The sequence below is a fragment of the Poecilia formosa genome, unplaced genomic scaffold, assembly GCF_000485575.1.
Source record: "Poecilia formosa unplaced genomic scaffold, Poecilia_formosa-5.1.2 Scaffold7, whole genome shotgun sequence".
Classification (NCBI taxonomy): Eukaryota; Metazoa; Chordata; class Actinopteri; order Cyprinodontiformes; family Poeciliidae; genus Poecilia; species Poecilia formosa.
In genome coordinates, this window is record NW_006799946.1 from 2,053,850 (window position 1) to 2,109,100 (window position 55,251).

Below are 55,251 nucleotides of genomic sequence, written 5' to 3' on the forward strand. Positions count from 1 at the left end.
AGCGCGCCTCACGCTCATTCACCTCTCGCAAATAACGGGGTAAATGTAGCGATTTTTACACTTCACGTGTCGTGAAGGGGGGGTGAGCGTCGCTCCTTCACCCTGACGTTACTTCCCGGGGGTGGGGGGATTTATATTTTCGCATCCACCTGAATAATGTGTAGTTGCGCCACTGCTGATGGTATTAGTGTTTTTTTTTTCTTTAATTAAAATTGCAATGTGAAATTTTTACCAACTGTCAGGACTTCGGGTTGGTTTTGTTTTAATTTGAATCCAGTTATGTAGATTTGCTCTTAAACCTCATTTGGGTCATTTTACCTTGGAAATCTTTTATATTACCCAAACAACAAAAATATAAGGTTCAACATTAAAATGCTAAGAAACAAACTAAAATACAATATGTCCTATTTGAATTATGATCTGAACGCTGTTTTACATAGTTTATTGGGAATTTCAGTTATAAATGTTTTAAACAAAAATATTTTGAAAGAGAAAAAGTGGTGGATATGGAGGCAAATATGCATATTTACATTGTACTGGCATATGGAAAAGTAAAGAAGGCGCATCTAAAGTGTCCTTGACAGCATGATTCTGGAAAGTCATGAGGGAAGGAGTTTTTATAAGAAAGCTGCAATATTGCAAAATAAACTGTAATGTAAAACCACGGCTGACACACTCACAAGTTGGGTTGTACCATACCATCAACACCTGTTGTTGAACAATACAAGACCTTTGTAGTAAATGCAGGCTTTTACCTTGGTGTGTTTATTTCAGTTAAAAATTCAAACTCATGCCTCCAATATGCTCCCATAAAGCAACATATTTCAAGGGTTTATTTCTGTTGATGCAAATGTTTATAGCTTTGTCAGGCTGACAGTCACTGACTTCCTCCACATGGAGGGTAAGACATTTTATTGCTTGGTTTTAGCTTGCCACAGTGCTGTGTCTTAACATGTTTATGGGAAATGTAATAATATGGGGAGTTATAAAAACATACTTTCCTGGTACGCTGTAATGTGTGGGTGAGCTTAGGTTTGTTTCATTAGCATCCACCAAACCAAAATTGTAAACAATGACTAGATGAGAGAGATCTGCAATGCTAAGCATACTTTAGATCAGAGTTTCTCAACCCTGGTCCTCCGCGCCCCACTGCTCTGCATGTTTTAGATGTGCCTCTCTTCCAGAACAGCTGATTCAAATGATTGCATGACCATCAAATACTGCAGAAGCCTGTTAATCACCCAGAGATACAATTCAGGTGTGTGGCAGAAGGGAAATACCTAAAACATGCAGGACAGGGGGGGCGCTGAGGACCAGGGTTGTGAAACACTGCTTTAGATGGTTTTTGGCGGGGAGTCTGTAGCAGGCTTTGTTATGACTTGGACAAATATGATAGGCTGATTCCGTAGTTCACTTCAGATGGTCTTTTTTGTGCTCAACTTCAGGTGAAAAAAGTTGGAGAAGCTCTGTGACATATTTACAATGGCAGGCTAAAAAAAAAAAAAACACAGACAAAAAGAAACAGCTGTACCTACATAGCGACTCAAAAGCCCATCACCTTCAGCATGACTTGTTGGAAGTCAATACAAACTGACTCCGATGCAGTCAGTTTTTATGGTCACAGGCTCCGCAAGACAACACAGCCTCCCTTCCCTCCCCCCCAAAAAGGCAACAACAAAAAATAAACAATTATACAAGTAGTTATGCACAATAAAAACAATATTTATAACACTTAAAAAATAAAGACAAACCTGTGACAAAAAAAACAAAACACAAAAAAAAAAAAAAAAACCCCAAATAAAAACGCAAGAATGCCGCAACAACGGAACGTTAAACCCGAAAAAACCTCCGTTGAAAAACCGAAACCGGGAAAATGTTTGACACTGAAAATTACAAGCTAGGATAGATATGACAACTGAGACAGGAACACCGTGTGTGCACCCACTACGAACCACGTCACTTTGGTGAGTAAGTAACAAAGAGTAAGTTATGTACGCGTGTGCGTGCGTGTGCTTGCATGTCGGCACGGCCTTTACTGAGGGACTACGTCCCAGCTCATGGCTGCTCCCCTGTCACAAAGTTATTTTGTGAATGCCTGAAAGAGTTGCCAATGCACTCCAGGATTAATTTTGACAGGCCAGACACTCCTGAGATGGTTAATCACTGTGATTGAGAAGGCACCATTACTTTTAGCCACGGCGGCATCAGGTTGGTATGATTCTGATTTTTTATTTTTAACTTAAAAATGGAAGGAAATAAATGCAATCTGTAATGAAAAATTGAAAGCTGTTTTCTTAATTCATCTTTTAAAATATTCAACACATTTGAAACAAATGCTATGACAAAAAGAATAAACTGACAAAAAACTGTCAAGGAGATAAATACTTCTTTTACAGGACTGTGAACGATTTAAAGGCAAACTGAAACAGCAAAAAATAAACTTTAATATCTGCCTTTTTCCTACTTTAAGTAAAAAAAAAAGAAAAGAAAAAAAGAGCAAACAATTTCATAATATCCAACTTTATAGTGAGTAGAATATTACATTTAGCATTATTAGCAAAATATATTGTCTGAGTTTCTAATAATCAAATGCTATTGTCCAAAAATCCCTCCAAAACATCAATTACTCTCAACTCTTTGACATCTGAGAAACATTGTCATCATTGTTTCTCAGATGTTTGGCTGTCTGGTCCTGCTGATGTCATATGCAGCCTCTGACAAGACCCATGGTGAGTTGAGTGATGCAGAAGAAACCAAGGTCAGGAAGAAGAAGCAAGAATCAACGGCACTAAGCTTCCTCCCACTGCGATATCTGGGCCTGACAGACTGCCAAGTCAGAGGGAGGTAACCCTCCCTTCATCTCATTTAGGAAGACATTACACCAAGCCATGTTGAGAGAGCACCTGGTGAGCCAACCTTCCTGTGACACTCTTTCTCAGCAGCAGCATTGAACAATACTACCTTTCAGTTGAGAACATTTATTCAGAGCAGGGGCGGGGGGGAAAGATATACTAAAGAATTTATGACCAGAATCAACAAGAGATAATAAAGATGTACTTTTTTTTAGATTATAAAATGAGAAAAGTATCTAAGTCACGTGTGAGAAATGCCTTTATAAGGTTCTGTCTCCATCTGTCAGGCTTTGTCCATAGCTCCTTATCTAGCCACTGAATTCCAAATGGAACTCAACAATATTGTGCAGAACTGCACAGGACAAACTGATGTCACACAATTTCTCAGGCATACACAACAGGATTCAAAAAGGTGCTCCAGGGCAGAGCCATCTTTCCATTGCTTTCCCAAAAGCAGTACTCCACAATTGTCCATGTCTGAATGTACTTTGCTAAATCTTTAATCATGACTTTAAAATTGAAGCCATGGTTGTTTGGACTTTAGGTGCGTAAATGTTACCTTGCAACCATTTTCCACACAAAAGTGTGAAAAGTCACACTTTTCACACTTTTGTTGGATAGGAAAACGGCATGTTTTTCTATCTATGTTGTGATGAATAGATAAGAGAGAGAGAAAAAAACACCCTTTCACAACAAATTAAAATGTTGGTACTTCCTTTTGATTTTGACGTTATGGCTAACTACAGCTGAAAGAAGTCTTTAACATCAGACAATTTTGAATAAATTTAATAAAGCCAAACTGTAATTGGACAAGTGACTCTAAGAAACTTAAATTGCAATGGACCTCATGGTTCATTCCTGACTGCTTCTGACTGTGACTGTATTTTATACATACCGTATAAGACCCACTTTGTGGGCTTTGAGGGGGGGGAGGGGGTGCAGAGGCCAGGGATCATATCTGACCCTGATGCAAAGAAACAAGCGAGGTGAGGTAGAGCGGTCGGTGTTATTAGATCGCTTCAGACGGGGTGTGACACACTCTAGTTGCTTAGTGAACACTGCAGAGGACAGAGAGGACTTAACAGGAAAAGAACCCTTGGTGCTTGATTGACAGGAAGGGGAGCTTGAACAAACAGACGGGGGAAAAACACGAAGGGTTTTAGAGCAACTGTTAGAGTTGGGGGGTCAAATGTGCTCAGCAGAATGTACGACAAGAAGAGAGGCCTTGTTAGAGACTTCATTGAGACAAATACAATCATCATCAAAATTCTGACCCTAATAATGTCTATAGTAGATCATGGACATACACATTCCTCACTCTAAGTTGTTGCTGTTGTCTACATTCTGATTCCTTATTTTGCAAATTTACACTAATTTTCCAAATGACTCAGATTTCTTTGTGGCCAATTTTCTTCTATCCTAATCACTCTTTGTGCAGCAGCAGTTGAAATTCTTCAGGTAGGAAGTCGCACACTACTTCTCCAAAGAATAATATCGTGAAAATGCCAGCGATGTAAGCACCAAGGGAATGGGGAATTAAAATTGCAACATAGGAAAGCAGGCAAATGAAAAGCATTAAATCTGACCTTATAAGTAGGGCTGTCAGGAAAAAAAAAAACATAGGCTTAAGAGAGATTCCAAATAGCTCTATGTATTTCATAATCAGTTGGAGGAAAGTGTAGCTTATCTACATCAGATCTCAGCTGGTGCATGCAGGTTTACTGCAACGTCAACTTGCGGTGCAACAGAGGAAACTATACAATGTGTGTGAAAAATGTTAATTCAGGCTAGTGCAAAATGAAGATGAGACATGTATATAAAAGTCATTGTACTTTTAAGATTAGATTGGCTGATTGCAAAAACAAACATTTTGTAGGCTTAACAAAATGTAGAGTGTGGAGACTTAAGAGAATGAAGTTGTGTGGATGCTAACTCAGTTGATGAGATGTCGGAAACTGGAAGGGAAAATAGTAACTTTTTCCTCCTGATCTATTTTCTGGTAACTTAGGAAGATTTACTTAAAATGCCAGTGTGTAACATTTATTAAAAAAATATGTTCTTTTGCAAAAAATGTTAAAACTATCCTCATGTATTGACAGCATAACTTGAGATATTTATGAAGATATATTCTTTCTTTGCTGAGAGCAATGGAAAAAGAATATCTTTGATTTTATTCAGTTTCTGTTAAGGGGCTGGTGTGATTGTCAGGGCAAATCTGTTTGACTCCTGAGGATTTGCTTTGGAACTTCCTTTGTTCTTTCATTCCTTGTGATTTTTGTCTAATAAAAGTATTGGATCTATGTATAAAGAAAAAATACCATGTTCTTTGTACAACATTAAACGGAGTACCAGCGCTTTTTCTTTTCTACTTGAAGCACTGGTTGTAACACACTTGCCACTGCTTTTCAATGAACTTATTCAACAATGTATGACTCCAAAAACCACATTTCACTGTATGTTACTATTGATTACAAACAATAGTAACATACTATTTATTACAAACAAATTGATTGCAAAAGCTAAACTCGGCTACCAAAACACTCAAATACTTAAATTATTTTGTAAACTGTTACTGTCTCCAAAGATTATCATCTGAAACTACTTCACTATGACCAACCAAACCCTATCAGAGTAAATAAATAAAAACATAAAATGTCCCATTCAAGAATATTTTAACAAAGAAGAAAATGTATTTATCATATGTTGTTTTACTCTTGGCTAGAAGTGCTCATTATTTTCAATGCAGAGGTCTGGTTTGTGCAATTTAGCTCAACTCTGTGTCACACACTCTTCCCTATATATATATAATTTTATTTATTTATTTTTTTCTCGCTCGAATTTGTTGGAATCAGTATATCTTATAGTGACTACCAGTGACACGTTTTAGCACCGAAAACCCTGTCTTGTCCTTGAACACTGGTTGTACCATAGGTCCAATCTAAACACTACATAGTTCCTGCCAGAAAGCCTTTTAGCCTATAAAATGCTTGAGCCCTTTTCCCCTCCTGTGCTTTCAGATCCCTCTTTCTTTGACATTGTTTCTCTTTAGTGCTCAACCTGCATGTGGGACGTTGCATATTAGCTGAATTAAGGTTACAATTTGAGTTAAAAATGTAGTCTTCTTTCCACAGGCAAATAAAGACATGACAGCTTGCTAATAATGCTGTGTAATGGACCTACACCATCTTCAGTCACAGTTTAAACTGACTGTCAGACACTTCAAGTTCTGTTTGTACTGTTATTGTGCTGGCGACGCCTTATGCCCTTTTCTCCCCTTTTATGGGATCAACTCACTGGACCGTGCGTCCACTCAAATTTCTGGACTTTGTATTTATAATTTTAAACTGTCATTAACAACATTTTTATAATTTATTTAGTCTGAGTAATATTGTTTCGTTTTGTTTTTAGCTATTTGGTGCAAATGATCTTTAACAAAGTTAAAACAAATATTTAGAAAGATGAATATTTTTTACTTATGGCCAGTGAGGGTTATAGCGAGATTTACTTTGAGAAGTAAGGTTTAGAGTTTTTTTTATTATTATTTTTTTTATTAATTATCCACTTGTAGCTATATAAATGTTATTTAGGTGCAGGTGGACTGTAAAGAAAAATCGAAAAATCTTTCAAAATGTAATATGCGTTAGTAAAGCAATTCAAAATATGAAACTCATTTGATATAGTAATGTACTTCAAACATTTTCTTATTTTTAAAGCAGTTAAAAAAATAAAAAAAAATCAGTGTCAGAAAATTAGAGAATGACATGAGACCAGTTTAAAAGAATAGTACAAAAATGTCAGCCGATTATAAATCCCATGGATTGTGAAGTACATGAACTCAACTGGTCAGGGCTCATTTTACATGAATTACTGCATTAATTCTGCATGGCATGGAAGTGATCAGCCTGGACTCTGCTGAGATTTGAAGGAAGCTCAGGTTGCTCTAATAGCGGCTCTCAGTTTATCTGTATTGTTTGGTCTTGTTTCTGTACTCCTTTTGACAATACTCCATAAATTCTAAGAGGCTCTGGTTAAACAAGTCCACTGGCTATTAAAGTACATAAAACTGTGATCATTAAAGCAGATACTGGTATTTTTAGCATTATAGGCCTGTGCCAAATACTGGTGGCACAGAAATCAACATTTTCAGAAAGCTCGTCATGGAAGTATGAAGTGCTCAAAAATGTTTTGATAGATTGCTGTTCTGTCTTTTGACTTGATAAGCACCAGAGGCCAACACTCGCTGCTCACATGGCTCTCCAAATCCTCACTGAGCGTGGAAACTTCACAGACCTCAAGCAACTTGGATTCGGTGCCACTGCCATTTCTTCAGATTCTGGAACCTTGATTTCCAACTTTCTTTCATCTGGAAAGAGGTATATGAAATGCTGAGCAGCAGTGCAAGTCTTTTCTTATTGCGAATAGAATGCCTCTGATGTCTAAATGGAATGCTGCTGATGCTTCGCACAAGGAATGTTAACAGTCCATGTCCTTAGATTCACAATTTTCTCAAGAGTGCAGATACCCCGATTACCCGTGCAGCTGTTTTTGACCAGGCATTTTCTTTCCACTAAGCTTTCCACCAGTTTGTTTTAAATTGGTGGAAACAACCATCTATTTTAGAAATGGTCTTTTGTGTCTGCCTGGTCTTGGAGGGTTTCAATTAGTATCTACTGGAAATGATAAATAAAATAAATCTATTTAATGAGAAACTATATGTTTCGTATTAAATAAGAAACATATAGTTTCTTATTTAATAAGAAACATTATTAAATAATGTTTAATAATTATTAAGCATTAATAATTATTAAACATTGGCCTAATGTAATTTTCTGTTTTTTAAGACAGAATTTTAGTTTTTCAGTAAACATCAGTCATACTCACCATTAAACTATTTTAAAATGAATTAGTTATACAATGACATTCCAATTGAGATGGATCAATGTGGGTATTTTATTTATGCAATCATGTTCAAATATAGGTGTATCGAAGATGATACTTTTTTTAAGCAGTGGTGAAGAACCTGCCTTCACGTTTAATGTTTCTTTTTTAGCCTTTAATTAAGTTAAGCAAATCTAGCTAGAGTTTCAAGATCTTCCTAATTTCAATTGACCCCAAGTTGTTGACTCTTGGAATACTTTACTATTTCATTAGGTATGTTTTTGAAAGCATTTTGTTGTTATTCCTAGTCCTATATATATATTTTTTTTTTTTGTTTTTTCTTCTGTTCCTTGTAAGTCACTGAATTATCACCTTAAGATAAGGGTGAAATGAAAAAACTGGAATGACAATGCAGTGCAAAAACAGAGGAAAAACAAAGATCTCCCAAATGCATAGAAAAGCAAATGGAATAAATGACAGGGTGTCTGAGAAGGGAAGAGATCAGTAAATCAATTGTTCAAACAAACAGTATGAGGGGAGTGCCATTCGCCTTGTCAGCGAAACAAGCCATCATGAAGTCATTTTGTATGTTACACCTCTATATCTTTCATCTCCTCCATAAATCAGACACAGGGTCACATTAAATTTGAGAGAGATGCACCTGACTCATAAAAGAAAACCTGTATCATAAGTCAATACACATTTGTTTAAGTCGGCGTGGAAGAGAAAAGAGCAAGCCGGTGGTGCAGTCAGTTTAAATTCACTGTCTCCATGTAATGATGAAGGATTTCAACACTAAAATAAAACACTGGCTCTTTATTCCTGCACAGACATGTGGATCAAGTATTTGTCAGACCTTGTTTTGTGTCTGCTTTAAATAAGGCTCATTTCCTGTTATTTACTCTTGTTGAACCAACTGCTGTGGTCCCCCATTTTCCAGTAGGGGAAATTATGCTGAGCCCAGTGTGAAAGCAATAAAGTAGCTATAAAGCAGTGACAAGCTCACAATGTGACATGAGACAGAGGAAAGGCAGGATACTGGAAGATGGTGATGGTGGAAAAAAAAAAAAAGATTTGGAAGCACTGTGGATAAAATTATAACAGCTTATGCCCTGAAGGGAAAACGGTGCACATGGCTATGAGAGGAAGTCTGTCTATGCATGGGAGAATGTTTAAACTCCAAAGCTCCCGGAGTGAAAGGGTGGAATTTATTTCCATGCATGCTTTCTTAATATCATTTTTAATATTGGTTTATTGTGGGCCTGTTTATTATTTGCATGCTTTTAGACTGATGATAAAATGCTCACTTAACATAACATGAGATTTTAAATAATGCTATTTATTCTGTATAGACTTCATAGTGTGCTTTTTTTTTGTTCTTTGAGTTTAGAATATTGTGAAAGAGTTTTTGTGGTTCATTTCAGAAGGTGAAACTCATTGTGTGGGTTCACTAGATATGGAGTGAAATATTTAAAGCATTTTCTTCCTAGAATTTTGATGACTATGGCTTACAGCAAACATCAAAGCCTCGTGGAATAAACTAGAACAACTTCATTTTCAATTTATGACAAGTAATGAAATCACAGTTGCATGTCCCTTTGCACACCAAAATAAAATAAACAATGTAAAATCAACAATTACAGTACTATATATACATGATAATATTGCACAAGTCGGAAAGTTCACAGTAGGAGGTAAAACTCTTCAGTTCTTAACAGCAACCAGCATGATTTACATGTCACAGCTGACAGCTCTGATGACCTATGGATACTATTTTAAAAACTGAATCAACTAGAAAAACAACCCTGCAAAGATGAGCCTTTAAATACTTGCTTAGTTTGAGTCAGTAGACTACACCATCAAGATGAAGCCTGCTGACCACCTGAGAGATGTCCAGATGACAGTCATCGACACCACAAGGGTGTAAGGCACAAACAGTCATTGCTAAATAAGCTGGTTGTTCAAAGTGGTGCATCCAAGCACATTCGTAAACAGTTGAGTAGAAGAAAAAGCGTGGTAGGAAAATGTGCTTCAGCAACAAGGATAACCACAGCTTTGAGAGGCTTGTCAATTTGGGAGAGCTTACAATTAGTGGGTTGAGTCTGGAGTCAGTGCAATAATAGTCACTGTGCATAGAGGAGTCTGACACATGCGCTACACATATTACCTGAGTTAAGAGCTTGTTGGTCAGTGATCCAAAGTCTTTGTTGCAGATGAAAGTAAGGTTTGCACTTCATTTAGAAATCAAGGTTCCACATTCTGGAGGAAGACACGACATTAAACCCATGTTGGTTGAAGTCCAGTGGGATGTTCCCGCATGCAGTGATGACTTGGGTTTTCTGAAATCCCCAGTCAATGCAGCAATCTACCAGGAATCTTTAGATGCAGTTCATGCTTCCTTCTGCTGATAAGCATTGTGGAGATGCTGACTTCATTTTCCCAGCAGGACTTACCATCTCCTCACAATCTCATAGGTACCAAAAACAGGTTCAGAGACTATGGTGTTACTGAGCTTGTTGGGGAACCTCACTGAGCTGAACCCTTTGACAACATATTGTTATTGTCAAGAGCAGATTGAGAATTAACAGATCCAACAATGTAGCTGACCTGAAGGCTGCTATCACAGCAAACTGGGCTTCTATTACACCTCATCAGTGGCACTGGCTGATCGCATCTATGCCACACTGGATGGAGGCATGGAGTCTTAACAGAATATTGAATGCATAGAAGTGAACATACTAGCCAAACTATTGAACCTGTTATGGCTGCAAAAGGTGGGTCTACAATGTATTAAAAGCTAATGATTATGGATAGGAACTCTTGACAATTTAAATGCACAAACCACTTGGGGCAAAAGAAACTTAACTTGTTGAACTAGACTGTAATCGGAAGAATTTCAAGACGTGTTAATGAATACATGCATATAGACACATATATCTAAAAGAACAATTGTTTATTTCCTACCAACTTTATATTTTTATATTCAGCTTGTCTGCATCGTGAGTGTCACAGTCTTTGTTTTCGTGACCTGGCCTACAAACCTCATTCTGAATCTGGTTCTAATTCTGAATGAGAGTAAAACAACAAACTCCAGACTGTGAACACATTTTTGGTGGGAAAAGTCTGACCAGATTCTTCTTACACCCAGAATTAACCATGAGCAAATGGAGAATTCTCATATGGAGAATGTTTGGATGTATAGCAAACCTTTCAAATATATATCGGGATTTCATATTTCAAGACCAATTTATTGATTTGGAGAAATGTGAATGGCACAAATGAAAACATTGTGGGGTTTAATTGATCTTCTCAAAACCTGTAACCTACTGCCTCTTGGTCCTGCATTTATTCCAGAATCATGTTTGATTAATGCAGTGAGAGCCTGGCATTAAAGAACATACATTGCGGTTTTTTATCATATTTAATGGCAACATGCCTTTTTCCACAGTTAACCCAACATTTCCAGTTGCTGCATTTTGCACAGAATTTAGTGTTGTGTGCCACATATTTAAATTTCAACATCAAATAGATATTCCTTAATTGTAGCACTGTTGCTTTGGAACAAGAAGGTTCTGGTTTAAATCCTGGCTTGGGGTCTTTCTACATCAAAATTGCATATTCTCTCTATGCATGTATGGATTTTCTCACAACCCAAAGACATGATTATTTGGCTTGTTAACTGCTCTAAATTACTTGTCTGAGTTTGTGTGCATCATTGTTTGCCCTGTGCATTCCTGTAATGGACTGATGAACAATCCAAGATGTACTCAGGCACTCACCCAGTGACCATTGGAGATAGGCATCAACCCTTCGTTGACACTGCAAGTAGAGTAGATTTGAACAATGGATGGTTGGATGTATCTTACTTTTTATAAAACTTCATAGAAATTGATCTGCCATGGCATTACGTCGTGTTGTCACTAAACTTTCTAACTCTTCAGAATCACTTTTTAACCTACTTTGATCAAAAAATTGAATTACCCCACTTGTTTCTTATCCTCCGCCATTCCTCCCGTTTTGCTTTCGACATGAAATGCAAGAACATCCAAGTGCCTGGATGCATTAATTGTGCTGATGCCGCTGCACCTGCAACCATACTTAACACATTTAGCTAATATAGCCCTTTCTCTTCTGTTCCGGCTCATTTAGGTCTTCTCCCTATCTCAGTCTCTATTTCTCACTCTCTTTCCTTCTCTTTCCCTATGGAGCAGAGGTCTAGTGAGAAACAGGGAAAAGGAGATTAGTGTGTGTTTGCTTCATTTCACTGCCTCCAAAGAATCACGGGCTAATCCCAGCTTCAGCTGCCTGGATGCTACTGATCTGTTTGCTCTGAAAGCCTTTGACAGTGGGCCGCAGTTGTGCCACAGAGATTCCTCAGAAACAGCCAAATAAGAGGCTTTGTCCTCACACATAGTGCTAATTTCCTCTCAATCCAGGTGTCCATGGCCTTTTATTGTTCTAAAGTTTGGAGAACTCGACTTTAAAGCAGTTAAACCCCTGGAGCAGAGCTTTGATGTGCACTCAGGAGCTGCACATGATGAGAACAGTATTTGTCTTTATCACTTACAACACTTGTGAGGGTCCAGGTTCCTCTTCATCTGAAAGTAAACCCTTTGAGAATCAACACATTCTCAAGAAAACTTACCAGTTGTGTGGATGAACTATATGTCTGTTCATCATCTTTCGTATGCAAACCTCTTCTATGTGAGCCGGTAGAGCAACAAACTCACTACCAACAGACACAGCTAGTAAATCTAATTCCATCCAATCAAGGTTTTTATGAAGCTCAGAGAGAAACTTTTTGTAGTACCATGATGCTAAAGATGTAAGATGCAGTTTTGTATTGAGGTGTGTTCAAATTCATAGCAGTCATTGATATTTCAGCAGTTTCATTAAAATTTGTTGGAAATAATCAAAAAGTGTTCTTAAAATATAAATCATCGCAGTGGAGCCAGAAGTAGTAGTAGTACCAGTTGTAGTAATAGCTATATTAGCAGTACTAATAGAAAAAAAGTAGTTGTTTTATCATTATACTCAGTGACATTTGTTCAAACACCTTTTTAACCAACTCAGCTTTACAGAAATAAAGTTAGCAGTGTGTCTCTTCATGAAATCAAAAGCAACCCTAGTTGATGTGATATAATGACTGATTCTGCTACTTTTATCTGACTTTTATGTAAGTTATTTACTTTGATAAATTATTTTCACAGGACTCCCATGCAAATTTATCCCATTCTAGCCTAAGTAATAATCTAGAACAAGTTTTGAAAAAAAATAAAATAAAATAAACAACGGCACAGCCAAAGTGTTAGAATTCAATAAAGTCTTGAAGAAGGTGGCTTGATCATTACTGCCAATGACCTTATTTTTTGTAGCCAGATATGCGGATTGTGTGGTCTTAACAAATCCTGCAAACTGAACTGTTGATGTTCTTTTGAAAGCTGTTTACATCTGCTTACATTCCCATATATCCTGGGTCTATCTTGTTTCTTTTTAAACTGGGGTTTAATTTACACATATGACATTCTGACCAGCCTTTTCCTTGCGCTTGCTTTGCCCCGTCTGTATTTCTTCATGTTTTAACCTCTGCTTAGAAGTTAACACAAACCAATTAGTTTTACAATTGTGAGGCAGATTTGAGCTATAATTATATACATTCAGCAAATATGACATTAAGTCTTTAAAAAGTGCTGTCTTTAAACTTGGATAATTACTTGTATATAGATATAAATTTTTCTTGTTTGTGCTCGATAGATGGATCTTAGTAATTTGGATGGTCAAAAAGTTGTTTGTTTATGTTGGTAATTCAAGTGAAACATGTATGTTATGTATTTTAGATGAAATCAGAAGTGATATATTTCAGATGTCTATTTCTGTTTGTGGCATATAGCTTTAAAAATGTTGAGTTCAGGATGAGAAAATTTCAAGAAAGGACTCAAATGTGTTCTATAGCTTGCTTTTTACTGTAGAAACACATTTGTTTCTTAGAGGAGAAATGTCTCCCAGTCACCAGGGTATGCACAAAAACACACTCACGTCCTTGCACTTTGCATTGCCTTGTTGCTGAAAATGTGTTATATAAATGCAGTGCAATTACCTTTACCTTTGTACTTCTCTGCAAACTGATGACTTTCTATTGACTTCCATTTATTTTAGTAATTGCATTTATGCCTAACCCAGACATTTTCCCAAACCAAAACTTAAAACTCAATTCATAGTCCTAATATCAATCTCTAACCCAAAAACGGCACCTCTTTTTACGGGGCCCAGGTTTGGGACCCATAAGGAGCCATCAGTCCTCTCAGTGTAGTTTCGTATTCTTTTTGGAAAAACAGTCTTGTATTTGATACACTATAAAATAAAAGGCTACACACCCACACAGGTGCATGCACACAAAAATATGTAGGGCAGCATTTTCTTCTCCAGCACACCAACCTGAGAGTTGAGCGGCGCCCCAAAGGCTGAGGAACAGCCCATAATTCACAGGCTGCTCTGTGACTGGACTGGAAGCTTGTTTAATAGCAGAGCTGTTGGCAATTTCCAAACGTTTATGTGCTTGTTGCAATTTTTAGTGGTTTGGGAGCCGGTAAAGTTGAAACCGCTTGGTTTATTTATTTTTTCCTTCTCTTTCTCTGACCAGAAACCTAACTTCTTACGACTGCTCATTTGATGATTAAAAAAAAGGGAACAAATACAAAACGCACTGATTTATCCTTTGTCTCAAATTTGTATCTGTTAAAGACCAGCAGTTGGCTGTAACTGAAAATCCTTATCCTTAATTATCACTAATAAATATCTTGCTCTGTGCCTATTAGTGTTGCAAACGGTAATCCTTAAACACTTGTCTACCCACCTGCTGTTTGTTCTGTAATCAGGCTCAGAGCACACAGCTCTTAGTCACATGCTGACAAATTAAATGTGTTCTCTTTGTGAGTTAGCTGTGGAACTTTATTCCGGCCTCCTCGTTGCCCGCATAACATGGCCATGTGTAAACCGTCTCTTTGCTTTGGTTTATTTCCCGTTTTCCTTTTGTTACTTTGAACTGTAGCTCAGCTCAAAATGGCACTTTTTCATTCACTCTCGATTACTACAGTCATATAGTTGTTCTTTAAATACTTTTGCGGCCTTTTAAAGGGTTTGAGAAACATTGATTTGACCTACATTGACATCTTCATGTAGATTTAACTTTTAATGTGTTCAACATCTTTGTATAATTTCATAGCTGTTATGCTTATTGGATGAAGAGAGGGTCTGACCATTATTGGTCAGAATACCTGTGTAAAAATGAATATGTTAAAATATAATAAATACATTAATGGCACATATGGTTTTTGGTGTCAAGTTCTGTAGGGAAACAGTCTACCAAATACTTCTTCTCCCACTGCATGGTGGATGGAATAGATTTTTAGACACTTTTTGTTTCCCATTGTAAAATATTAATTTGGCATACAACAACACAACAAAAGCTTCCCCTGTTTCATTCTTTAATCAAGTCTGTCATTCATTATAGACCAAGCATGGCCTCAGGACACTAATAATTGATGCAGGAATAACATTTGTCTTTGGAATATATCAGCAGTTTAAATTCAGTATAACCAAACCATTCCAACGTGTGTAAACATTAATTAGGATAGAATATCCAAAGCATGTTAATTGTAATAAATCGCTACTGAAACTGAAGTCTGAGATAAAGCAAAAGCCATAGTTCATTGAAATACTTTCCTGCATAAAATGTTAAGTTAGTCCACTATGTTTTGATGAGCACCACACAAAGTTGTATTCCGCACTAAATGTCATTATACCTGAACAGAGATCCTGAAATATAGTTGCCCTTAATACAGCTGGGACTCCCAACTAGTTTGTGTGTCACGCACTTAACACGCAAGGTCAAAGCTTTTGGAGACAATGAATGATTTCTGTATCAATTTGCGACTTTGCGAGCTGCATCATAAAATGGAAATTGTCTATTCGCAGTAAAGGATTTAATAAGCCCCGCACAAACTGCAGCAAGTAATTTAATTGTTGTTTCATTCAAATGAAGCACTTGCTGTCCTTTGGGTCTGGCTGATTATCAAAGGGTACGTTCGCTCTTTTAGCTGTGCGAGTCGGACTAATGGGCTTTCACTTCAGCAAGACATTATTTGTGCTTCGGTAATGTATCTTATATATCTCGCAGCAGCAAAACTAACTGCCTGTACCCGTGGTGTTCTGTCAATTAAAGTGGGGATAATTACTGAGAATTATTATTATTATTATTAAATACTAATTAATTTAATTAGATATTTTATAAAAATAACAAGATGACTTAAGTCAGTCAAGCATAAATGATGATAAAAATGATTCTGCTTCAGCAGTGTTTTAGCCCTATGACATTCTGTGATTCCCCCACCCCTCTCTCTCTCTCTCTCTCCCTCTCTCTCTCTCTCTCTCTCTGTCTCTGTCTCTCTCGCCCCCTGAGCCCCTTATTGCATCCTTCTCGCTGCAGCCCTCAGATCATGTCTAATTCCCCACCTGCTCTCCCTAGATTAACGTCTCCTTGTGTAATCCCATTAAGTGCCCTGTGTTTCTGCCTGGCACTCATTACTCCTCTACCACACCACCACACAAGAGCAGATTCTTAGGCTCAGACAGGGAGCTCTGCGTGAATGTTCTCAGTTACTTCCCCCCGTAATAAAATTAGCCTTTGAGGCTCTACAACTCCAATTGTCCTCTAATCTTCACCTTGATTCTGTATACAAACATGGAAACTTTTGAGACTGCTGTTTAGTTTTTGAAAATTACTCTTTTGTTTTTTTTAGAAAAACAAAATGAAAAAGAACTAACCACTTAATTGAAGTAATTTTGGCGAGCAATAAGACTTCATAATTTCATTGTTTGGGCAGTAATTGTGACAGTGTGGATTTGTCTTTTGTGCAACTTCTCTCTTTAAAATATAATCCATGTTTTTCTTCAGAGATTGGCCGTTGTCTGCACTCCGTCGTTCATCCTTTCTTGTTGAATCACTGGATAATCGATAAACCATGCTTTAGCCTAAAAATGAAGGAAAATTATATATGGCTAAACTTATTCTGTGGACGATGCTCAATCCTGTTCGAAGGAAGTTCAACATTTAAATAGTCTTTTCAAAAGAGAAGACCCTGATGGTATGCTACGTCTGCGACTTCATTAAATTCCCTTTTTTAGTAATACAATAAGCATTTATCCGCTTGTTTTGTCAAACCGTTTTTCTATTGGCTGACTGTCGGCTCTCATTATCATTCCCATTCCTCTGTCTGTCTGACTGGTGTGCTGTCCCCGCAGAATGAGAGAGAATTTACTGTGGACACACTGCTGCGAGTGAATTGGACATGTGGGAGTGCAATTGCGATACTATCACATCTCTCTGTTTGCATATTTTTCATATTGCTGCTTTTTCAGGGTCACGGTGGGATGTTCAACTTGCTCTGTATTATCTACACGTTATGTTTACACTTTGACACCATTAGCACACATTCTTCTTTGTTTGGTATTATTATTCTATATGTTCCCTTGGATAGTGTTGTTCTCTCTGATGTTGCTGTGGACAAATATAATCATAGACAAACGCTATTGTAGGGCAACTTATTTTTGTAGTTGACTCAACAAATCAGTCAGTATGTTTTTTCCGTTAGTCAGTTGGTCACATAATACCGTACTTTAATTAACTTTATAATAAGTTTACTGGTGATAGACATTTTGTTTGCAGAACAGTACAACAATGGCTGTTTAGCTGTACCTTCATAGGACTAAACTTTCAGGTCAAACATAGGAACTGAGAAAAAAAAATAAAAAATCAAAGCTACACAGTTTGATTCTATATTTTATAATCTGAGATTTTAAAATAAAACTAAAAAAAGACCATATGTACACCGAAGAAGCTGTTTACATATCTGCAAAATGTAATCTTTTTATCATACTCTATCTGTTCATGCCACCATGGTAACCCTCCTTTTGTTGTACCGCTTACTGTGCAATGTGTTAAAGTTATCTGAAAAAAGTATTTGTCTACCCTTGGCCATTAAGCTTTGTTGCACAAATGTTAGTGAAGCCTAAAGTAATAAACATCAGGAATACGTATTGCATGTTAAAACGTACTTCTGTATTTTTAGCAGTGACGCCCTACATCAGAGGCGTTTGTTCGTTAACTATCGCTTGTTTTTGTCTGAATTTTTTAAAACTACTTATCAAAAAAAATAAAGATTAGAAAAAGTTTCAAAATTTTAGTCATCACACATAAAAGTTGTTTCATCTTGTTATGATTCAGTCACAGAATTTTAAACACAGTGATGTAATCACAGGGTGAGGGTGTGAAACAGTGATTGTTACCAGGTTTTAAATAGATTTAATGTGGCAGAAATTTTATGTCATAATGTTTCCATGGTGACAAATTCATTAAATAAAGTTGCCAAAAAGTTCCAGACTGACTGGAGTTTTTTTTTTTTTTTTTTTTTTAGTTACTAGAAGCTTTTAAAGTATTGCTGCTTTTCCCTTCTTCCACCTGTTTGTGTTGATTGCTGGTAAGCTGATGGAAGAAGGTTGCTTCACTTTTCTTTTCCTTACATGACAAAGATGCAGCTTTGGGAATAAATGTGGTCCTGGAAAATCACGGAAAGTATTAGTGTGGAAACCAAAGCAGCACTATATATCACTATATATCAAACTGAAGTTGGCAACTATGAGCAACGTGTCTTATAAGCAGCTGGATGTTGGTTGACTACAGGCTGGCAATGTGAGTAGATGGAAAGTCTAAATAATCAGCTAATATTGACTTTTCATTCAAACATCTAAATGGTAAAATGACAAACTTTCTGTAGATGTTATGTGGCAACTCTATGGAGGTAAGTGCCACAAAGAAACAGCATTGTGTTTTTATGAACGTTTATGCATCAAAGTCAAAATTCTACACAATATATACATTTTTGGCATAATGAGAATATTTATTTTTCTGTCTCAAGTAAAAGTATTTAGTAATTAGCTATGACCTCAGGAGTGTCTTATTATTGGGCAGTGTGTGGTGTAAATGCACTGCTGCATATGGTTGTCCCCTATGCGGTTGTTGGGGTTCATTTCCTGACCTTTGGACCTTTGAAAANATCATTGTTTGCCCTGTGCATTCCTGTAATGGACTGATGAACAATCCAAGATGTACTCAGGCACTCACCCAGTGACCATTGGAGATAGGCATCAACCCTTCGTTGACACTGCAAGTAGAGTAGATTTGAACAATGGATGGTTGGATGTATCTTACTTTTTATAAAACTTCATAGAAATTGATCTGCCATGGCATTACGTCGTGTTGTCACTAAACTTTCTAACTCTTCAGAATCACTTTTTAACCTACTTTGATCAAAAAATTTGAATTACCCCACTTGTTTCTTATCCTCCGCCATTCCTCCCGTTTTGCTTTCGACATGAAATGCAAGAACATCCAAGTGCCTGGATGCATTAATTGTGCTGATGCCGCTGCACCTGCAACCATACTTAACACATTTAGCTAATATAGCCCTTTCTCTTCTGTTCCGGCTCATTTAGGTCTTCTCCCTATCTCAGTCTCTATTTCTCACTCTCTTTCCTTCTCTTTCCCTATGGAGCAGAGGTCTAGTGAGAAACAGGGAAAAGGAGATTAGTGTGTGTTTGCTTCATTTCACTGCCTCCAAAGAATCACGGGCTAATCCCAGCTTCAGCTGCCTGGATGCTACTGATCTGTTTGCTCTGAAAGCCTTTGACAGTGGGCCGCAGTTGTGCCACAGAGATTCCTCAGAAACAGCCAAATAAGAGGCTTTGTCCTCACACATAGTGCTAATTTCCTCTCAATCCAGGTGTCCATGGCCTTTTATTGTTCTAAAGTTTGGAGAACTCGACTTTAAAGCAGTTAAACCCCTGGAGCAGAGCTTTGATGTGCACTCAGGAGCTGCACATGATGAGAACAGTATTTGTCTTTATCACTTACAACACTTGTGAGGGTCCAGGTTCCTCTTCATCTGAAAGTAAACCCTTTGAGAATCAACACATTCTCAAGAAAACTTACCAGTTGTGTGGATGAACTATCTGTCTGTTCATCATCTTTCGTATGCAAACCTCTTCTATGTGAGCCGGTAGAGCAACAAACTCACTACCAACAGACACAGCTAGTAAATCTAACTCCATCCAATCAAGGTTTTTATGAAGCTCAGAGAGAAACTTTTTGTAGTACCATGATGCTAAAGATGTAAGATGCAGTTTTGTATTGAGGTGTGTTCAAATTCATAGCAGTCATTGATATTTCAGCAGTTTCATTAAAATTTGTTGGAAATAATCAAAAAGTGTTCTTAAAATATAAATCATCGCAGTGGAGCCAGAAGTAGTAGTAGTACCAGTTGTAGTAACAGCTATATTAGCAGTACTAATAGAAAAAAAGTAGTTGTTTTATCATTATACTCAGTGACATTTGTTCAAACACCTTTTAAACCAACTCAGCTTTACAGAAATAAAGTTAGCAGTGTGTCTCTTCATGAAATCAAAAGCAACCCTAGTTGATGTGATATAATGACTGATTCTGCTACTTTTATCTGACCTTTATGTAAGTTATTTACTTTGATAAATTATTTTCACAGGACTCCCATGCAAATTTATCCCATTCTAGCCTAAGTAATAATCTAGAACAAGTTTTGAAAAAAAATAAAATAAAATAAACAACGGCACAGCCAAAGTGTTAGAATTCAATAAAGTCTTGAAGCAGGTGGCTTGATTATTACGGCCAATGACCTTATTTTTTGTAGCCAGATATGCGGATTGTGTGGTCTTAACAAATCCTGCAAACTTGAACTGTTGATGTTCTTTTGAAAGCTGTTTACATCTGCTTACATTCCCATATATCCTGGGTCTATCTTGTTTCTTTTTAAACTGGGGTTTAATTTACACATATGACATTCTGACCAGCCTTTTCCTTGCGCTTGCTTTGCCCCGTCTGTATTTCTTCATGTTTTAACCTCTGCTTAGAAGTTAACACAAACCAATTAGTTTTACAATTGTGAGGCAGATTTGAGCTATAATTATATACATTCAGCAAATATGACATTAAGTCTTTAAAAAGTGCTGTCTTTAAACTTGGATAATTACTTGTATATAGATATAAATTTTTCTTGTTTGTGCTCGATAGATGGATCTTAGTAATTTGGATGGTCAAAAAGTTGTTTGTTTATGTTGGTAATTCAAGTGAAACATGTATGTTATGTATTTTAGATGAAATCAGAAGTGATATATTTCAGATGTCTATTTCTGTTTGTGGCATATAGCTTTAAAAATGTTGAGTTCAGGATGAGAAAATTTCAAGAAAGGACTCAAATGTGTTCTATAGCTTGCTTTTTACTGTAGAAACACATTTGTTTCTTAGAGGAGAAATGTCTCCCAGTCACCAGGGTATGCACAAAAACACACTCACGTCCTTGCACTTTGCATTGCCTTGTTGCTGAAAATGTGTTATATAAATGCAGTGCAATTACCTTTACCTTTGTACTTCTCTGCAAACTGATGACTTTCTATTGACTTCCATTTATTTTAGTAATTGCATTTATGCCTAACCCAGACATTTTCCCAAACCAAAACTTAAAACTCAATTCATAGTCCTAATATCAATCTCTAACCCAAAAACGGCACCTCTTTTTACGGGGCCCAGGTTTGGGACCCATAAGGAGCCATCAGTCCTCTCAGTGTAGTTTCGTATTCTTTTTGGAAAAACAGTCTTGTATTTGATACACTATAAAATAAAAGGCTACACACCCACACAGGTGCATGCACACAAAAATATGTAGGGCAGCATTTTCTTCTCCAGCACACCAACCTGAGAGTTGAGCGGCGCCCCAAAGGCTGAGGAACAGCCCATAATTCACAGGCTGCTCTGTGACTGGACTGGAAGCTTGTTTAATAGCAGAGCTGTTGGCAATTTCCAAACGTTTATGTGCTTGTTGCAATTTTTAGTGGTTTGGGAGCCGGTAAAGTTGAAACCGCTTGGTTTATTTATTTTTTCCTTCTCTTTCTCTGACCAGAAACCTAACTTCTTACGACTGCTCATTTGATGATTAAAAAAAAGGGAACAAATACAAAACGCACTGATTTATCCTTTGTCTCAAATTTGTATCTGTTAAAGACCAGCAGTTGGCTGTAACTGAAAATCCTTATCCTTAATTATCACTAATAAATATCTTGCTCTGTGCCTATTAGTGTTGCAAACGGTAATCCTTAAACACTTGTCTACCCACCTGCTGTTTGTTCTGTAATCAGGCTCAGAGCACACAGCTCTTAGTCACATGCTGACAAATTAAATGTGTTCTCTTTGTGAGTTAGCTGTGGAACTTTATTCCGGCCTCCTCGTTGCCCGCATAACATGGCCATGTGTAAACCGTCTCTTTGCTTTGGTTTATTTCCCGTTTTCCTTTTGTTACTTTGAACTGTAGCTCAGCTCAAAATGGCACTTTTTCATTCACTCTCGATTACTACAGTCATATAGTTGTTCTTTAAATACTTTTGCGGCCTTTTAAAGGGTTTGAGAAACATTGATTTGACCTACATTGACATCTTCATGTAGATTTAACTTTTAATGTGTTCAACATCTTTGTATAATTTCATAGCTGTTATGCTTATTGGATGAAGAGAGGGTCTGACCATTATTGGTCAGAATACCTGTGTAAAAATGAATATGTTAAAATATAATAAATACATTAATGGCACATATGGTTTTTGGTGTCAAGTTCTGTAGGGAAACAGTCTACCAAATACTTCTTCTCCCACTGCATGGTGGATGGAATAGATTTTTAGACACTTTTTGTTTCCCATTGTAAAATATTAATTTGGCATACAACAACACAACAAAAGCTTCCCCTGTTTCATTCTTTAATCAAGTCTGTCATTCATTATAGACCAAGCATGGCCTCAGGACACTAATAATTGATGCAGGAATAACATTTGTCTTTGGAATATATCAGCAGTTTAAATTCAGTATAACCAAACCATTCCAACGTGTGTAAACATTAATTAGGATAGAATATCCAAAGCATGTTAATTGTAATAAATCGCTACTGAAACTGAAGTCTGAGATAAAGCAAAAGCCATAGTTCATTGAAATACTTTCCTGCATAAAATGTTAAGTTAGTCCACTATGTTTTGATGAGCACCACACAAAGTTGTATTCCGCACTAAATGTCATTATACCTGAACAGAGATCCTGAAATATAGTTGCCCTTAATACAGCTGGGACTCCCAACTAGTTTGTGTGTCACGCACTTAACACGCAAGGTCAAAGCTTTTGGAGACAATGAATGATTTCTGTATCAATTTGCGACTTTGCGAGCTGCATCATAAAATGGAAATTGTCTATTCGCAGTAAAGGATTTAATAAGCCCCGCACAAACTGCAGCAAGTAATTTAATTGTTGTTTCATTCAAATGAAGCACTTGCTGTCCTTTGGGTCTGGCTGATTATCAAAGGGTACGTTCGCTCTTTTAGCTGTGCGAGTCGGACTAATGGGCTTTCACTTCAGCAAGACATTATTTGTGCTTCGGTAATGTATCTTATATATCTCGCAGCAGCAAAACTAACTGCCTGTACCCGTGGTGTTCTGTCAATTAAAGTGGGGATAATTACTGAGAATTATTATTATTATTATTAAATACTAATTAATTTAATTAGATATTTTATAAAAATAACAAGATGACTTAAGTCAGTCAAGCATAAATGATGATAAAAATGATTCTGCTTCAGCAGTGTTTTAGCCCTATGACATTCTGTGATTCCCCCACCCCTCTCTCTCTCTCTCTCTCCCTCTCTCTCTCTCTCTCTCTCTGTCTCTGTCTCTCTCGCCCCCTGAGCCCCTTATTGCATCCTTCTCGCTGCAGCCCTCAGATCATGTCTAATTCCCCACCTGCTCTCCCTAGATTAACGTCTCCTTGTGTAATCCCATTAAGTGCCCTGTGTTTCTGCCTGGCACTCATTACTCCTCTACCACACCACCACACAAGAGCAGATTCTTAGGCTCAGACAGGGAGCTCTGCGTGAATGTTCTCAGTTACTTCCCCCCGTAATAAAATTAGCCTTTGAGGCTCTACAACTCCAATTGTCCTCTAATCTTCACCTTGATTCTGTATACAAACATGGAAACTTTTGAGACTGCTGTTTAGTTTTTGAAAATTACTCTTTTGTTTTTTTTAGAAAAACAAAATGAAAAAGAACTAACCACTTAATTGAAGTAATTTTGGCGAGCAATAAGACTTCATAATTTCATTGTTTGGGCAGTAATTGTGACAGTGTGGATTTGTCTTTTGTGCAACTTCTCTCTTTAAAATATAATCCATGTTTTTCTTCAGAGATTGGCCGTTGTCTGCACTCCGTCGTTCATCCTTTCTTGTTGAATCACTGGATAATCGATAAACCATGCTTTAGCCTAAAAATGAAGGAAAATTATATATGGCTAAACTTATTCTGTGGACGATGCTCAATCCTGTTCGAAGGAAGTTCAACATTTAAATAGTCTTTTCAAAAGAGAAGACCCTGATGGTATGCTACGTCTGCGACTTCATTAAATTCCCTTTTTTAGTAATACAATAAGCATTTATCCGCTTGTTTTGTCAAACCGTTTTTCTATTGGCTGACTGTCGGCTCTCATTATCATTCCCATTCCTCTGTCTGTCTGACTGGTGTGCTGTCCCCGCAGTATGAGAGAGAATTTACTGTGGACACACTGCTGCGAGTGAATTGGACATGTGGGAGTGCAATTGCGATACTATCACATCTCTCTGTTTGCATATTTTTCATATTGCTGCTTTTTCAGGGTCACGGTGGGATGTTCAACTTGCTCTGTATTATCTACACGTTATGTTTACACTTTGACACCATTAGCACACATTCTTCTTTGTTTGGTATTATTATTCTATATGTTCCCTTGGATAGTGTTGTTCTCTCTGATGTTGCTGTGGACAAATATAATCATAGACAAACGCTATTGTAGGGCAACTTATTTTTGTAGTTGACTCAACAAATCAGTCAGTATGTTTTTTCCGTTAGTCAGTTGGTCACATAATACCGTACTTTAATTAACTTTATAATAAGTTTACTGGTGGTAGACATTTTGTTTGCAGAACAGTACAACAATGGCTGTTTAGCTGTACCTTCATAGGACTAAACTTTCAGGTCAAACATAGGAACTGAGAAAAAAAAATAAAAAATCAAAGCTACACAGTTTGATTCTATATTTTATAATCTGAGATTTTAAAATAAAACTAAAAAAAGACCATATGTACACCGAAGAAGCTGTTTACATATCTGCAAAATTTAATCTTATCATACTCTATCTGTTCATGCCACCATGGTAACCCTCCTTTTGTTGTACCGCTTACTGTGCAATGTGTTAAAGTTATCTGAAAAAAGTATTTGTCTACCCTTGGCCATTAAGCTTTGTTGCACAAATGTTAGTGAAGCCTAAAGTAATAAACATCAGGAATATGTCTTGCATGTTAAAACGTACTTCTGTATTTTTAGCAGTGACGCCCTACATCAGAGGCGTTTGTTCGTTAACTATCGCTTGTTTTTGTCTGAATTTTTTAAAACTACTTATCAAAAAAAATAAAGATTAGAAAAAGTTTCAAAATTTTAGTCATCACACATAAAAGTTGTTTCATCTTGTTATGATTCAGCCACAGAATTTTAAACACAGTGATGTAATCACAGGGTGAGGGTGTGAAACAGTGATTGTTACCAGGTTTTAAATAGATTTAATGTGGCAGAAATTTTATGTCATAATGTTTCCATGGTGACAAATTCATTAAATAAAGTTGCCAAAAAGTTCCAGACTGACTGGAGTTTTTTTTTTTTTTTTTTTTTTAGTTACTAGAAGCTTTTAAAGTATTGCTGCTTTTCCCTTCTTCCACCTGTTTGTGTTGATTGCTGGTAAGCTGATGGAAGAAGGTTGCTTCACTTTTCTTTTCCTTACACGACAAAGATGCAGCTTTGGGAATAAATGTGGTCCTGGAAAATCACGGAAAGTATTAGTGTGGAAACCAAAGCAGCACTATATATCACTATATATCAAACTGAAGTTGGCAACTATGAGCAACGTGTCTTATAAGCAGCTGGATGTTGGTTGACTACAGGCTGGCAATGTGAGTAGATGGAAAGTCTAAATAATCAGCTAATATTGGCTTTTCATTCAGACATCTAAGTGGTAAAAAGACAAACTTTCTGTAGATGTTATGTGGCAACTCTATGGAGGTAAGTGCCACAAAGAAACAGCATTGTGTTTTTATGAACGTTTATGCATCAAAGTCAAAATTCTACACAATATATACATTTTTGGCATAATGAGAATATTTATTTTTCTGTCTCAAGTAAAAGTATTTAGTAATTAGCTATGACCTCAGGAGTATCTTGTTATTGGGCAGTGTGTGGTGTAAATGCACTGCTGCATATGGTTGTCCCCTATGCGGTTGTTGGGGTTCATTTCCTGACCTTTGGACCTTTGAAAATGATCCAAAGGTCAGGATCTTATAGTATTTGGTTACCATGAGAACCAAATACTATAATAAGCAACAATTGCTTATACAATTCTAATTCTCTGTTTACACGACAACAGAAAACGGTACGTTTCAGAAACATTGCACTCTGGAACCCGTTTTCAATCTGTGCCGTTGTCAGAGAAAACATTCGGTGGTTTCGTGTAAATGCACACTACAAACGCAACAAAACTCTTCCGTTTTCCCCTGAAATCGTTGTAGTGTAAATGGGGCCTAAATGTATAAGCAACAATTCTAACTGTTGCTTATACATTTAACATGATCAACTTTTTTATAGCTTCTGAAGTTTGTAGCAGATTGACCACGCCCACTTATTGCAATTTAGGTTTGATGAGCAACTGTTGATTTAGCTCTTGCAAGCATGACAGAACATTGTGCTGGATAAATGGATGCTTTATGGTCAAACATTTAGTGAGTTTTACAGTTGGCAATGAGGGGGAAAAAAAAAGATGTTTTCAAATCTGGCAATCCGTTGAAGTGCAGCAGACAGTGGAAGATATATGCCTCAGGATTCAGTCTCTCACCTGAAACAATTTTGCTGACTCTGATCTTGTACTGTATTTATCTGCGGGTGAAGAAAGTATCTCTTCTCTCCCCGAGATCTAACCAAGCTCTGTGAGTGTTTTTTAATGCTAAGATGTCAGAAACACATCTCTGCCGGACCAGCAGCCAGTAACTAACTCCCGCTGGTTTTAAAGTTCGGACCAGCAGGGGCACTCATTTTCCCAGGCACCATTAATCTTACTTTCCCCCCACCTGTCTTCATACCACCTCCTCTTCTTCCCGGGTGGTCTCCCTCGGGCACTCGTTTACCTCCCTAGCTCCATCTTACATCTGTACAGCGCACACACAGAGTGGCACACGCACATATACTCTCTATACATTGCGCTTTCTCACCTCTTACTCTTTCTCACAGTCCAGCAGACAAGTGGGTAGTAGAAACCATGTCCTGAGACACTGGATCAGATCTGGCAGTGGCGTAAGAGAGCTCTCACAGAACTAATAAAAAAAGACGTTGGTAAAATGACTTGGCACATTCATATTATTTCTTACTAAATACAGGCAAAAAGGACTTGACATAAGAACGGCATAAATAGAAGAGTCAGATTCCAGATACATATGAAGGCATGAAATTAATATTTGTAATTCACTGAAATTATCAACATGTTTATGATCTTGTCCTAGTGTATTTGATTTGTATTTATCACAGTCATAAGTTAGTCTTTGAAATTATCTTCTTATCTATCGAAGGAGATGATTATACAATTTCAAAAGAAACAGGAAAAGGTCAAACACTGTTCATTATTACAGAAGATGTGAAGGTGGTGGAAGAAGATAAATGCTTTGGTGTTGATCTGGACAACAGACTAAACTGGAGAAACAACAGTTAAGCAGAGTGTTTTCAGTCAGAGGGTTTTCCAGAACCACTGTAATACTGATAGCTACATGAGATCCTTTCCACTCACAGCCATACACGTCTAACAACTCTGAAGAAACGTGTAATGTGAGGAACAACACTGTTTAATTTCCCTTGGGGAACCTCAAAATACATTTTGACCTTTAAAATTGTATTTTGAAAGGTCAACATTATTCTTTCACTGGTTAAGTTTCAGTGGTCAAGTGGGCCTTACTCTATTAAATATTGAGGCTTTTACTTTTAAGCCACTTTTAAAACTTTAATTTGAAGGAACAACAAAGAAGACAGAATATGTGGAAATAAAAAGGCTAACCCTTGACATTTAGGATGTTTAGTTGGTAAAAAAGGGAAGAACTAAACAAAATAGTGAAACCCATTTTACTAATAATCCAAGAAATTTAGGAGAGATTCCTATTTTGAGTACTATTTGTTAGCATTATTTTTTACCACTCTGACTTTTAATCTTTAATATCTTTAAAATTATGGCAACACAAAGAATTTTTGCCCTACAAACCACTGACACCATATTTGCTTGGTTTGATAAACCTGTTTATCATTTAATGACTCACCCTAAACTTTTATTAATCCTTTAAAATTGTAGACACATACAAGAATGTTTGCTGCACAAACCAGCATAAACTTATAACGAAGGAACATTATTTATTCTTGCCTGTTGTCCTTGGTTTAAAGTACACCTAAACCAATTTACGATGAGTATTATGACGTCAGAAACAAGCCTCATAACTAATGACATTATTTCCCCAAATTTTCAACAGCATGTTTAATTTCAGGTTTTCAGAGTATTGAAATAAGTTGAAGTTAAAATTAAATGTCAGGCATTAACCTATAGTACCTAAAGATACACATTCAAATGTGTTTCAATTTATTCTCTTGCCACTCCAGGTCAAAACAAATCCTATCAGAAGTTTAGACGGATATCAACAAATTTTCTGCCGTTATAACACTGTATTTTTCCGCCTTTACTTTCCATTCACTTGTCACTGAGATGCGTATCTGTTTGAAGACAGCCACACACTGATACTGACTGAAGTCACAAATCTGCTTGGTGGAGCTGTTAACACAGGAATGAGATTGTGTGGAGGTGTGCAGAGACGTGGATGAGATGTTAGGTGATGTAAAACACAGTCAATGTCACTCAAACAGGGAAATAAGCTTTAAATACATCGCCTGTTCTTGCAGTCTGGGGGAATGGGCTGAGTGGGTGTTTACAAGCAGTCACTGAAAATTGTGGCACGGTAACGTGCTCTTAGCAGGTGGCATATGATAGTAAATGGAACACTCTCTGTACCTAAGTGGATGGAGCATGTTTTTTTTTTTTTAGTTGTTTTGAAGTCATTATAAACTCTAAATATGCTCAAAGGGAACAAAAAATGCATGCTGGATGGATTGGCATTGACAGAAAATATTTCTGCAAGTGACAAAATCGTGTCCAATTCAATGTAACCCTTTGAAGACCTTTGTCGAGTGGTTGTCTAAAACCACCTCGCAGCCAGGATGGTGTAGGTATACTCCGTATTACCATTTATTTGTTTATTCTGCATGCACCACTGGATGTTATTGGTGGCAGTCAGTTACATATCATATTGCCTGATTTCTCAAATATGTAAAATAAATGCCTAAAATTGAATATGTTTTTTCTCAATATAACAATATATACATAATTTAGAGTCTAAAGTACAACGAAAACCTCAACTGATTCATATTTTTTATATAGTCTTAGTAAGTACTGGCAGTTAGGGGTTAAAACCATGTTATATGATACCAATGGTAAAAATTTTAATAGAGAACTAAACAATGAGTCAGGAACTGGAATTGGATAATTTCCCCTTTCCTGGCTGTGATTGGTGTTTAGCGTGTCAAAGAATCCTGGATTTATCAGCCTATTCATTGAATGCATTAAGACTAAGCACTTCCAACAGTCATCAAGAAACACTTTAAAGTGGCATGTTTTGAATTGCCTCAAGGAATCTATCAAGTAAATTATGTCTTGGTCCCAGATAAAACTTTTAATTTGTCACTGAATAATCCATTAACATATTATTTGAAGCAACTATCAGGAAAAAAAAAAAAAAAAAAGGTCCCGAGAGTGAAGTCCATGCCGGTAAAGTTACAAAAACGATCTCAAGTATTCTTAGCATGTCAAATGCATTCTCTTGTTTCTTACTTAATTTCTTCTTCACTTGTGTACAGATAAACATCTTTCAAAAAACATTATGAATTGAAAACTAAACCTTAAAGTTTCGCTCCAAAACATTCTGCCCACCTTCTAATTCCACGAGACACTTGGTTACCAGGCAGTAGCAGTGAGTTGCCTCAACTGAGATCACAACTCCCCGGCTAATTATCTCAATGACTTCTGTGGCCTGCAGTCATGCTACCAGTAGCTCATACATCTCAGCGTATGCTTTGAAACACTTGGGTTGTTTTCTATTTCACTGGCATTTGTGCCTAATTTAAGAATGCACCTATGTAGTGTTTGACTAGCACAGAGCATAGAAAAGTGTTTTAATGGTCTCCTCGGGGCAAAAAAAAAAAAAAAAAAAAAGTCAGTTAAAGCTCCAGTGTTGCTGTAATTACTGAGGAAAGTGAAGGTCATCTGAAGGGATCCAGACTGTAGAGCATCTACTCTGTAAAATAATACAAAGCACGCTTTTAATTTAAGTTTGTGTGGCGTATAGAAGCAAGATGCTAACACAAATTTCTTTCTCTTTCTGTTCAGTTTATAATTTAGTTAATTTTTTTATAAATCGAATTTAATCCACCAAGTCCAAAACATTGTAATTTGTCTGTTCATCTATTGTCTTTTTTTTTTTTTTTTTTCTTTCCACAAAAGCTAATCCTAAGCAGTTTCTTATCTTTCGGTTGTCCTAATTTGCATGACGTTTAATGAATCTGGCTGTAGCAGTCCAAATTTCACCTCCTTTTACTGAATACCAAAGCTTTGCTGTAGACGTCTCCAAACCTAGATACAGCCTACGCTTCATTTCTAAAACTATTGACAAAACCAATTTATACTCTCACATTCAACTCAGAATAAGGTACATGTGAATCCTAAACATAATTCCGTAGTTCCTATGATTAGGTTATTGTAATTGTAAACATTTTTAATCTTTTTTTTTTATTTTTTTATTTTTTTATTTAATTGAGACAATTTATTGTTGTGCTGATCAACAGCACAACAATGCTGGAGGGTGGTATTGGGTTGTTGATCATTAAAAATGTGTCGTATGAGACGAAAAGCATCTTCAAAAGCTTGGCAAGACTGGCGGCTTCCCTCCCAAAGTGTGTAATTAAAGTTCCCGAAGGCTCATAATGGAAACATGGCAGAGCGCTGCAAATCGGAGGGAGAAATATTAAGATTCAGATCTTCTGAGTGGAGACAAAACAAGATAAAGAGAAACCACCACTTTTTGTTGTGATGATGAGTGTTGTACACTCACAAGGATCTTACGGAAGAATGAAAGCTTCTTGGCCAGAATAACTGTGACTATACACGTGTGAAAAGATGAGCTCACTCATCATCATGAACTCTGTGTTTTATAACTCAGAAAAGCGTGATCTTGGTGAAAATACCTGAAAATGTTCAAGACAACACTGTATACTATTTTCACATTTCAAATCTACAGTTACAGTAAGTGAGGTAGATAAGTACCAGACATTGAATATGGTGATTCACATTTTCCAATTTTAAAGAGGTTATGGAAAATGCAGCAAAAGCATACATAAAGACACATGTTTTTTTTTTTTTTAATCATTACTCCTAATTCCCTTTGGATAATATGTGTGCATGTAATGCTCATGTGAAATGGTAAAACAGACTAAATCAGTACAGAATAATTTCATACCAATCACTCAGAGCACTTCAGGAATACTAGTTTTATTCACATTCATTCACCAACATGCACCTCATTAGGTAACTCAGGGTTCAGTGTGCTGAGGAAAGCTAAAATCACATTACAACCTACTAATTAACAGAAAACCACTCTTCCCACACGATAACCCTGGGATGACAATAAACTGACAAGATGGCCACTTTACAAAGCAGCACAGGTGACTCCTTGACAGCCCACCCTTCTTCAGCAACACATCTAAAATCAATGTTGCATGTAGCGACTGCAACAATAAACTTAACAAATTAAGTGCTCAGTTTAAGCTTATGGAAATTAAAGTTTAAAATGATGTTTGCAAGAAGTACTTCAAACAATGGCCAATGGGCCTCACCATGTTGAAATTCTGACTTCTGAGCTAGAATGCAGTTAGCTCGAGCCTGATGTCTGAGGTAACTGGAATACAGCATTAGTACATTAGCAGCTAATTAGCACGATGCTTGTTTATTGAACAGTGTGGTTTATGCTGTTGTGTTTTATATTGTAAGCGCAGATTTGTTTGTGTGCTGTTTGGAGATGGCTCTGTGGGGGAACTCATGTCAGAGCTGGCGGGAGGTGGGAGGGGATTTGCAGAGTTGAGATCAGGGCTCCTTGGGGGTTAGGGGTGTTTCGCCTTGGGACTGCTCTGGTTGGCTGCCTCATTTAGACTATGTGGACTCTTTCGGACCCAGTCTCCGGATGGGGTCGGGGCCGGCAACTATAGCGCAGGTCATTCAGGTGGTGCCCAGCCCTTGTATGAGGTGATGAGCTGCTCTGCTACTGCAAAGGTTGGGGCGGTCTGCTCTTCTCCACATCAAAATGAAGGAAACCATTTCCTTTGTGAAAGGGTTGCCCTGCTGGAGGCACTTTACCTGGACCTGGGAGCATAAATTGTGCATAGGGTGAGCAAGTTGTTGTATGATGTCCATTTTTTTGTGTGTTTACGGTGGGTGAATTGTTGTGAATGCCTGTGAGTGAGCATGAGGGTGGGAACATGTCATTGTGTCTGTGTGCCTGTTTATCAGTCAGGTTTTGGACTCTGCCTCCTGGATCATCTTGGGGCCCCAACTAAATCTGTGCATCTGCCCACCTGTGCATTGGTAACTCTCTGTGAGTGCTTGGGTATGTGCCCAGATGCCCTGGCTCTGTTGGGCCTTTGTCGGGGGGTGGTTTACCCTCAGGGTTTGGGGTTCTGCTCCAGTGTAGCGGGTTGCCGGCAGAGCCTGTGAGTTCGTTGCCGCAGCCCCCTGAGGCTTCTGCATTGTAGTTGCTGGGAAGTCACTCTGTGATGATGGTGGCAGGAAAAAAAAAGAACTTAATAGTCGTTCTGTCTTTTTCCTGTTTGTTTTCTTTTATAGTTCTTAATTGACCTTGAATTTGTGAGGTTTCTTATGTTAGTTGGCTTCTGTGAACCTAAAGATTAAATTTAAGAATTATTTCCTGGTATCTTGTTCATTCCGCTGGTGGAAGAATTCACTGAAAGAATTGTGGGAAAAAAAAGTCATTGTTGAGTGAAATCAATAAAAAGGCATGTTTGCCGTTTGGTATTCAGGAGACACAGCGAAGACTTGGAAGAAGTTGCGATGGTCAGATGAAACCAGAACTGAATTTGAAAACTAACACTGCACATCAACAACCTAAGCACACAATCACGAATCTATGTTCTCTTTAAAGTTGCTATTCAGATTCTGTAAATCCAAGTCTAAAATACACAGAAATCTATTAAGTTTGTCCTTGTAAAGTTGAAATGTAAAAAAAGGCCAAGGAAAATTCTTACTTTTGCAAACCACTGTAGCTTATATTCGCAAAAAAGTTTGCAGATGCTGCCTATCAAGATATACACATTATTTTCTGTGAACGTTTTGTTCTCTGTCACTGTATATTCTGAAGACATTTATAAAGCCTGGAAATTTTGATTTAAAAATATGTTACAAAATCTTACTTTCATGTTGTGAATATTTCAATCACTTCCAAGACGTGAGAAGCACATTTATTATACATTTCACACACACACACACAAAAAAATGTTTTTCCTACAGGATAAATATGCAATATGTGAAAATATTTACTCCAATGATAGAAATGTCTTAAAATTGTTTATATTTCCCATTAAGCACAGGGCAGTTTTCCAGCGAAATTGACTGAAGAGTTACTTTTAGTCTTGCTACAGAGAAGGTGAGCCTCTATCATAGACCCCTTGGTGCCCAGCTGTCATAATACCAGCGGCGGTGATTAATGTGATGGGGAGGGAACGAGAATGCCTGGAGGATATATATGTGTTTATCTACAGCATGAATTTGTATGTGCAAGTATGTGCGAAAGCAGGCAGAGCACATATTTTCTATTTACAAAGTGTATTTAAAACCTGATAAATGGTTTATGATTCTCTTTAATGTAAAATTGAACAGACGAGTTTCTGCACACACAGCTGCAGAGACACTACAAAGCACCGATCTCCAGGGTGCAATTAAATTGGTACCCGTGAAGAGGTTGGTACAAGGAATTGTTATTGAAAACCAACAAATAATAAATGGGAAACTAAAACAAAAATCTCTGTTAATATAGTGTTTTTCTTCTTCTTCAGCCTGAAAATCAAAGATTTTTCGCGTTCCATTTTCTTACTATTTTGCAATATTCCACCTGATAGCCACATACTGAGACCTGATCAGCACTTATTCAGTAAGTAAAACAGGGAGTTCAGACTGTATAATGCTGTTTGTGGTGTGAGAAAGCTTCTGGAAGTGGGAATATTTCCAGAATATTCCCACATTTTTTATTTATTTATTTATTTTTTTTAGAGGTGGTACATTTTGTCTCAGTTTAACCTTTTTCTAATGGCAGGACTATATGCAAAAATGTGAAAAGGTTAGCTGAATTACCTGAATTATCATAAAATGTGGGTGACAAATTATTGTGTAAGTTATTAGTGGGGGGAAAAAATGACAGCATAAATAAAATCTTGAATGAAAACATTTATAAAGGGACAACCCTTTATAAACAATTACAATTAGTGTGAATAACCACTTAAATAATTAGCCATTAGTCAAAGATGATCTTGATAATCCCCAAGAATTTGGGGTAAATATTCTGTGGATTGACAAGGAGAAAGTCAGCAGCGTCATAGTTTTGTACCTCAGTGCTGCATTTACACCTGTCGTCAACTAATTTACATCTGAGTACTGACGGAGCTCCCCAACGATCATTTGTTGCCTGATGGTCAACTAGTACTTGTGGCAGTCAAGCCAACCTTTTGACCTTCTTTTGACATTTTTATGAAAGCTTGCTGTTTTACTAATGTTTTGTCCTCCTACAGAACGGAACAGAGTTAACACTTGCATGACCAAGCTCTTCCAGTTGATTCCCTTACCCATTGCTCCCAGTCTAGCACTCGTCCTTCTTTGAGCCCATCTCTCATTCCTACATTTGTCTCCACGGTTGGCAGACACAGCTCCATTCACCTCAAATCCTCTGCCTGCCCTGTATTCTACAGACTATACCTGTACTATGGATACCCTCTGGATTTCGCCCAGCACATCTCCAAGCCGGACTGAACCACTTCCCCCTTAGAGCAACTTTCTCCTACAGAGACAGAAGGACAACTCAAAGTCGTTTCTAAACATCATTGCCACCAATCGTATTTTCATTTTCTGAGCAGTATATCCATCCTTTCCCCACACAAAATGTGAACCTCCCTGCATTTACTGTAAACAAAATTCTAAAACAAATCATATGGCCCAGAAAACTAAACATGACAGGAAGAAGAAGTGGAACTTTCTAAAATGATTGAATACCCAGGCTTCCGGATTAAAACATGATGGTGATAGTGATGGGTAATCTACGGCTAAGGAAATGGACCACTTGTCATTATTGATGGAAAAATGAACTTTGTTCTGAAATCCTAAAGGAAAATGTCTAGTCATCAGTTTATAAACTTAGTTCTAAGGCACCTGGGTTATGCAATCGAGCAATTATCTAAAGCACACTGGAAACTCCCACTCTTTAAAAAAAAACTAAGCTTAGCCTAGCCCAAGGCTAGCATTTTAATCTGGTTGAGATGCTACGGTATGACCATAAACGGTATGAAAAACAATTTTTGAAAGAAGAGTTTGTCAAAGCTGCTCCACAATGAGGAGTCAGATTAATTGCCAGTTACTGCAAAGATTTGTGACCTCTGGCTGTAGCTCAGTGACCATCAGTAATTAGGTGTAAAGGCAATTACATTTTCAAACAGGGCAAAGTCGGTTTGGATAGGTTTATCTTCCCTTGATTAAAACATTTCAAAACCACTTTCTGTGTTCCCTTATGTTCTGGTTTGTTAGATGTTGTTTAACCGAAGACATTTAAGTGTGACAAATGGCAGATCTGTAAAAGGGCAAATGCTTTTTTTTTAATAGTTCTTTTAGTGAATTTGACACACAGATCAGGCATAGCGTTTAGATATGTGAGCTCTCACAAGAAGTGTAGATGAATTTTATCTCTGCATGTGCACATTTTATTTTCGTCGATGTGCGATGTCTGAAAATAGGCAACTTTCATTTGTTTGCATAATTAGATATTTAAATGTAAAGCCTTTGAAGAATGAGCGCGTTTGTGCCCATGCACGTGTGTGTATATAATCACTACCAGAGGCTGCAGTTTACCTTTCAAACGGCCTGATTTACACGTACGTTTTGCTGTGCCGTGCTGCCAAATTACCTGTCAGGGGTAGTTTATTGGTGCTTAAACAATCATTTTCACAAGCCTGATGGATTTTCCTCACTGTTAATGTTTCGTCATTTGCGCCTCGGATTCTTTCACAGTGTCGTTCTTACCTCTAAACCAAGAGTGAACTGCGTTCACAGAAAATGAAGAAAAATAACAGACGAAAAGATGCACATTGAAGTATGCATATGGAGTATACTGAACATGAATACTTCATCATGACACTTCATCAGCAGCATGACACAAGACAGTTGTAGGTTACCAAAACATGCTTACGTTTCCCATCAGCTACCAAGCCGACAGTGTGAACAAAACCAACAGACCAGATGTAAATGAATTCAAATTAAATATTTTTCATCTAAGATTGGGACAGTTTAGTTTTCTCTAATCAATTATTCTGACTCCACTTCAGAAGCTCTCCTGTAAAGATTAAATTTTTATGCAATTTTCTTGTTGTTTTTATTTGTTTGGTGCAATGCTGTACAAGCAGAACTTAGTAATGCAAAACAAGCATGAACACAAAACTTTAATAGATGCTGATAAACCTACAGGTGTTTGAGTAAATTCGAATGCAACCGATACATATATACATATATAATATCAATTACAACAATGCTTTTTTTAACTGCGTATGCCTAGAGGTTTCTAGTTGATTGGATGCAAAGCGCTTCAGGTTTTATGCCAAATTGTGAAACAGCTAGTTATAAAAGACAAATTAAAGCAACACAAGAGTACAACTTTTACCCTGTTTTTTGCAAGAGCAGAAAATGGCTTCAAACATCTACAAAATGGCTTTTACTGACTTTTCTGAGCCAGAGAGGAGAGAGTGTGAGCAGATTATGAAAACAATATTCCTACTGTGTCCTCTGTGTCTTTTTGTTTTATTAATTTCATCATTTGATTTCTAAAGAGCTGGCAACCACCAGCAGCTCGTCACCTTTATGGACTTTTCATGGAGCGAGTAGGAGTAGTTCACATTGATCTGTTGCAACTGATCTCTGTGGTGGGTGTGCACTGATAGCTGGCACCACAGTTTGTCTTCGTCTGTGACCGCCATGGCAAAAGAGTGGGAGGCACTTTGGATCCTCTCCATGTCCCCTTATTGACCTTTTAGTCTGTCAATGAAAATGCTCCTTGTTGCTTAATGTGCCTGAGCATCTCTAAATGTATCTTTTTTTTATAAAGCCAGTACTGCAGCGTCTTTTGCTTCTATTCTGCCTACAAATAAACAGCAGATGCCGATATGCCAATTGATCACATTCTGTGGTATGTTGGAGTTTCAGTCGAGGACCTCATTCTTAACGTTATTTTTGATTCTTTCAGCGTTTTTGACAAGTGCACAGCTTGTGTCAGAGTTCGTAATTGGGCCATTTAGCAGTGATCATTGATCAGACCAATACCGAGCTGCTTGTCCAGAACGTTGAGGTTTTCAAAAGAGCTCTGCAACTGAATAATGGTGGAAGCATCATTTTAAGTGTTTATTTAGCTGTCGGTGATCGTAGTGCATACAGGAAAATGAATAGAACGATCAAGTTTTTCAATTGAATCTTAAGTCACTGACTACATAGCTGAATCTTGGGACACAGTCAAGTGTTCAGCAGCACAATGGCCCGAAATATACAACAAAACTGGTTTTAGCTGTAAAAAGCAAGCAAACACTAAATATTTTTCTAAAGCCCCTCCTTCATTCCTATTGAAAATTTTGTGGATTTTTTTCGGTTGCTAGGGTTGTATCTATATACTCTGCTCACCCAATTTTTTTTTGTTTACAAATAAGTGACAAGCTGCAGGTGCTTGGCATCATTTCACACTCAAAAAAAGAAAAAAAAAGAAAAATTCTATTCAAAATGTATAGGTGTTTTCTAGAGTGAAATGAATGACAACAGTTCGAAAGTTGCATACATAGAAAGAAAAAAAAGCTTCAGCACCTGTTAAGAAATTCATTAGGGGCTTTGACATAGTTTCCCTTAAAGTTAAACACATTTTTCCCACTTCGTCTCTCCAGTCATAGCATCACCTCCGGGTGTTTCTTCTTGTCATTCTGCCTAGGAAATGAAACGACAAACCAACAAGTTGCTTCGTTCCAGTAAATGAAATGTCTCGGTGATAGGAGGAAGAGAATCGATGGCTGTTAGTTTTACTGTGCGTGGGCAGCATGGAGACTCTGTGACTGTGGCGATTGAAAAGATATCAGGAAATGCTTTAGATCAATAGTTTTTGGGCCCAGTCAAGCATTCCATCAGAGGTAAACCGAAGACAAAATGAGAGTCGGTCTGTTGGAGTTTGTTTAGGCCTCTTTCATGTATCAAAATCACAAAGGGATGAGACATTCCATTCTGTTAGCAAGATATTATACATATTACGTGTCTGTCTCGCATCACACACAGATAGCCAAGACATTTATGTGTACTAAACACCACAGTCCTGTCATCATAGTCAATTGAACCCATTTGGGGGGGATAAATAAGCTTTCAGGGCCAAAATAAACCTGCAGATATGTCTTTTAGCACGATGACCTTCAGGGCCTGAATGCTTAATATATGATCTCGAGCTGTAAATTCGGTGTTTGTGTATTCGCATTTGCATCTCAATGTGTGACTTGTGAAAATGTCCTGCGTCTGTGCGTGTCCGTGTGTGTGTTTGTGTGTAAATGTGTGTCAGTGATGCAAGGCAAGACGTGACTTGAAGCTCAGTTGAGCACTTTAGGCTCTCATTATGCGGCATTTGCTTGGACTCTGAAATCCAACTGCCTTTCATTTCTTCAAAAATAGAAACTTATACAAATGTGGTTGTGTGCACGTGAAGCACGACCGAGCATAACACTGGAGTGGGGATGCAAGGAAATATAAAGATGAGGGCAAGATTTTTAAATGCGTCGAGGACAAAGTGAAAATGCACACACAAATACAGGTGCCACAAAAGCAATGTACTTAATCTCAGGAGATGTTTTATCTACCTGAATATTTTAACCAACACGTCTTCCGCCTGCCTGACCTCTCCCCCGATTCCTTGAAGGCTTTACAACCCCAACCCTTCCCCCCTCTCCCCAAGGCTCCTGAGCAGCGTCTCATTTCTCCTCTTTGCTCTGTCTGCACTGGGCTTGCTTTGGTAGAATTAATAGGAGTCTCCCCGGCTCATCACAGTGAAATGGGTGCCATGTGCTGTGCTGTCTGCCAGCCTGTATTTCATGTATAATGCATCCTCTCTCATTCGGCGGAGGTGGAGAAAAGCCTACCAAGTGGGTGCCAACTATGACCGCATCGCAGGGACCAGACAGTGGAGATGAGAGAGACACACAGACGACTGAGAAAAAAGGGGAAAAGTAGAGTGAAACCGGACAGGCAGTGGACAAAGAGCAGAAGGGAAACGGCATTGGAGGAGGAAAATGAAAACTGACCCAATAAATTGTTTTAAAGTAGACTTTGGATCTGAAGTGATCGCTTCTAGTAGTTGAGGTTAAAGTGATATTTAATAATGTAATTCTTAAATGCTGCACCTAATTTATTATTAGGGGAAAATATTTAACAATTGGTCTTCATGAGGCTTCTTTTGCTTGCTAAAATTCTCTTATAAAAAACTACCAACCTTCCCAGAATACTTGGATTTATTCTGAGATTAATGGAGCCACATGTAGACTCTGTTACGGGATTTTACCCCCATGGCGTTATTAAAAATTCAATTCATGACCTTTGGGATTATAAGATAAATGATAAAATGGAAAAATGGGGCTGAAAATGTTTCAATTTGCTTTTGGACATGTTGCCTCTCCATCCATCCATCCATCCATCCATCCATCCATCCATCCATCCATCCATCCATCCATCTATCCATCCATCCATGCATCCATCCATCCATCCATCCATCCATTCATTCATTCATTCATTTTCCTCTGCTTATAACTTGTCAAGTTGTGAGGTGCAGCCGCCTAAGCAGGGAGACCCAGACTTCCCTCTCCCCAGCCGTTTGGGTCAGCTCCTCTGGGGGAATCCCCAGGCGTTTCCAGGTCAGCCAAGAAACATAGTCCCTCCAGCGTTTCTTCCTGTGGGTCTCCTCTTGTAGACCCTCCAGGACATATTGCCTTTCCTGTTGGAGAACTCCATCAAAATTTTGTGGCGTTTTTGTTTTTCCTCATGGAAAAAGCGTGAATAGGCAGCAGTGGTTCACATTTATTTGCATGCAACTGCAAGAAGATGAATTCATGCAAAGCTGAGAAAAAGCAATTTGGTTGAATTTTCAAGCCATATTTGTTTTTTGTTTTGTTTTTTTCTCTAAAATATGATGTGCTTTTCCGTATGCTCTAAAACCATACTTCCAAGCAAGTACTGCCTGTTCTTTCCCTCTTTGCGTTCATGTAAATCAAATTTGTGTCAATTAGTGTCCCAATTATGAATTCAGACAGTCTGAGATCAGTTTGCGAACACTGAATGTTATTTTGTGGTTAATTTGCAATGAGAAACATGAAAAACGGGTTCATGAAGAAATGCAGGACCCACTTGGCAGGGTAGATTTTTTTTTTTAAACAAATACCTATGCCAAACAGTACATTTCTAACAACCATTTGGCTTGGGTAATTCTTTCCAGTAATATCTTGAAGCTGAATGATGATTTTTCTCGCCAAACAATATCTTGCACAGACTTGTAAAAACCACTGCATCACCCTCCATTATCGGGCAACAGTGATTGCCAGGCAGACAGTTTTAATGATCCCAGCCCTAAACATTACTCCTACTGTGATTGGCCCTGCGATGTAGTCTGTCATTGCCAACATTTAAATCCCTTAAAAAGGGAAGTAGAAAAAAAAATTACATTACTCTGCTGCAAGAAGATAATAAATTATTTTAGTAAGAAACACTATCCTTGGTTTTGAGCTCATCGGGCCTAACAACTCAGAGCTTTCATCAATTCTGCTTTCAATTAATATCATATAATGTTATAAGCATAGTTTGTAAATGCATACATATATAACCACTAAGTCACATGATCGCTGCATCCCGTTACATTACAGATACACCTAAAGTTTTTGTTTTATTTTATTTTATTATTTATTTTTATTTTTTTTGTCTTTTCAGTCTTGCAATGTAATTGTTCTGAAACTTTTTCAAGATTTTTATTATGCCATATTTTTTGGGGGGGTGTGGGAGGGTCATTTGGCGATAGAAACGTTAATCGTTGTTGATTTGAAAACATGAGATTAGGCATCTGTGATTGTTGAGCATCCACATAAACAAATTACATGTAAACGTTCAAACAGGGGGAAAAAAAAATCAATTCATGCTAGTTTAAGTTTTGCTGTGTGCTGCAGCATTTATAATTGCTTGGGATCACCAGAGTCAATCACTGAATTAAAAAAGATAAAGATGAACTATTTTTGTCTGGCACTCTTTCTTAATTTATACTTAAGTCCATGTGAAAATCCCTCATATCTGCATCAGAATTTGCTATATTTTCTCAGTTGACATGTCACTTCTGGCTAGTCTCTTGAATAATGTACACAAAAGAAAAACATGGCTCTATTTTGATTATCTTAGAATGTGAATATTTGTCTGTTTTTGTCACTTACTGTGCTGTGTACTTTAAGAATTTTTTTAGTTCTGTTTGATTCTTCATGTACTGGTTTATAATCTTATTGCGGTGTTTGTCTTTTGCGTTTGATTTAGTAGGTGCTTTCGTATCTTAAATGGACTCCTGTGTATCAGCTTTTGTGTCATTCTTTGTGACATTTTTTCTTCAGCTCCTCAAATCATGCCCTTGCACAGTCATAATACATTTTGCTGGTGACTCTCCTGGTTCCTGTATCAGTAATCATTTCCTCATCAGCTATTAAACAGCATCTCTAGATTTCTTTCATTTTCAGTCAGATTTTTCTCTTATCAGCCACGTCCGTTTGCCTCACTTTATTATGCGTTACCAGGATGTTCATTCCTGCAGCGCTTCTTCGCTAAATAATCATAATCAGAATGCTTTCCTTCTTTTGTGTGCACATAGGTCCAACTTTATCACAAAAAATATTGATATACTGTTCTTTTTTTTTTACACAAATCAAGTAAAAAAAACAAACAAACAAAAATCCTGCTGTATTAAATATGCAATATTATTATTATTTTTTTTAGCTGAATCTTACTATATACCATGAGTGTTTATGGGGGGTGGGCAGTGCTTGATGTTTGCGTGAATTTATTTTTTATATATGAAATAACTAAACCAATATATTTTAAAAATATAAGTTGCAACATTTAACTTCCCTCTGGACCAACAAAAGTATTTTAAATTTTCAATTCAAACTGATTTCAATGTAAAATTAAACCATTTAAGACAAAAAAAAATATACTCGCATGCAAACATTATTGTGGCAATAATTTCTGGGGGTGCTTTGCTGTTTCATGACCTAAAAAAAACACTTGCCACGATTGCAGAAAGGGGCTACAAAATAACACAACAACTCCAAAAGTTGATCATAACATGTAACATCTTCCTTATGTTTTGTATCAGTGTGAGGCTCTCTCTTTGTGTGGTTCTTTATTTTCTTCCAGGAACAATAATCGCAGTTGGGGAAAAAAAAAAAAGAAAGAAAGACTTCTGGAGTCATCTCTCAAATGTGTCTATCATCTATCCCAATTTTCAAAATGGCTCAGCTATACTTCAGGTCCCTCAAGTCTGATGCTTAGCCCCAATCAAATTTTCATTTACTGCTGAGCAATTTTTGATGATATGACAACTCTCTTCTTTCTTGGTTTCACTGGTTATGCCATTGAGGTAACTGTCTATTTCAAAGTTGCCTCCAGGCCTTCTCCCAGACTCTTTCTCATTAGCTCACAGTATGTTTTTCTCAAGCATAATACAACTTTTTAAAACTTGACAGCTTGAAAAAAAAAAAAAAATTCTAAAAACTAGAAATTTGTCACACTAATGTCTTATACTGCCATGAAAAAGTATTCATACTGTGTAAAATTTTTACATTTTGTCACAGTAAAACCATGTATTTTCTTGAGGTCTTTGTGTGTTTGGCCAACACAGATAACTGTGAAGCAGAAGAAAACAAGATGTTTGTTTGTTTGTTTGTTTGTTTTTTCTTAATCTCCAAAGAAACATCTTAAAAGCACAACCTGTATTCTAGCCCAGAGGTAAACCCTGGTAGAACCGCGTTTTACTGTAATTACAGCTGCAGGTCTTTTGGTGTACGCCTCAAAAGCAGAATCAATCAGGAAAAAAGAAAGAAAACAAGGTTAAATATGAGATCCAGAAGGCAGGAATGTCTAAAACTAACATGCACCATCTGACAACTGAATGATGGAGAGCTAGATATGTATAAAAAGGAAATGCCTGAGAGAAAAAGTTGAAGCGGGTGATCTGATTGGGGAACTGGGAGCAGGTGAAGAGGTATGACAGATATTAAAGTTGACACAGAGAGGGACACAGACCTCTTATCTCATTACCTAGCGTGCTCATTCTCGGTTTCTCTGCTACAATTCTCTCCTTTTCCTTTTAGCCCAGGGAGTCTCAACTGTCATGTTACTGGCCCAAAACTGATTTCTATTTTAGGTTAAAAGTAAAAAAAAAAAAAAAAATGAATGAATAAATAAAAAATGGTTTTATTCAAATGTGCTAACAATCAAGAAAGACACCACTTTATAAAAAATAAAAAATATATGCGGTGTAGTAACATACAAGTTAAGGAGTATTCCTTTTTCACATTTGAATCTAAAACAAAACACTGAATTGAATGCACATCTATAATAATTGTGAGTATATTGTAGCTCTATCCAATAATGTTTATTTGTTTTAATAGCAGTCAATTATTTGTTCTCCAGAGTTAATGGACAGACTTTTCTGCTGCAACATAGGTGTTAAATGAGGATCCAAAGTCTGTTGTAACAATTTACAGTATTCTCACAGAGCTTCATCATTTGTTTCGGAACAAGCTCAGCACATGAATTTAAATATTCTTCAGTGAATGCACATCTTGTCCTGCTGAAGATCTTTGCACTGCAGTGACTCTTAGATTGTTGGAAAAACAGCAGACTAGTTTCATGAATAATTAAATAATTTTGCAATTCTGTCGCTTTTTTTCACACCAGCAGAGTCCGGACACTACTTTTGGTTCAGATCTGGACTTTTGTCCGGTCTCTGAAAATGGGAGTTTTAGTCAATCCAGGAGTAAATACAGAGGAGCAAAGATGGTGGTCAGCTGGTCCAGTTCATGTGGAGCATTAATAACCCAATTTGATATGCTTAAAGGATGGTCTGAAAATTTGGAGGAAGATGTATGTCTAATATAGAAAGACTATGAAGTTGGATATGTTTGATACAAAAATTTACTATAAACAGAAATATCAATATCTGGAAGTTATTTGTTAGCAACCATATCCATTTCAATCCTGAAGAGGAAAATGATTTTACAAAAAAATTATGTTGTACTGAAAAAGACTTGAAGCCCATTAGTTAGACCTTCAATTTGGTGAAACTAAGCAATTCCCTCCGCCCCCCCTTCCTTCCCCTTCTAGCTTTTTTTAATGTGCTGTCTAGTTTTATGGAGCTCATTGATTTCAAAACCAGACTCTTTAAGAATAAGTTGTATTCAAAATATTGTTCAATAACCCTAAATAACCAAAATCAGAAATATGTGCATAGACACTAAATATATTCAGATGCATTTCAGTACTCCTTTACGTCCTGCAATATCCTTGAAAGGAAATGAGGTGACTCGGAGACTCAACTTTCAACCAGCATCAGAGGGACAGCTACATTTAGATCTGCTATGTTTCAGAAAGCTTTCTGTATCTTAAATTCTTATTTCCGTCAGAAGAAATTTGCACTGGTGTATAACTACTTATAAAGCGCCAACCAACAAGAAAGAGCGACAAGATAATTTAGTTAGGGAAAATCTTTGTGAAAGTATTTTTTTATTTTTTGCTTTAATTATACAAAAAAGTTACAAGAAATATGTGTTTAAATCAACATCTGCCAGTGTCCAGATGACAACCTCCGTGTGTGTAGGTGTGTATTTTTCACTTAAACTTCAGTTCAAACCTCCTTCGGGGATGTTAATTAATTCACTTCCTGGCGATTTTATGAGCCCATCTCAACATTTTCTGCCATTAGAACAAAACCTTACAAACCGACTCAAATTGGTTGTTGATTTTCTCTGCGATGTGTAATTAGAGCTATTGATGGAGAAAGCAGATGAAAAATCCATATGTTCCCCTGACCTTTGAAATGCAGAGTCTGCTTTTTTTATATATATATATTTGTTATTTTGAGAAATTTCAATTTGGTTTTACTGAAGCTTTTTTTCCAAACATGACTTATGAGCAAGCTGCAGATGGCAAAGCAACCCCCCGTGCTAAGATGTTATTGGCACTCATGCATCGCAATCGCATATGCACAGCATCCTCTAACTTTAGGTTTGTCACATCTCTTAAGAGCCCTTAATCTTGTTAAAGTGAGCTATCTAAAAATTACTGCTGAACACTGAGGTGTACATTAAAGGGTCTGACAGGAACATTTCTTTCATCATATTTACAATTAAGACAATCTGCTGTCATTTTTGTTTGATGCCACAACTTCACTGCCTCAAGCTGAACTGTGAGTGTCAGTTGGATTAGTGTGATCGTGTGAAACAGGGAACCACAAAATGCGAGCATTGAAGCTGTGCTGGAAAGTCAAAGAAACACGGCTAATAAGGCAATCAAAGCTACTTCAACATTTCCGGTATTCTGAATTTGAAACACACGCCAGGTGAAATCGATGCACAGTGACTGGATGGTGTTCTCTAAGGGCTGTAATCATGATTACATTGTGCAAAAAAATCTAATCTTCAGCCTAAATCAATAAAAGTCTTAAAGGCTTAGCTCAGAAATTCTGGAACAAGGCTCTATGCAGTTATTAATGCTAATAGTTTTTTTGATCTGTAGGGGAAAGACTTAACAAAAATTAAATAACGGCTTGACATTGGTTCCCCCCAAAATGCAAGTTCCACAGTTGCCTCACACAAATAAGGTTATTTAATTCATATTTATTTTTGACGACTTAAAAATTCGGAACTAAATTCATGTGTGGAGTGACATGAGCAGGTTGCTCTGCCACCTCCTGGTGGTGATCTTTCTAAGTTATTAAAACCGTTATTAAAAATATTGAAGTAACATCTCCAGACATCAGCCAAGAAAAAAGACTTGGACTTGACTGAGACACTTTTTTGGCTTTACTGTTTTTGATATCAGGCCAGTGCATCCAGATTACACTAAATGTTCTTTAACTCAAAGTAGTCATTGTATTCATTTGAGTCTCTACCCTCTTCTTTAAAAAACAAAAAAAAAAAAAAAAAAACGCATGATCGTCGTGTACTGGACACTCACATGAAAGCTCTGTGGACAACTGAGATGTTGCCTTGTGATAGTTTATACCATCTGTCTTAGTCAGTCAAGATGCAAAGGAGTGTGTTGGTTCACAGCAAAAGAACTGCCCACAGTAGTGACTTTGTTCCCACGTTTTGGAATAAAGGGCCACTCAGTGGTTTTCGTTTGTTCCCGAATATCACAAATTGGAAGATCATTCACAGTTAATGTTAAGAGAGCCTGTCTGAGGTTGAGCAAACGTGTGAGATTTGAGCTTGCCAAGGTTGCAGATTGAGCCACCATTGCTCTCTCAGACTGATTGAAAGTCTGTGAGAGGTAAGTGTACACACCAAAGGCTATTGCTTGCCCAGAATTGAATGATCAAACACTTTTGTCTCACCGAGTTCTCGACAAGGTAGAGCAAATAATTACACAGTATGAGTGAGACGTTTGTGTAACCCGTAGCACACCTTATTGTTTAAAATAGCACTTCTAAATTAAGCTGAGTATTTCAAGACATCTATTTGCAGGAATAACCAGACCAATATTTGTGCCTGTAAAGTTATCTTTTTCAGAAATTGCAAATATAAGGACGTGACATTGAGCCTGATCTCAATCCAAACCAAATCTGGGTATTTTTAGTGTTTTAAAGAGGCAGCTGAGGCTGAGCAGATGGATTAGCAATTCGAAGGTTTACTATCAGAGTAGATTTTAGCTGCTTATTAAAGAGATTGGTTACTCTGAATATTATTCATCTCATTGCATTTCATAGATTTTTTTTATTTTTGCTGTCACACAAAAACCTTGCATCTCCAAAAATTAAAATTTTCAGAAGATGGGGAAAAAAAAAAATTTTTTCTTCAAAATGTTAATCCTGTTAAAAGTATGAATACTTTTCGGTGAAGCCATGGCCAGATGTGAAGCATGATCAATACGGAGAGGAGAGGTTTTTCCCCGTCAGTGGTGATTTATAAAATGTGTTACATGGTATATCATAACTGAGCTTTCTGCAGACAATTTTGTCTCGAATAAAGGTGAAAAATAGCTGACAGTGAAACTGCTCGGGTATGTTCAGCTTGTGTCTGCCGATGCCAAATAACTGGAAATAAAATATGAGTGAACTGCGGGTGAAGGAGATCCGTCACTGTTATTAAAAACAAAAACATTTGGTATTTACTCTGAATGCTGTCATCCTCCCACACGCATACACCTGACAATCTGGGAAGGGAAAAAAAAAAAAAAAAAAAAGGCCTCACACCCACACACGATGCAAAAATGATCAAACTTGTTCAAGGATTTTTGATCCACATGAAAACAGTTTTATTACTAAAGTTAATTGAAGCTTTATTGACAGAAGAAAATTAATCTGAACAATTTACTTCGGCTTAAGCAACGAATGCACAATGGGCTAGATGAAGAAATATGATTTAAGGGGAATTAAAATGTTCATAAACAGCGGTGACTTGTCATGGGTTTTGCTCCAAGATTGTTTTCATTTTAGTGGCATTTTAAAGTACCATTTTCAGAACAGATTTTCTGTGTATATTTCATATCATATTCTAATTATTCCATGCAAAAGTAATGCACTGGGAATATCCAACAGCTTTCTACTTTAGTTCTGTTATCTTAAGTAAACCATTAATGGACAGTTTGTTTTTGTTTTTTTTTGTTTTTTACTTTGTACTTGTACCTCTGCCATGCAAACTGTTCTTTGTCAGTCTAATGGCTGAAAAATATAAATATCTAATTTACAGTACTTGATGTTAACTATTATATAAGATAGAACTCTAAAGAAACAGCTTATTAATGAGGTTAATGAGGTTTGTTTTTCAGTTTTTTTGTGCAAATGTTAAGTACAGTAATTTTAATTGAGAAAGTCAACTCAAAGGACCAGTTATTTATATAGTCACCATTTCTTTAAATGAAATGGCTAGAATATTAAACTCAGATTTTCAAAATGATTTATTTGGAGGTAAAACTTTTGCAGTTTTTTTTTGTTTGTTTTGTTTTGTTCTTTTTTCTGAAAAAAAAAAAAAAAACATATATAAACATTTTAGACCTAAATATTGTACGACTTATACTGTTCCTAGCAATTTCTGACTTTACTTTTAGGTTTTTGTTAAACGACTGCATAACCACCCACTTTGTATGCCCTTCTAGTGCAAAGTTGAATTCCATTCAGCCTTTGCAAGTGCCTTAATTCTTAATGTCATAGATTTAACAACTTGCATAAAACATTTTCCAGAAAATGTTAAGTGTTGGATTAGAAAGCCTCTAGACTTCTTGTGTTTTTTTGAAGATGTTTCACCTCTAGTCCAAAAGGCTTCTCTGGTTCGGATAATGGATTAATATTACCGTAGTATCCGTCTGATAAATTGTGGTCGTATATAGTGATTCCACAAATAGGGGCATTAAGATCTCATGAGTCACTGACCTAACCCTCCATCGTGATCAGGGCATTGTCACAAACTGTTTGTCAGCTGTGCATCTATGATTCAGATGTCCTAATCTGTCACGTCCCGAAGTGGTTTATTGGATTGAGATCATTGTGGAGGTCTAGAAATACAGTGAACTCATTTCATATTCATAAAACTTGTGAAATTTTACTTACTTGGGCATCAGATCAGAATACAATGTCACTGAAGACCAGAAGGGGACATTTACAGCAACAATGTGTATGTGGCAAAGTAATCCTGCAAAATTACCACTGAGAACAACAGAATGTCATGGTAAGGGTGGTACCCTGTATGTTTTACTACTGTAGCCCGTCTACCTTAAGGTTTGTCACACTGATAATTCAGATATGGTATTTGGAAAGCCTTGGTTATAACAAGTACGTTTTTAATTGTTGATTTTCTATTCGTTTTTTAGTCACCAATTCAATTGTTTTGTTGCTGTCAAGCAGAGAGCTGGATTCAGTGAGCTGATGCAGTTAAATTGCTTACTTTGCTAATTGTGTAAAAATGCATTTGAAGAGATTCAGTTGATAAACTGGCCAGTAAATATATGTTTATAGATATAAATTAAGTCTGTTTGTCTTCTTATGTTACTTGAATATGTATGTGTTGTGATATATTATTGGTAAAAAACCAAAACAAAAGAACTGAAACTGAAAGACAATTTTGACTTGAATCCTAGATTGCCTTAGAATATACTGCACCTTTCTGTCACACAACTTTCAATTTCTCACATGATGTGCATTTCTTTATCTTTTAATGGGGTTCTCAGCATCTCCTCCTCTTTCTCTCTCTTTTTTTTTACCACATGACATCTGCAAAATTGCAGACTGAGTCTCTAATTAATGTCTGTTTCAAGATGAAACAGAGACGTTTTGTTGACACTTGTTTCCAGAAGGTGCACTTTGCTGTCAATAACTGCTTGGCACTCCTTTAATTGAGAAGCTGTTTCCCTGAAATGATTTCAGCAAAATTCATGAATTATTGAAAAGACTGAAAGGATAGGGGATTGGGGCGGGTCATCATGTTGGATCTTTGATGCTAACAAAAAAGAGAGGGGGAAAAAAAAAACACTTTGCAGCACATTTTATCTAAATGCTTTCCTCATTTTGTACTATTGAGAAGTGTCAAAATACCGTTTTTAATTAATAGGACCAAATGTGAGACGAACGGAAAGCCTTTCTAAAGATTCTAATCAAATTTGTCTGCCACTGAGACCAAAGAAAAGATTCAATGTGCTGAGATGGGTTCTTTTGAAGGGTCAGGGAGTTGTGTTTCATAAAATGCTTCTTCCTATTACATCTTTTTAATTTCATCCTGATGGTTCAGATGGAACACTTTTAACCTCTAGCTTCATCACCTGAATAGGTCCTTCAAAACAAATGTAAAAGAAGAATTCTACAGTTATAAAGTGCGATTTGTCTTTACTCTGTCCTGTGGGCAACATTTCAGTTCACAGCCTGTGCACGCCATACAAAAGGTTCTGTGTTGGTGAGAATTCACTAACTCTTCAGACACTGAACAGCATACAGAATTAGGTTCACTCATCCATCCATTTCCTATATTTGTTTGTCCTTGCAGAGCTTTAAGGAGGTTCGTGTCTCCAGTGGTCATTGGACGAGAAAAGGGTTACACTCTACTGGTCGCCATACCAAGCTAAAGGAATGAATGCAAAAGGTAAGTTCAATTTACTTTGTTTTGTTCTTCATACAGCTTAAGCTCTTCTATGTTTTGCAGCAGTACAACCACAAATTTCAGTGCGTTTTAATCTGGACTCTGGACTTCTATGAGATAGACCAACACAAAGTAGTGAAAGAAAACAAGTAAACAGAGACCACCTGGTAGATGAATGAATGCAACTGCTCAGTGAAAGCTAAAAACATCTCAAGCTTTGAAAGTCTCATGAAACAACATTCACCCATCATCCAAAAATTAAACTTGTACGACAAAGCAATCAAACTAAGACATGATCGTCTACCTAAACTTGGACAAGGTGCTAACCAGAGAATAATGTATCACTTCAGAGCTCCATCACTCCTGTGGGTGAAAATCTTGACAAAGCTATTAGTAGGACACCTCATACCTCTTCTCTTTGTGTAAGAGCTGGAAGAAGAGCGCTAATAGTAAGAGAACGGTATAGGAAGTTCAGTTTGTGGCTTGTCATGTGATGCACGCAGAAAAGACATGACACTCTGGTCAGATGAGACCAACATTGACATTTTAGCAGACATTCATTTTCTATTGCCCTCCAGGATTACTTGATTATAAAGAACGTGATTTTAACACAACTGAATCCATGCATAGCTTGCACAATGCTTGCTCTACCTCTTAGAAGAATTTAAGTACAGAACAGACATACCGCTGATTTTATGGGCCTGTCTCATCAAAGCGAGAGAGTTGAGTAAGAAAATAAGAGAGCACAGTTAGCTTAAATTGAGAAACAAAGCTGATGTGTTGTCAGATGGACTCACGACCTGGTTAAGATCAGAATGGAGAGCAGGGAAAGAGACAAAGTAAGAGGGAGGGAAAGTGTGCAGTTCTGTCATGCATGGCACGGAGGCTTTCTTCTCCTGTTGTCAATTAAAACAGGCAGAACTGCACCTGCATGTGTATGCCAGGCCAGCTCTGCTGACCAGCGTTCACCTTGGCACCAGGCCTGCTGTCCAACCAGCTCTTAATGAGGGGCTTTGTGCGAATAAAAAAAAAATAGAGCCGGGTGTATACATGGCAATTAGGTTTAGGCAGTCCTGGAGAGAACAAGGAATCCTGCTTTTGTTTCTGGCTCGTTACGCCTCAGAGCCCTTATTTATTTGTGAATCATCCTTATGTAACATTGATAGGAAGACATTTCAGTATGGGGTTGTTGAATTTTCAAATGTGAGGGTTTAGAATGGACCATAATCCCCAATGAATGTATAATCTGTCGTAGTGAAAGGGTAAAAGAGGCCGTTTCTTTATTTATACATTTTCATCATGAATATTTCATGACGTATGTAGGTGAAAATGCATCACAGAAAAAGGACAGTATTTTTGTAAATATAACTTAACAGCCATTTTTTGCACAGGCTGAGGACTCAGACATTTCGATCCGTATTTATCTTCCACAATGTCTGATCAGAAATCCTCAAAATGTCTGAAACATGAGACTGGATAAGCAACGAAAGTGCAACACATCACCAAATCAGTAAGGAGATCATTGAGTATCCCATTAGCTAACAAAAAAAAAAGCCTTGAACCATCAGGACAAGCATAAACACATCTAGTGGTTTTAAATAGGTTCTAAAAGCAAGTAAATGGTCTGTGTCCTGAAATCCAAGATGAGAGTTGTTAGACACAGAATTTGATGAGACAAACATTTTCCCTTCATCAGTTATGAATTCTCCAGCACTTGGTTCTGTCCACTTTTTTTTCTTTTTTATCAATCAAATGGCAGCAATCTAATGAATGTATGCATAAAGATCTAATAAATATGAGTTACTGACATTCAAATCAAGCATCTGATTGAGGGATAAAAGGGGATTTAAGTGACTTTTAGTATGGTCATTACAGGCATGCCTAAAATGCAAAGCTACCGTCCAAGAGCATTCAGGTAGAAACTGTTGTACAGAATGTGATATACTGAAAGAAACAAAGAACAATATGCCATTTACATAAGGTAAGACAAAACGGATCAAACAAAGCCCGGTCAGGTGACGTCTAAAGTCTGTATATTAGAGAGCAGTTAGTGCATCAGTCCCTGTTTTTTGCAGTCAGTGCATTCCCCGACACATTTTCGCGTCAGTATGCAGCGTTTCTAGAGTTTTTGGAACCATTTTCTTCGGTTTATAAATCCACAGTGGTTTGCAATCTGTTCATTGAATCGGTAAACATTGCACAGCTTTAAAAATTGCACCTGTGCCCTGTATAATGGTATGAAATGGTATGAAATGCCTCCAAATTTTTATGGTATGGTGCTCCTACTTCACATTTAATCAAACAGCCGGTGCTCTGTTTTTTTCTCAAATGTTTTCTCTCAGGTTTTCTTAAGTGGAAACCAGGTACCTGTTGCCCATTATTTCCTAAATCTCACAACTAAAGGTATTTTTGTTCTTTTAACATTTATCCTGGAGAATTTGTCCTGTTGGTATTTTAAAGCCCTGTGCTTCAGGACTTAATAGTAAACTTTGCAGATGACTGTAAAGGAGTTGGAATGAGAGTCTATGATTCTCGATGAGAACAAATGTAAAATGCCCTCTTTGAGGTGAAGGTTGAGTCTGAACTTTAAAGAGTTCGATTGGACAGATTTTTGTTCAAGAGGAGTGATGGCAAGATGGAAAAGGAGATAAAAAGATTGATTGAGGCTTTGTCTGTGGTGTGTCTGTTTTTTTGTTGTTGTTGTTTTTGTTTTGTTTTTTAAAAGAGGACTGGTTCAAAGGCAAACATTTCCATTTACAAATCCATCTACAATCTGTCTCTCGCATATGGTCAAGTTATATGGTTCAAAGTACATTTTCCCATTTCTAAATATTACAACCATAAACCTTTGCATACTTATTATTGGGATTTCAGCCTCAGAGATAAGGTAATGAACTACCTAAATCCGTGGAAAGCCTGACGTAGATCTGCAGCTATTTTGCATCGAAAAGAAATCAAGGGAGGCAGTTCAGATATCTGATTAGTATGCATCCTGGACTCCTACTTTTGGAGGTTTCGCCAAGCTAATTCTACTTGGAAGACACCCTGATGCAGACTGAGGACTGGCCCTTTAAACACAGTTCACAGTTCTTCATGGACAGTAGCCTCCATGAAGACAGAGTGAGTGGTGCTCTCTTGTGCTCTCTTGAGTCATGTCTGGGTTTTCCTCCATCCTGGACATGTGGAAAATCGGTGGACCTGGACTTCCAAGTCCACCTAGACTTGGGAAAACAGAGGAAACTGTATGTCACTTGCCATTGCTCGTCAGTATACTTTAAATGTTAGAATAAGATGTGCCTTGGCAAGTTGCAGATGCAAAAACTTGCCTTATATCACAACGTGTGGGTAGATGCACTTTGGACAAATTTGATTATCTGGTTGACAAAATGTATGGTGGTGATATTTGCACCTTATAAACTTAAGACATTTTTATTTGAATATATTTTAAAATGTTCCCACCATTGTTTCTTTTGCGAAACAAAAAAGTATATATTTGGATCTCATGGGCAAAACATTGGAGCTGATCAATTAAGTTGTCTAAAATCAAGTTGACTGTCAGATTCAAACTTTAGAAACATTAGATAAATGGTTTAAGATTTCATCAACAGTGTTGCAAATGGGAATACACACGCGCGCACACATTGTCACAGACTGCAGCAGTAAAGCGTAAATTTAGATTTAAGTGCAGCTTTTAACTTCAAATGGGACGCAACCCACAAATAGTTTTTTTTTCTTTTTGTTTGTTTCCTCTGAGACTGCCTTGTAATTTCACAAATGTTTATGTAGTTACCAACATCAGTAAGTAATAAAACTGTAGGTAGAGGAGGGAACGCATGTTTAATGTGTCATAAAATGAGACATTCAAGTTGACACCTTCAAAAAAATTTCACCTTTTATTTGTCAAAGTTGACATTTAGATGTGATAATGGTTGACAGGTGCAATGATTGTGAGGAAAATATTAGACCTCCCACTGTCACAAGATTGCCTTTGAGCCACAAGGTTTCTTGCTCATTCGTTTCTGTAATCATTCTCAAACAAGAAAGTTTGGATACATTAGAAAGTAGCTCTCTAAGCCTCTGATGTTTCTCTGAAATGGAAATGAAATGAGAATGCACAGTGAGCTCTCTAACTAGAACAAACTATCACTTCACAGTGAGTAAAGGAGCAGAAATAAAGCTAAAGGAAAGTCTGACATGGAGCTCTGAAAGAAATGATTGCTCATCTATCACACGTACTTCCTGTGCCAGTAGTAATTGGTATCAGATCACAGAGACTGGAGATAATTAGTTGTCTCTTTTGATAAAATCTAAATGCGTTTTTCATAGGCTGTGTCGTGAATCGACATGGGGTGGTTGGACTATGATCCAGTTACAGGGGAAAAGTATTGAGCATGTTTTTTTTTGTTGTTTTTTTTTTTTGCTGTAAATGTACTTCTTGTGAGACTATTGACATAAAATTCACACCACATTTTGGTAACAGCCCAAGAATCACGCATAT

The 55,251-nt window shown here is 37.2% G+C and overlaps 1 long non-coding RNA gene across 1 annotated transcript; it reads left to right on the forward strand.

Annotated features, from left to right (window-relative positions):
- The first annotated feature begins 1,877 nt into the window (after positions 1 to 1,877).
- LOC103151326 (uncharacterized) lies at positions 1,878 to 50,750 on the forward strand. The gene is made up of 3 exons (XR_477634.2): positions 1,878 to 1,964; positions 2,675 to 2,906; positions 50,661 to 50,750. It is a non-coding gene; the product is annotated as an uncharacterized LOC103151326 (long non-coding RNA).
- The last annotated feature ends 4,501 nt before the right edge of the window (positions 50,751 to 55,251 follow it).